This window comes from Balaenoptera borealis (genome assembly GCF_965194805.1).
Source record: "Balaenoptera borealis genome assembly, chromosome: 11".
Taxonomy (NCBI): domain Eukaryota; kingdom Metazoa; phylum Chordata; class Mammalia; order Artiodactyla; family Balaenopteridae; genus Balaenoptera; species Balaenoptera borealis.
The window spans coordinates 72,057,155-72,129,243 of record NC_138868.1 but is presented as its reverse complement, the minus strand read 5'-3'; the positions used below and the strand labels follow the sequence as shown (position 1 = coordinate 72,129,243).

Below are 72,089 nucleotides of genomic sequence, written 5' to 3'. Positions count from 1 at the left end.
CTGTTTGTGGAATTGAGGCACAACAGTGAAAAGGCAAAGTTTCAGTTCTCCTGGATCTTATATTCCCATTATAAAGAGACACATAACAAGTCAAGCAGTCGTAAGGGCTAGGAGAACAAATAAAGCAGAGTAAGGGGTTAGAGAGTGACAGGACTGCTATGTCAGAGAGGGTGGCCTCTTGGGAGTGTGGTCTTCGAGTGCGCCTTGTGGACAAGGGAGTGAGAGCATCATTCTAGGCAGAGGGACAACACATGCAAATACCTGCGGTGGGGGCAGCCTTAAGGTGCTCACAGATTAGCAACGTGGCTGGAGAGCAGGACAGAGGCGGTGGGAGCTGAGGCAGGGGGAAGGCACAATATGTCCTAACTCAGTTAATGCAAACTCCTCCCACTGAGTGATCGGGGCCATTGGTGTTTTAGGTGAGCTGGGGATGGAGGAATTTGGGGGCCCCAGAGTCTTTGAAAGCACTGATAATTCACAGCCATCCCTGGAAATGGCTCTATCTTTCCTCCCAGAGGCAAATCCTGAGAGCAGAAGGTCTGTAGGTTCTGGTTTCCTGCTGTATCAGCTGACAGGTCACGTTTCTGACTCATATTGAATTAGGTGGGACTTTAACAGACCCAGCAGATCACTGGCATTCACTAAGTTGACAACAGCCATCCCAGCTACTTATGAGCAACTCCAAATCAAGGCAGTCAATATTTTGGAATTGTGCTGAGGCCCATATTCAAATAATGTGGAGAGCAGTGAAGGAAGCTCCTCAGGAGGCTTCAGGAGAAATTCTCTGGAAAAACGGCTACCAGGTGAGAGATCAGGTGTCAGAGTTGAATGGGCTATAGATTTAGAATTTCAGGCTATGCATGGGAAATCCTGGCTCCAGATAAGGATAATTTCTAGGAAAGAGCTAGGATTAAGAATTTGCAAAGAAAGCGCTCAGGATCCTTCCCCTGGGAATGTCAAGGGTCTATTGCATAAGTTTCTTTTTCCGGAGAAACTCCTTAGTAAGCCGGTGACCTAACCTCACCTCTCCTGTGGTGTATCACCTTGACTGTACTTACACATGACCGTTTAGGACCCTGAGAACTTTATTAACCTATGGTTTAGCTCATGGATTGAACCAGATTAATACAGTTGATAATTACCTTTCTTGGCTTTCTCTGTTCAGTGAGGACTCAATGGAAATTGTCGACTAAGTGAATGACTTGAAACCACCAGTAGAAATGAAACAAGAGCTAGCATCATAAAAACACCTAAAATAAATTAATAATTCCTATTAGAGTATAATTGCTTCCATGTTAAATGTCTTTTGAAATAAGATATCCAGTTCTAAGGTGAGGGTTGAAATAACTTACGGAGCCAGAGAATAAACTCTGTTTCTCTTATTCTAGCATGAGACCTTCATTCATTGACGCAACAAATATTGTTAAGCCCCCTCACCGTGCCAGTCTAGTACTACATGCTAAGGGAACATAATACGAAGTTTATGACCTGCTTGGAGACAGACAGGCAATTAGGCAGTTTCACCACGCCACAGCTTCTTCCCAGCTACCATAACCATAGCCAAGCTCTCCCCCAAACTGCTGCTTTTAGAGCCTCTGAAGAAGTTATCTTTTACTGGGATCAGTCAGCCTCAAGTTCAGGGCCAAAGCCTCTTGGGGCTCTCAGACGTGTTTCAGTCTGTTCTCGGGCTCATGGCAGCTCTCTTGTTCACTTTTCTCAATCGTACCTGACAAATGGGCACAGGTCAGCTTTTTGGGAGAATGATGGCTGCCCCAGGCATTCCTTTCTTACCAGGGCTGCAGGGGGATGGGACTGGCTTTGAATGTCCCCACTGGCTCCTTCACTCTAGGAATGAGTGTGGCTTACTGTGAAATCCCTCCCTTCCTCCGCCCATGACATTGACATTCCTTGGCTCCTTTAGGGAGCCCGGGCATTTCAATTCCATTTCTTGTGTTTCATTCCGATTTCCCACTCTCTCCCCCCTTGCTATGGACCGAATGTGTCCTCCTAAAATTCATATGTTGACACCTTAATCTCCAATTAGGGATTTGCAGGTGGGGCCATTGGGAAGTCTTTAGATCATGAGGGTGGAGCCCTCATGAATGAGATTAATGCCCTTCTAAAAAGAGAGATGATTATTCTCTTCACCATGTGAGGATGCAGCAAGAAGGTGGCTGTCTGTAAAGCAGGAAGAGAACCCTCACCAAGAAGCTGACCATGCTGGCACCCTAGGCTTGGACTTCCTGCCCCCAGAACTGTGAAAAAAAACTGTTGTTCAATCCCCCCAGTTTATGGTACCTTGTGCTAGCAGCCCAAATGGACAAAGACACCCCTGTAACTGCTTGTCTACAGTTCACACTGGCTACTCTAGGAGAAAGGTAAAAACAAGTAGGCTAGAGACAGGAAACGTGTTTACCATATTAGGAGGGTCTACAATGTGCCAAGAACCGTGACTCCCAATTTGTAAACATTGTTCACTTTTCTTTCCAAGAGCTCAGTCTGTAGAGTCGGCCAGATGGAGATTGGAAGCCCAGCCCTGCCTTTTGCTAGGGTGACGGGCAAGTGACACAGCACTCCTAGGCCCCTGCTCCTGGGAGAGCCAGCGGGGCCCAGCACACACCCTGTGTCCAAACACCAGGGCTGCGCTCATAAAACCGTGTGACCTCGGCGGGCTGCTTCTGGACATGATAATAACAGTACTCACAGCAATAGGATGGTTGTGAAGCTCAACTGACTTCATATAAGTAAGAGACTTAGAGTAGTAACCAGCTTGAGGTAAAAACAGCTATTATTTCACATCTAGTTGAAGATTTTGTTTAAAAAAGTGTGATTTCAGCACAGTGTTCGACAAGAAGCACACAACAAAGTCTAGCTATTATTGAAGTTATTATTATTACTTCTTTTGTATTACTTTAATAATATTATTCTTTACTATTATTACTTTCAGACATAGAGGTGACAGATTGGGGTTGTCCCTGCTAACGTGTTGAAAGGAGAATGACAAAAGAAAAGGCTATAGCTTCTTCTTCTTTTTTTTTAAATTTTTATTTTATATTGGAGTATAAGTGATTAACAATGTTGTGTTAGTTTCAGGTGCACAGCAAAGTGATTCTGTTATACATATACCTGTATCTATTCTTTTTCAACTTCTTTTCCCATTTAGGTTGTTAGGTAATATTGAGCAGAGTTCCCTGTGCTATGCAATTAAGTCCTTGTTGGTTATCCATTTAAAATATAGCAGTGTGTACATGTTAATCCCAAACTCCCTAAATATCCCTTCCCACCTTCCCGCCGGTAACCGTAAGTTTGTTCTCTAAGTCTAAGTCTAAGTGAGTCTGTTTCTGTTTTGTAAATATGTTCCTATGTAACATTATTTTTAGATCCCACATATAAGCGATATCATACAATACTTGTCTTTGTCTGACTTACTTCACTCAGTATGATAATCTCTACGTCCACCCATGTTGCTGCAAATGCATTATTTCATTCTTTTTAATGGCTGAGTAATATTCCATTGTATATATTTACCACATCTTCTTTAGCAATGCCCCTGTCGATGGACATTTAGGTTGCTTCCATGTCTTGGCTATTGTAAACTGTGTTGCAATGAACATTGGGGTGCATGTATCCTTTCAGACCATGTTTTTCTCCGGATATATGCCCAGTACTGTGATTGTGGGATCAGAGGGGAGCTCTATTTTTAGTTTTTTAAGGACCCTCCATAGTGTTCTCCACAGTGGCTATACCAATTTACTTTCCCACCAACAGTGTAGGAGAATTCCCTTTTCTCCACACCCTCTCCAGCATTTATTCATTGTGGATTTTTTGATGATAGACTTTCTGACTGGTGTGATGTCATATCTCACTGCAGTTTTGATTTGCATTTCTCTAATAATTAGCAATGTTGAACATCTTTTCCTGTGCCTCTTGGAAAAGGCTGTAGCTTCTTATCACCCAAAGCGTGGACAAGATCCACAGCACGGACATCGCCTTTGACTTTGGTGAAGTTCAGGAGCTCAGACTTCGGCCGCAGACCTACGACTCAGAATCTGCATTTGAAACTAGATCCCAGGTGAGTCAGGGGCATGTTCAAGGTGGAGAGGCACCGCTCCCGTGCGCTGGTCCTCAACCCACTGGAATCACATTTGAAACACACTGCTGTGTAGACCCTCCCCCCAACCTCTCACCACCTCAAAATTGCAGCTCCATTGGCTGCAGTACAAATGCTACAACTGTTGTGCAGTCATGGTTGACGCCCACCCATCTATCTTCTGGTCCATGGAGAGTTAGTCTGCAGGGATGGATGGGAGCTTAGTTTCTTCAGCAAGTGCCAGTGAGAGGGTTTGTATTTTTTCTCGTCAGGCCCAGTGGAAGGATGGAGGGACATGGAGAGAACACATTCTTCTCTCCCGCCCCTGCCATTCCCCGTCTTCATTCCAACTGTGGACACATGACAAGGCTCTGTGCAGGCTTCTTGGCCAATGTTTGTTTCTCTGGTTGTGGGTCACAGTGTCCAGGCTGGGCTGGCTGGTAGTCTCTCTGTCAGGCCCGTGTACCTGGGGCTTGGCTTTTGGGCGCTGGGAGTTTGTATTTCCTTGAAATGGGGTTCATCTCCTTCCTTCATCCACTCCTGCCCACTGCTCACAGCACCCAGAGCCTGCTGACCTTTCCTGCGAGACCCTTGACCCCTGGTAGAAAATTCCCTTTCCCACCCGGCTCAGGCTGGTTATCTAAGTGACTGTTGCTGTGAGGAGGATGGCTCATGCCCCATCTTAAGGCCAAGGACTCTCCTGGGGGCCAGGCTACTATTGTTTTGTGGGAATGAGCGTCATGGGGTTGTCATTTTCTGAATTTTCCAGAGAAGCTAACAACTTGGGGTTTTATGGGAAAAAAAAATGTAAATGTTGACAGCTAGTTAACAACTTCCAAGTTCTGATAGGCAAATAAAACATTTCCTCAGCTCACATTTGCCCCTTGTTCTAAACAGCCCATTGGGATTGCAGAGATTCCACAACCCATGGAGGCTAATCCAAATGATCTCGCTGGACCTTTGGAGCTGCTAGAAAAGGGGAGACACCTGGCATCCCCTAAGCCACATGGCCAAGGGTTTTTAATCCAATGACTTGTTAGTTTGGTAGCCCCTCTGCTGAAGGCACACCTTCCAGAGGCCTAAGCATGGCTGTTTCTGACACTCACCACCTAAGACCTCTGGATGTCCTCCTAGGGGGACAGGGGGCCTCTCTGCCTGACCTGGGGCCAGATATGGTAGGACTTGTGCAGGGCAGTCGTATTTCCCTAGGACAGCAGAACGGAAGGAAAGAAAGGACGGTTTACACTCTCCAATCTTCTCCCTCCCCTCTTTTGTGCCCTCCCTGAATGACAGACAGCCCCAGCGTTAGACACAGCCCCTTGTTTAATGGGGCCACGTCTCTGCTAGTGACCGAATGTTTCTCCCTCATTATTTTCTTTATGCAAGAGGACGTGACTTGTGTTTGTTGCTAATATTAGATCTGTAACAGATGCCCTCATTGTTGGGCCCTGGGTCCATGTGGAGCAGATTAATAAAGCAAAGACAAGGGCCTCAAATACTCAGTGACTTTAAGATCCTACTTCTCTGCTGGGTCTCAGAGTACCAGTCGCTCTAATAAATGATTAGGAAAAGAATGTTGATCTAAAGAGGCATCAAATTTTTACTTGTCCAAGGTATCCACATCTCAGTGGGTCTCAGTTCTATCACCTTTCTGAGATCTTGGCTAAGATAAAGGGATGGGTACCAGATGCTTCCACCAACTCCAGGCCAAGTATGAAGAGCAGCTTCTCTCTTTCCTGGGAAATGGGTCAGTCATGTTATCATTTGCCATTGTGATATTGGACATTTGTTTAAAAATGAGCTATACAGGTTGGCTCTGGTGACGTTAGAAGAGCTATCTACATCTTATATCTATATCGTCTATTAACTATTCATTTAGTGCAGTTTACGTGCTATGTATTGTTCTAAGCTCTTTGTATCCTGAATTTCATCACATCTAAGATGCCACTGATTATAAGCTACACCATTATTTTTCATATCACTGAGGCAACTAAACTATGCTATGCTATTGACTGTAAGTTGCACCTCAATTTCAGACATGTTAAAATGTGAAAAATGCATGTCTTAGAATCAATGAAACATGGTATATTAATGCATGTTGTCATAATTAAATGAACTCTAGGAGGTAGGTTCTATCCTTATCCTCATTTTGTAGATGAGAAAACCGAGGCATAGGGAGGGTCCACAATGCGCCCAGGATCACACAGCATTTGCACCCAGACAGTCGAACTCCAGGGCCCAGCTCATAACCACTACACTCTTCTCCCTGCCGATAAGGAAAGCCGAAAAAAAACAGTTTCAGAAAAGTTATTTTAAATGTTTCTCTGCATGAGGAGACTCAAAGTTACTCCTGTCTGCAGTTGTCCCCTAACATCTGGACCAATATCCCAAAGCTGAGCAATCCGGAAGTGCTCAGGAGTTCTATGGACCATGTGTCTGTTTTAGTGCAAGCTCATGGGGTGAGAGTGCGCCTGTGGACACATGGCTCCTTCTATGAGGCCTGCAGTTGTCTAGCGTTACTTCTAGACACCATCCAAGGTTTAGCTTTGCTAGAAAGAAGACAGTTCTGTCCACAGTTTCAGGACAGCGTGATTCAGCCTACTGTGGGCTTGGGTGTCAACCACCACTTTGGACTCTGAGGCCTTCTGCTTCTCACTTGAGGGTTGAGCCTGGTATGCTTTCTTAGGTTTAGTCATGATTAGGAAAATAAATCAGGCATCCTCACCCAAATAGGAGCTACTCCTCAGCCTCCTTGCCTCTCCTCATAATCCAAATAGGGTTAATTCCTCCTTACCTGTCAATTTCATACAAGTGTTTGACAATCAACAGAGAGGAGTGACTAAGAAGTAGCTTCAGGGACCTAGAAATTGAATCATTATTGCACTTTACAAGCCACGGTTTCAACATATCTCATCATTAAGTATGATTTTACCCCATTGCTACTGTCTTTCCAGAGCTACTTCTCCCTAGATTAGCTTCAGCGACCCTTCTCTGCCCTCATAGCACATAGCTCTCTTAAAGAGCACTTCTCACACTGTATCGGAACTCCTTTGTCTGGTCTGTCTGTCTGTCTTCCCTACTACTTCAAGTTCTGTGGTACAAAGTTCTGTATCTGTCTTGCCCTGGGCTAGAGGTGACACAGCATGAAATCTACGTTACAGAACTCACTCGTGGCGTGAAAGTTCCCCAGCGTTGCCCTTCCCGGTCTAAGGCAGAGCATCAGTTGACTTCTGCTTTCTTTTCTGGTTACCCATGGAGCCCTGTGAGGTGCTGGCATGAGAGCAGGGACCAAGTCTAACCTTGTTCCTCCCTGAACACTCGGCATCTAGCCAGTGCTAATGGTAGATGTTTTTAAAACATTTTGAAAATGAATGAATGAACTAGAGCCATGAGACTCCAAATGAAATTTCATGGAAGGGATTTTTTCCCTTTCTTTTATTCATTTATTTACTCACTGTATTGAATACTTACTGTATAGCAGGCACTATGTTTATGTCTGAGGAGGAAGGTAGCAATTAGGTACAGGGGAAATACTGGGATTAATATGAACAATCAGGGAATTCCCTTGTGGTCCAGTGATTAGGACTCCATGCTTCCACTGTAGGGGGACTGGGTTCGATCCCTGGTCAGGGAACTAAGATCCCACAAGCTGCAAAAAAGAAAAGGCACAATCAGAAAGGGCCCTTAAGCTCACGTAGAGCAGGAGGAGGGCAAGTGGTGAGTGAGGACATGCTTGTTAGGAAGATGGATACTTGAGGAACTAATGTTTAGCTGGATTGTGTTTAAGAAAAAGAAAAAAAAAAAAGCTCAATGAAAGAGATGAAGGGATGGGAATACATGGTGAGAATTCCAGGGCAAGGGAAGTATTTTATGATGCAAAGCCTCAGGGACACGAGAGAGCACTGTCTGTGGTAGAAACTGCAAGAAGTTGAATAGTACTGCTCAGAGCATAGACGGCCAGGTGGCACAGGCCACAGGTGAGGCCCAAGAGGGAGGGATCAGATCTCAGTGGTTTTGGGGGTCAGGTAGGGAGCAGGGTTTCATCCTAAGGCAAATGGAGAGCGATTGACGGGCTGTAAGAGTAGGATGATGTCATCAGATTTATTTTAGGAAGTCACTCCAGCAGCAGAATGGATTGGCGAGGATGAAGGGATGAAAAACTGGGTATGAGAGATGAGAACTGCAGGGCTGGAGAAGGGTCGATTTTGACTCATGTCTTCAAACAGCTTGGAACAGAATCAACCAAACCACTGAAATCCAAGTAGAGTGTCATTTTATTCCACATCAGCCATTATTCTTCCCCTTCAGGTCTTTGCTGACAGCTACCGACAGATGTTGGATTGGCATGGGTGTGAGTGCAGAGGCCTAAGAGGATCCGGTTTGAAACCTCGTCCCCAGGAGAAGAGCATCAGTGGCAAAGAAAAGGGACCAGAGGTGATCAAACGGAGACAGTGAATTATCGCTCATAAAGATGCTGTAAAAGACAGGCTTCCCCTGGAATGAGCTGTCAGTAAAAACTTTGATTAGATCAAGGTACTCCCATGACATATTGTGTTCTACAATCTTGGGGTGAGGACCTTTGTAATTTGCAAAAGTAAACTCAGTATCATCATATAACTTATCTTTGGAAAGCAGGGAAACAAAAAGAAACTCTCTTGTCTGTACTATAAACTAAAAGGATCTAAAGTAGACAATATCGCCCTGGCTGTGGGATGTGCAAATGTTCTGTGCTATGTGCGTGTTGGTCACTGACAGGATTCTGGGGAAAAACTAGAATTTGCCGAAGGAGGTGGGAGAGTAGTGGCAGAGATAGTTATGCTTATCAAAGGGGGGGGGCAGGGATCAAGAAAGTTTGAAAAACAGTGAATAAAAATCATATAAATGCTTTACTCATAAAAACTGAAAATTTATTTTTATATTCTGCATTTTTTCAAACACAACAGAATCCTCAAATTTGACATCTATTATTCCAGATGCTGTGGTAGCCAATGGGACCCAGAGACTAAGAAGGGACCACCCTGTTTCCTGAAGTACAAGATCTAGTAGAGAAGACAGACAGAGGAATGATTAATACCCTTACATGACAAGTAGCATAATAGAGCATGTATAAAGAACATGAGAAAGAGAGGGATTGATTTCTAGTTGTTTAATTGTGTTTAGAGTTGACAACATGAATCGACATTGGGGAACATGTATAATCCCAGATAGTAAGATAAATATTAAAAAATCCCAGGAAAACCATAATCCTCACAGCCTCCCATGGAGGACGTGGCAGAGGTGTACAAGGGTAAGGATGACCTGGCTGAGGGACAAGTACCACGTGACCAGGGTCATCAACTCCAGATCAAAGGGGACTCCAAGTCTAGTTGTTACTGTGACATCACACTGTATGTGTCTTGTTTTTTTTTTTTTTAATTAAGAAATAAATTTAGGTTTCATTTCAGAGGCCAAACGTAGTCAAACTTTTCAGGTATTGAAGCCTCCAAGGAATTGGTTATTAGGCTCCAGAATGTGCTCTTCTGACAATTTCTCTCCTATTTTATAGGCTCACCTCATGGATTTGCTGTGACTTAGAGGAAAGGCCAGGCCTAGGAAGCAGACGGGCCTGCCTCAAATCTGGCTCAGGACTCACTGATTATGCCATCTTGGACAAGCATCTGAATGCTCTGGTCCAGTTCCCCACGTGGCACACTGAGGAAATAAGATTAAATAATAAGATGTGAGTGAAGGCACCCTAGTAGGCACTCTTCTTCTGGCTCAACCACCACCCCACTCCAAGCTACCATCTCTCATCTGGATCTTTATACATGTTTTTCTTCATTCATTCTCGGCCACTCCAGTCTGCCCATTTCTGCCCAGAAAGCAAATGTGATTGTGTCTCCGCCATTGAAAGATCAAAAGCCTCAACATGATTTATAGAATATATCTTTCCAAACTGCAGGACATGAGCGATTCGTGGGTCATAGACACAACTTTATGGGGTACCAGCAGCGTATTTTTTAAAGGGGAACAAAATAGAACACAACAGAAATACTAGATTGCAATGGCAATTTTAAGCATAAGGATTATTACATGAAGCTTGCTTTCTCAATATGGGTCCGGGTTTTAGTATTTTCTGAGAGATGAAAGAAGTGCACCTGTGAAACAAAAATAAGACAATGGTGGGGGGCAGGGAAGGAAGCTATATACACTTGAAAAAGCTAAGGGGACAGAAATGAGCTGTTAAAAATTAGAAGTTTGATAGGAGAAATGAAAAAGACAATAGAAGCAGGTTTACAAGATAAAGATAAGAAAAAATTTCAGAAGGTAAAGCACAGTCATAAAGGGATATAAAATTGGAAGAAGAAAAGACACAAAAATTGGAGGTCCGGTCCATGAGGTTTGATATCCAAATACAGGAGTTAATGTACAGAGGGAAAAACTAGAGGAAGCTGTCAAAGAAGTAACTAAAAAGCTTTCATAAAACTAAAGAACCAGAATTTTGAGACAGAAAAAATTTAAGACCACTGGGACAAAGAAAAGCTCTTATAAACTATTAGAGAGGAACACAGCACACTAGGACTAGGAATCATATTTACATCTCCCTTATTCCTCGTACCATACTCACAAAACAATAAAAAAGTTAATAAAACAAACCCAAAACCCCAGTTAGAATTAAAGGTATAATTAAAATCAAAATTAAAAGTACAATTAACCTATAAAAAGGAAAATCCCCATAAGTTAATATTTATCTGTCTCTGGATGGGAAAATAACTTTCTCACTTTCTAAACATAAAGGCCATGAAAGGTATTACAAAGGAAAAGACCGACTCAACATTTTAATATATTAAACGGATATATATATATGAAAAACATTTAAAATTAAAATTAAATATAAATTAAAGAAATGGTAAACTGGGAAAAATCTATGAACAGATTAAACACAGGGTTTAATATGGAAAATATTCACATGAGCAAGTAAAATGTTCATATACTGTATAAAATATGCAGAATACTCACATAATACATAAAATGTTCATGTAAGTAGATGAGAAAAAACACTAGAACCATATTAGAGAAAAATGGGCAAAGGATATGAAGCAATACAAATGGCTAGCATTCATTGAAGAAAAACAAGTCAATCTTAGTTGTAATCTAAGAAGTATAGATTAAACCTGGAGCTACACTTTTTCACCAAAATTTTTCACAATAATTTTCTTACCAAATTATTAAAGATATTTTTTCAGAGTAACGTTAATGGTGAGGATGTAAAGTGATATGTTTCTGGAAAGTTTTGGAAATACATGTTAAGGATTTTAAATGTTTAAATCTTGCAATGCAGTAATTCCATTTCTAGTTATCTAATCCAAGGAATTTCATTATTTAACTAATATGTTACCAAATATACTGATCTAGGTACTGAAATATAGGATATTTATAAGGGATTAGTAATACTTGTGGAAAAGTAAAAAACAAAATAACTGTCCAATAATAGGGGGAAAATTGTGTCACGTATCTCCATCCAATAGAATTTATTTAGCCATCAAATATGATGGTTATAATTATTTTCAATAAACGGTAAGTAGACTTTCTAACGTGAGAAGAAATTTATTAAACACAGCATTTAGATATTGGCTGTCAGCAGAAACAATGGCTAACGTCTGAGGCATTCTGTCAACAATCCTCATTTGAAAGAATAGCTTTGAAATATGCACCGAGCATGAAAGACAAGAAGGCTTTCCTGCTGTCCTGAAATTGCTGAGCAATCTGTACAATAAGCAATCGGGACAATGGCCACACTGAGAGGACTTATTACACTTACTTCACTTCTTACCTTCCCCAGTTTAAAACACAGACACACACACACACACACACACACACGCACACCAGGAAAGCTTAAAGGAATTATTTTTGAAAGACTCCTAATTTCCAGAAATCCATCAAGTCTAATCATTCTGATAAAAATACTTTTCTTCAATTGTCAGAATTGTCAAGTTTCCTTAGAGGAAGAATTTCTGTGTTACTGGGGATACCAAGAATAAGGGTAAAATGGAAGAGTAACTGAAATGTAAGGGTACTTATTCTCAACTAGTACCTGTGGCTCCAATTGAAAGAAACATGTAGGCAGTTTCACAGTAAAAGCAACCATCTGAGACCCATAGAGAAGACATTTGCCTGGAGCACTGAAGGTTCACCGTAATTGTACCCGGCAAATTCTGAGTTTTGATTTGAGCACAGAGTTACACTTACAAAATCAGAGTGTTTCCTTTGGATGCTCAATATCAGAAGACTAATGTGTATCTAGATTATTTATTTTATATAGATGGTAGCCCGGCCGCATACCTCCTAGGATCCTTAGAAATGTAAAAAGGAAATCATTTAGTTTATAAAACAAATATAGGGGACTTCCCTGGCAGTCCAGTGGTTAGGACTCTGTGCTTCCACTGCAGAGGGACGGGTTTGATCCCTAGTCAGGGAACGAAGATCCCACATGCCACGTGGCAAAGCCAACAAAAACAAAAACAAAAACAAATACTCAACTCAAGGCTTGTTTTAGTTGTTTATTAAGAATTCAATAAGAAATGAGGACCTCTGACAAAGGATTAATCTCCAAGATTTATAAGCAGCTCATGCAGCTCAATAACAAAAAAACAAACAGCCCAATCCAAATATGGGCAGAAAACCTAAATAGACATTTCTCCAAAGAAGATATACAGATTGCCAACAGACACATGAAAGAATGCTCAACATCATTAATCATTAGAGAAATGCAAATCAAAACTACAATGAGATATCATCTCACACCGGTCACAATGGCCATCATCAAAAAATCTAGAAACAATAAATGCTAGAGAGGGTGTGGATAAAAGGGAACACTGTTGCACTGTTGGTGGGAATGTAAATTGATACAGCCACTGTGGAGAACAGTATGGAGATTGCTTAAAAAACTAGAAATAGAACTACCATACGACCCAGCAATCCCACTACTGGGCATATACCCTGAGAAAACCATAATTCAAAAAGAGTCATGTACCAATATGTTCATTGCAGCTCTATTTACAATAGCCAGGACATGGAAGCAACCTAAGTGTCCATCATCAGATGAATGGATAAAGAAGATGTGGCACATATATACAATGGAATATTACTCAGCCATAAAAAGAAATAAAATGGAGTTATTTGTAGTGAGGTGGATGGAGTTAGAGTCTGTCATACAGAGTGAAGTAAGTCAGAAACAGAAAAACAAATACTGTATGCTAACACATATATATGGAATGTAAGGGAAAAAAAAAAAAAGGTCATGAAGAACCTAGTGGCAAGACGGGAATAAAGACACAGACCTACTAGAGAATGGACTTGAGGATATGGGGAGGGGGAGGGGTGAGATGTGACAGGGTGAGAGAATGGCATGGACATATATAGACTACCAAATGTAAAATAGATAGCTAGTGGGCAGCAGCCGCATAGCACAGGGAGATCAGCTCGGTGCTTTGTGACCACCTAGAGGGGTGGTATAGGGAGGGTGGGAGGGAGGGAGATGCAAGAGGGAAGAGATATGGGAACATATGTGTATGTATAACTGATTTACTTTGTTATAAAGCAGAAACTAACACACCATTGTAAAGCAATTATACTTCAATAAATATGTTTTAAAAAAAAAAGAATAAAGAAAGAAAAAAAAAAAAGAAATGAGGGCCTGTGTGATATTCATAATCAGCATTTTAGGGTTCATTAGGGGAAAGACCCTTAGCATAGTATTTAAATTTTTGACATTAATTTTCCTTGAAAATTGTTTCACTCTTCTCTTTTCATTTCTTTAGAGGAAGTTTTCATATAGAATGAAAAATTTGATTATATATTTATATAGTTTTAAATAAAATCATTGTAGAAGAACTTTTAAGATTAAAAATTAGGGTGAGATGGGGAGATTATCACATGATACAGGTGATGGGTACTTGTAGATCCTCAGGGTCTAGCTTGAGTGGTGACAGCTATAAGGAGGAGAGGAAGGCAAGCTGGATACTTGCCTCCTTATATAAGGAAGGAGAGCACAGGAAGCCTCCCTGGGGTATACAGATGTCCCTGGGGCCTCACAGTAGACTGTCGTGGGATCCCATGACATCACCGACTATATGTCTAGGGAGAGGGAGATGTAATAGCCAACGGTAACTAGGATACTGTACTCCCATCGTTAGAAAAAAAGATTTCTAAAGGACGAAGTTAATTTCAGGAGAGAGATGATCAATTTGTACTAAACAAGTTGATTTTCAGGGGATCAGTGGCCAGTCAAGAAGGAAAAGCAAATCAGAAGCGCAGGAGAAAGTCAGTGCTATTAGAGAAAGCTATGGCAATAAATAATATCTTTAAAGAGAGAGAGTGTGATACTAAAGAAAGCCATGAACAGAAAAAGGAGATTGAAAGGGAGAAATAAAAAGAGTTAAAAGAGAGATGAGAATTGAGCTTTGAAATAAGACTGCATTTGTATAGTGGAAAAAGAAGTGGAACCAAGGAGAAAGAAAAGAACCGGAGAAGACTATCAGTACCCTAGAGGTCAGAGACATTTTAGGAGGAAGGAGGTGTTCCATGAATCAATGATGTAGAGAGATAAAGTGTAACCCATGGAGGCGCACTTGGGAGACAATGTGATGATTGACAGAGATCAATTTCAGTGCAGAAGTGGGGTCAGAATCAGAAGATGAGAGAGATGAGGAAATGGTTTTGTAAACGTAGATTTTTTTGTTTATGTTTTGACATGTTCGGTATTGAAAGGAAGGTAAGAGAAAGGATGTAGCTTCAATCAGGAAACAGACTGATGACTGATGATTTAAGTCTTTACAGAGGTGATAGTGATCATTTAATTGACCATAGTTTTGGAATGCATGGGAGGTGTCAATTTAAGGAGTTTAAATGGCAAGATTAGCTCTGGAGAGGGGGAGTACCTTCTCTTCCCCTGAGATAGGAGAGTAGGGAGAAAGATGGGGTGTAACCAAAGGAGAGAGGCTGCAGTGTGCGCCAAATGATTTTAGTAACTTATTTTTCTAATAAAAATGTTTGGAGTTTGCACCATATAGAGTACCAAGATCCCTTGGAAAATATGATGATGAACAAGACCTAGAGAATGCTCTCAAAGTAGTTTTATATGGAAGATAAGACAAGCACAAAAATAACTCTAGAGATTGAGAACACAAGCTATGAAGTTAAATATAAATTTTTCTACACCTCAGTTTCTTCCTCCATACAATGGGAATAATGATAGTACCAGCTATGTTTCAAGCATCCCATTCTCTTGCTAGCTTACATTTCCTAGGGTTCTAACACAAGTATTTCACCTAATGGAGACATTTAGCCTATGAATCGAGCACTGTTTCATTCTCCATCATTGCCCTCATGTTCTCATTTCCTTTTTTAGCCAGGATAAATTTACTGGTCCATCATTGTAATCACTCTCTTATCCCTCCATCCAATCCATCAAGACACTTGTTCCTCTCTCCTTGAGATACACATGGCTGGAAAACCCTAACCCTGATGCAACCTTACTATTTGCTTTCTTCCCATCTTTTGGGTCCCCTTGTCGATGGAGGAAAATTCCACAGAGTCATACAATATGAGTTCAGGAAACACATCAAGACCAAGGCACACATAGGCTCTGCATTTCCTCAGCGTCTACATGGAGAGGCATCCCATGTTGAGGAGGGTTTTGTTCTAGTGGAGGCCCCTTCCCCAGTGCTCTTCCTTCATATAGGGCTTTGAAGACAGCAACCTTATTAGGAAAGGGAGCTTCGGACTGCTTGGGGAATTAAGCGGCCTAGATATCATGCCAGCCATTTACAGGAGCTCTCCCGGAAAGCCAGCAGCCCTGTACGTTAGAAGGCACCTGGGGACCTTGGGCCCTTTTGGATGCTATAGCCCTCCAGTCATGGAAGGAGTCTAGGCTAGCCTATTGTTCAGGCATCTTAGGATGAACATCTAGGGTCATGTTTGAACAATGCTTCTCCTTCATAACAATCTATCCCCAAGACCCTTGAGTGCTCATCAGGTGTTTCTGGAATAGGAAGAGAGAGATTATTTGACTTCCACCCAATCTTTAGAGGCTAAGTGAACTGCATTTGTCACACTCCCTCAAGGATGAACTAGATTGTCAACCACTTCCCCTCCCCACCATTTATTACCAACAAATTCTATAGAAACCTCGAGATTGTTTCTTTGATCCTTTGACATTAAAGTTGGAAAAAGAGAAGAGTGTTTTAATCCTCCCTTACCTACCTTCTGCACGTTCCATGGTGCATGAGGCTCCAGGGCAGAGGTACACAGAGCTACTACCGCTCACTCAAAGGGCCCCTGCCACCAGTCTTCGGGTCTGCAGCAAACATTCCTTTGATGCACTCTTACAAAAGCTACCAGCAGGGGTCACAGAGAGCAAGCCCTTCCTTGGCTATTTTTTTGTCCCTGATCCCAGATCCAAAGGAGAAATGTTTTATGTTGAAGCCCAATTGTGCTGACCTCTTTGGGGAGAGGGGTGGTAGAGGATTGGGCCCCAGCCCCAGCTTCCTCTTGTCTTGAATGGACCCCAGATAAGATATAGGGACCTCTGGCACCTCTTGCAGACCATAGGAGATGTGGGGAGTTTCTATCACTTGGAACAATGGCAGGCAAGCTGATCTTTCGAAGTCTTATTGGGGAGACTACAGGGTGAGGAAGATGAAATGCCTTTGTTCTCTAAAGGCATTTGAGCTCTTCCTCACCGATTTCTGTAGCATGGTTTTCTGCTCCTCTCCCTGGTTCTTGTGCTGACCCAATACTAGTGGTGTTTAATGCACTGACAACTGTGCTAGCTCCTCCCATTCTGGCAGCTTTCCCAGGGAAACCCCTCTGGACCTAAAAGGACCCTGAAATTTGTTTAATAATTTGTCTAAATTAAACAATAATTTGTTTAAATTTGTCTAATATTTAGATCTCATTTATTTTCTTGTAAGAAATCTTAAAGGAAAAATTTCAGGTAAAATACCTGTGTTTTGTGGGCTTATAACTTTAAAAAGGAGGCCTTTTAGTAGACAGTTGGAAGAGCCAGTTGGATTCCATTGTGATGCAATCAGCAATGTTGGAGTTACCATGGCGCTGATGTGAGTATATCTGGAAGAGATACATGGGTACTGACCATCAGTTCAAGTTTCATTTGGAACTGTTTTGTTGAGAGAGTACCTGTTTTCCTGGAAGGAAAATCGTCTCTACTTTTATCCAAAGCAAGACAATCAGAGGAGAGTTCCCTGAAAAGGTGATGTTTGGGCTGAGGCTTGAGAGTTGCCTGGGTGCAAAGACCCTCAGACAAGAGTATACCGGCCTTTTTTGAGACACAGCCAGGAATGTGTTTGGAATGAGAGAGCAAGGAGCAGGGTAGAAAGGGGTGAGGTCAAGAGGTGATGGTGGGCCAGATCACTTAGGGACTTTTCAGACATTCGGAGGATTCTAAGTGGGGTGGAATAGGTGCGCCTGAAGTTTGAGGACAGGGGAAAGTGAGAGAGAATATTTGAATGGTGGAAATTAGGGGAGCTTAAGAGGATTAGGAAACAGTAATAAGGGAGCACTTGAAATTGGGTTAATGAGATAGTTTGCTTTGGTTATTTTTTTGTTTTCTTATTTGTACACATATATTTTCTGTCCTAAATCATAACTATTACATTTGCTCTACACAGTTCAAGTTGAAAGTGGAGTGTACATGGTGAGATTTATTTTTCACATTGTTTTCAATATGTTTTTTCTTTTCACGCACACACACTGTATTTTATTTTTATAAGGGATAAATAAACTGACACCAAGCATTGTAAATGGATGACCACAACAAAAGCAACGATTGCAATTACCCAACACGAAACTCACTCATACTATGTCATAATATTGACATTCAGTCCAGCAATCCTCCACTGTATCAACTCCTTTACTTTGCAGTGGAAATTGATTTGTATATTTTTTGCCTCTGAGTCCTGGTGGGATTTCTTTTTTTTTTAATTCAAACAGAAAGTCACAAAAATTAAATCATCCTCATAAGTTGACTCAGTCCCACCTAATTAATTTTTTTTTCATCTTGATCTTTTGTTAGCACTTTTATGAATTCATCAGTTTTCCATTAGTGTTCTGAACATGCTTATTCATTCAGTTCAGCAGTATAGTCAGTTACCAGAACCTGTACTTGTCAGAGTCTTTTCCATGAATTTCTTGAAGATGAAACCCTTTGATAGGACCGTTTTTGCAAAAGCATCAGAGTACACCCAGAACTGTCTGTAAAGGACAAAAGACTTGAAAATGACCACGGTTAAAGATTGGATGAAAGTTCATAATAATGCAATTGACAAGGAAATTTTGTTATTTCTGAGATATACATTTTAAAGTAATAACTAGAATTATGACTTATAACATTAGACCAGAAGATATAAGATTTCTGGAAATTTCATGTAATGTCTGAAACCTTTATATTAACATATTTCCATACAAATAACCCAAAGAAAGTTTAGTATTAGCTGTTTTTTGTTTGTTTGTTTGTTTGTTTATACTGCAGGTTCTTATTAGTCATCAATTTTATACACCTCAGTGCATACATGTCAATCCCAATCGCCCAATTCAGCACACCACCACCCACACCCCACCGCGGTTTTTCCCCCTTGGTGTCTATACGCTTGTTCTCTACATCTGTGTCTCAACTTCTGCCCTGCAAACCGGTTCATCTGTACCATTTCTCTAGATTCCACATACATGCGTTAATATACGATATTTGTTTTTCTCTTTCTGACTTACCTCACTCTGTATGACAGTCTCTAGATCCATCCACGTCTCAACAAATGACTCAATTTCGTTCCTTTTTATGGCTGAGTAATATTCTATTGTATATATGTACCACCACTTCTTTACCCATTTGTCTGTCGATGGGCATTGAGGTTGCTTCCGTGACCTGGCTATTGTAAATAGTGCTGCAATGAACATTGGGGTGCATGTATTTTTTCAATTATGGTTTTCTCTGTGTATATGCCCAGTAGTGGGATTGCTGGATCATAAGGTAATTCTATTTTTAGCTTCTTAAGGAAACTCTATACTCTTCTCCATAGTGGCTCTATCTATTTACATTCCCACCAACAGTGCAAGAGGGTTCCCTTTTCTCCACACCCTCTCCAGCATTTGTTGTTTGTAGATTTTCTAATGATGCCTATTCTAACTGGTGTGAGGTGATACCTCATTGTAGTTTTGATTTGCATTTCTCTAATAATTAGTGATATTGAGCAGCTTTTCATGCTGATGCACCTCTTTTTCCTAACTTTAATGAGAATGTTACTTTTGTTTCACTGTTAAGAATGATCATTGCTATTTTTTACCTTGAAATTCTTTATCTTACAAAAAAAAGTTTCTCTTGATGCTTTGCAAGTAAGAATTTTAAAATCATGAATGGATTTTCCATTTCATCAAATGCTTTTTTGGTACCTATAAGATGATGATATTTTTCATTTACTTTGTTAATATTCTGAATTATATCATTAAATTTTCCAATGTTCAATCATACTTGCCTTCTATTTGGTCATGATGTATTATTCTTTTACTATATTGCTGCATTTCATTGGATAACATTCCATTTTATGCTTTCCTCTATGCTTATAAACAAAAATGGCCTGTAGCTTTATTTTTTATTGTCCTTTTTTCGTTTGGCTATCAGAGAGCAGAATAGCCTCATCTGAGTAGCTTTCCAACTTTTTCTATACTCTGAAGCAATTTGCACAATAAGAGTTAACTGTTTCTTGAAAGTTTTCTAGATTCACATGCAAAATGATGTGTCTCCTGGACTTTCAGGGGTCATACTTTGAACCAGCTTCTTATACTGGGGTGTTATTCAAGCTTTCTGGTGTTTCTTGCATCCATTTTGGATATGTTTCCTCTCCAGAAATTTATTCTTTTCTCTTGTCTTTTGAAAATGTTGCTGGCAAGTTTCTCCTAAGATTCTCTTTCGAGATTTTAAAAATTCTTTTGTGCACTATTTCATTCCTAGTGGTTTATTTTCCCCTTCTTTCTTATGCTCAGTTACGCGAAGGGTGTATTGCTATCATTAATTTCTTCCAAGAATATTTTTGGTCATCAGTGTTCTGTCTTGTATGTGTTTTCTTTCGTTAATTTTGTCTTTATTCTTTGTTATTTTTTGACTCCTACCCCTTCTTTCTCTTCTTCTATTTTATAGTTTCTTCAATTGAATGTTTAGTTCATATATTTTCAATCACCCTTCTTTTTCCTTTTGGTACAATGAAAGATATCATTCTGTTTTAATGCTTTTCACCCTAAACTATAATTTTAAATTTATTTAAATAATTTAAATAAATTGTAAAAAATTGATTTCATAGAAATTTGTGAAAATCATCATAACTTGAAGAATTATGACAATGAGTCATTCTGATGGCTGTGTAACCAGTACCTGGGTTCACAACAGAATATTCACATTATTCTAGAGACTTCCTCACAGCCCCACTCACAACCTCTCTCTTTCAAAAAGGTAACCACTACTCTGACTTCTAACATAGATTACGTTGGTACCAAAAAATATCGTCATCTTATAGGTACCTTTTTATCTTTATATAAATGGAAGCATAGAATAGGTATTCTTTTGAGTCCGGATAATTTTGCTCAGTATTATGTTTATAGAATTATTCTTTTATTTTCATGTAGTTTTTGTTGATCTCATTCCTGTATTGTATTCCATTGTATGAATATACTACAATGTACTTATCCATTCTAATGTTGACTGGCATTTGAGTTGTTTCCAGTGTTTGGCTACTGAAATCACGTTGTTCTGAACATTCTTGGACTTGACTTTCATTGCACAGACATACACATATCCTAGGCATGAATCATAGCACATGGGTAAGTTCAATTTTAGTGGATACTGTCCAAATAGGTTTTCAAAGTGAATGTAATGATTTCCGTTCTCCTTACTAGAGTACAAGAATTTCCATTGTTCACAACAACACCATTTCTTGTATTGTCAAACTTATGAAATTTTCGCCTTTATTGGAATATGCAATTAAAGTCCATGGTGGTGTTTTCTTTGTAGTTCCCTTGTAACTATTTCCAACCATCAGTTTTCAACCTGTCTCTATTCTTTTTCTTTTTAGGTTTTGCTTTCAGTTCTGCCCTGAAGACCCTGCATTTGGGATACCCAGCCAGGGCTGGGTGATTCACTAGATCTCAAGAGGACAGAGCCAAGTGTCAACCAAGGACATCACAGACTTGCAGGCTCAGCCGGCATCAGTCCTGAGCAAGGCTTCTGCCCAGCGTGGAGTCCCCTGGAGAATCAGCAAGCCTAAGAAATATTATCAACTCATTGCATTAAAGTCTACTGCGGGCTCCTGCTGATATACTCCAACCCATTTTTGAAAAAGTAGTGTTTTCCAGCATCCTCACCTGCCCAGAACATACATCAGAACTTGGGAGTTTCCCGCTTATTAATGAAAGCTATGAAGTCTAAGTCCAACTGGGCCCAGAACCCAAGTTGTAGAATAATGGTATTTCATCCAACCAAAGAAGAGTTTAATGATTTCGATAAATACATTGCTTATATGGAATCCCAAGGTGCACACCGAGCAGGCGTGGCGAAGATCATTCCACCCAAGGACTGGAAAGCCAGACAGACCTATGATAATATCAATGACATCTTAATAGCCGCTCCCCTCCAGCAGGTGACTTCTGGGCAGGCAGGTGTGTTTACTCAATACCACAAAAAGAAGAAAGCCATGACCGTGGGTGAGTACCACCACTTAGCAAATAGTGAAAAATACCGGACGCCACCACACTTTGATTTTAAGGACCTGGAGCGAAAATATTGGAAAACACGCCTCTATGATTCACCAGTATATGGTGCGGACGTGAGTGGCTCCTTATTCGATCAAAACACGGAGCAGTGGAACCTTGGACACCTGGGAACCATTCAGGACCTGCTGGAGCAGGAGTGCGGAGTGGTCATCGAGGGCGTCAACACCCCCTACCTGTACTTCGGCATGTGGAAGACCGCCTTCGCCTGGCACACGGAGGACATGGACCTTTACAGCATCAACTACCTGCACTTCGGGGAGCCCAAGACGTGGTACGCGGTGCCCCCGGAGCACGGCCGGCGCCTGGAACGCCTGGCCAGGCAGCTTTTCCCGGGCAGCGCGCGGGGCTGTGACGCCTTCCTGCGGCACAAGGTGGCTCTCATCTCGCCCACGGTCCTCAAGGACAACGGCATCCCCTTCGATCGGGTCACTCAGGAGGCTGGGGAGTTCATCGTGACCTTTCCCTATGGCTACCACTCTGGCTTCAACCATGGCTTCAACTGCGCGGAGGCCATCAATTTCGCCTGCCCGCGCTGGATCGATTATGGCAAAGCGGCCTCGCAGTGCAGCTGCGGGGAGGCCCGGGTCGCCTTCTCCATGGACGCCTTCGTGCGCATCCTGCAACCGGAGCGCTACGAGCTGTGGAAACGCGGGCAGGAGCGGACCGTGGTGGACCACACGCAGCCCACGGCGCCCGACAGCCAGGTCCTGAACGCCTGGAGGGAGGTCCGCGCGTCCCTGGGAGCCGCTCTCGGCCAGAGGCACCACCTGCCCCGCCGCGCTCTGCGCCCCCGTAGGGCTGTAGCCGCGGGCGCTGGGACCAGCCACCGAGTCCCTGTGCGTGCTGGGTGCCGGCGCCCCTCGCCGGCCCGGGGTTCTTGCTCTGCCGCCCAGTTCGGGGCTGCGGCCACCAGCACCTCCGGCGAGCCCGGCCCGACCCAGCCGCCGACCCCAGGTCCATCCGCCCCGGATCGCCACCCAGCTGGAAGATGTGGCCCTCGTCGTCGTCCTTGGGAACAGGGCCCTCAGGAGCCAGCTGCTCCCCCCAGGGCTAAGAGGAGGCTTTCGTTAGACACAGATCAGGACCCAGAGGCTCCGCCCCTGCCTGTGGAGGCACCCTCGCCGGACAGCGCCGCCCCGCTCAGCCCTGGGCTCCAGCATCCCGCCACGGCTTCTGGCTGTGGTTGTGGCCCCGTCCCCTAAGCCCAGGGGATGCCTTTCTACCCCACTGCTCCTGCGTGGGGATCCTTTGAGACTGGTCATATTTACATTTCAGAGCTTTGGGTATTTGCAGGTCACTAGTCTTGCGTGAGAGTGCCTCCTGTGCTGCCGCTGGACGTGCTGGGTCTGTGGTGTTTACCAAATTCTCCAAAGTTTGTTCTTCCTTCCAGACCCTGGAATGCTTGGACACCGCTAACTCCTGTGTCACAAACTGAGGTTTCATGCACTGGACACTCTAGTGGCTCTGGGAACTAGATCCTGCTGAGGTCGCCAGAGCCCAATCTACCTCACACTCCCATCCTGTGGGCCAGCTCTGGACGCTGCTGAACTTCTAAAGAACCCTGGGCTTTCATTACCCTCCAGTCTCTCTCCTTTTCCTCTTCCCCCTTCTCTTCCCACTTTTCTTGCCAAATTAGGTCCTTTTGACCAATTAGGTCAGTAGAGACTAAGATAATAATTGATAATCTTTCTGAGTCTTTGATGTATTGAAAATATGTTCTCTGCCAGTATGGTAACTAGAATGTTAAAATCTGAGTTTATTAAATATATTAAAAGTAACCAGAATGTTAAAATCTGACTTTATTTTCTGTGTTGTTCAGTCAGTCAACTGAGGGGTGGTCGTTTTTTCTGCACTTTTCTTAATAATTATATCAAAACATTTCAAGCAAAACTTATTTTTCTGAGCTTGTTGCCTTGTGTGATGTTGGTGAGTGAGTTTGGGGTTGATTGTTGGGTTCCAGCTGGCTGGCTGGGTTGGGGGGTTTTGTTTGCAGGCCTATCTGAAGGATGACTTGGTGGAAATCACCTGGCACTTGGCTGATCCAAGTTGCTAGGAGAGATGAGCAAACAGAGGACAAAAAGTGCCAGCATGTGAAAATCTTCTCTGCAAGTCTCCACTGCCTTCTCAATGCTGTATGTATATTTCACATGGTTAGGTCATTGATACATCCCAAGAAACAAATCCACAAATAAAGGAACAAGACAATTTCAAGTGGGCATATGTTCTGTGAAGAGATTAAAGGGGATGGGATGCTAGTGCAGAATGGGCAGTGTGGTTCCGGTGGGCAGGGAATACTTCATAGAGCAGGAGACCTTTCTGAGTCCCAAATGACAAGAAGGAAGGTCCAGAGCTGATTTCCACTAGGATGAAACAGCAAGTGTAACAGCCCTGACATAGAGCTTGGTGTTCTTGTGTGGATAGAGAGGAAGCTCATTTGTGTCTGGGGCACTGAGAAGGGAGAGGCAGGGTCCAGGGTATGCAGGACCTTGTAGCTCATGTGAAATATTTGAGTTTTTTTCAACTTGAAATGAGAAGGCATTGGAAGTTTAAAACAGCACTTGACATGATATACTTTACATATCTAACTAATCACCTTAATTGTTCTGTGGACCCCTTGGGGGCAGGAGAAGTAGTTAGTTAGAACACCTAAGTAATGCAGGTGAGAATTGATGGTTACTGACTTAGGCCATAGTGTTGAAGATGCACAGAAGTGGCCAAACTCAGAATCAATTTTGGAAATTGAAAATGATAGTTTGATGCAGAAGGAAACACTTCAGAGAATCAAACCACATCTCTCTTCCCTCCAGCTCTCCCCTACAGAAGTTCAGTAAGATTCTGGAATTTGAAGCACCATGTAAAACTAAAGGCAGGAGTAATGAAAAAGTTAGACTTGTTTGAAGTTCTGATTGAGGAGTAGCAAAAGCCCACATCTCATCCCTATCACCATGCAGCTAGGCAACTGTGTGGTAGTATATTCTGTGGAAAACTGAAGCTGAGAGACTGAACTCAGGATCCTCAGTGGAGGATGGCAGTGAGATGCTTGGCTGGAAAGATGATTAAGCCCTGTATTGAGACGGTGGAACCGCATGATGGAAGCAGACTGGAATTACTGGGAAGGCAGCAGCCCTGGAGAGCAAGTGGACCATAGTAGATCTCATATGAGCAAGGAGTAAACTTTCATGTGATAAGGAACTGAGATCTTGAGGGCTTTTGGTCCTTTCATTTAGGTCAGTTGTGGATATGGCAGTGCAGAGAAATAAGGGAACTCTGAAAAGTCTCTGTGAAGACAGTAGCCTGGCTCATATTGCCATTTTAAATTTTAGAAACTGAAATTTTCCTTGTTATATTTCAGGGATATCACAATCTCTTCCCGGCAGATACACGCTCCAAATAGCCTAGGATAACAAAATTGGGGGTTTTGAAGGCCAAGAAACAAAAATAAATTTCAGAGAATATTTCTTCCACTATACTCCTTATGTTTTTCACTCACTTTTATACTTGAAACAAAATTTCCTTTGCCTAATAAAGAGTAGCAATGTTAAAAATACAGTTTAGGTTTACCAGTATACTGGTTCCTAAATTAGTCTTCTTGACCTAAGGAGGCATTTCTCAAAAGAAGATATACAAATGGCCAACAGACCCATGAAAAGATGCTCAACATCGCTAATTATTAGAGAAATGCAAATCAAAACCACAGAGAGGTGTCACTTCACACCTGTCAGAATGGCCATCGTCAAAAAGTCTACAAATAATAAATGCTGGAGAGGGTGTGGATGAAAGGGAACCCTCTTTTACACTTTCGGTGGGAATGCAAATTGGTTCAGCCACTATGGAAAACTGTATGGAGGTTGCTTAAAAAAACTAAAAATAGAGCTACCATATGATCCAACAATCCCATTACTAGGCGTATATCCGGAAAAGACGAAAACTCTAATTCAAAAAGATACATGCACCCCAGTGTTCACAGCAGCCCTATTTACAATAGCCAAGACATGGAAACACACCAAGGGCCATCAACAGATGATTGGTTTAAGAAGAAGTGGTATATACATACCATGGAATATTACTCAGCCACAAAAAGATGATATATTGCCACTTGCAGCAGCATAGATGGACCTAGAGAATGTCATACTAAGTGAAGTAAGACAGAAAAAGACAAATATATCACTTACCTGTGTAATCTAAAAAACAATACAAGTGAATCTATATACAAAACAGAAACAGACTCAAAGACAGAGAAAACAAACTTGTGGTTAGCTAAGGGGAAAAGGAGCAGGGGAGGGATAAATTAGGTGTATGGGATTAACAGATACACACTATTGTACAGAAAACAGATAAGCAATAAGGATTTGTAAAAAAAAAACCAAAACAAACAAAAACAAAACAAAAAACCCACAAGGATTTGCTATATAGCACAGGGAAGTGTATTCAATATCTTATAATAAGCTATTATGAAAAATAATCTGAAAAAATATGTATATAACAATCACTTTTCTGTACACCTGCAACTAACAAAATATTGCAAATCAACTAGATTTCCATTATAAAAAAATTAGTCTTCTTGAAAGGATCAGGAGCTGAGGGTGGTAATGAAGGGGGTTCATCAAGCAATTCTATTAAAAATTCTATTTTATTTCAAGGCAAGTGACACACTCAATTTGGATACTCACAATCTGGACCACTCTTCTCAAGAAAAGATGCCCAGATCCAGCTGTTCTTCCATGTCCAGTAAGTTGTTGCTATACTTAATCTTGGAAAAGCAAGGGACATTGACAATGACAGTTAAATAAAGGCAAGGATAGAGCCACCTTTGTTCTCACTGCCACGATCTCTCCTAGGCCTCTCTCCACTTCTGAGAAATAACAATCACGAGTCCAGTGTATATTCATCAAGTTTGGAGACAAAAGGCTACGAAACGGAAAGGAGTATGTTGTGTGGTTTAAACAACATACCCCCACCATCACCTTTTAAAAAAGTCAATATTACAATATCAAGATCTAAAGACTTTCCTATCTATAGTCCCTAGTTAGTTCAACGAAGTCCACTAGATCTGTGTAATTTATTTTATTTTATTCGCTCTGGTGCTGATGGACAATAGGGTTATTTGCAAATCTTTGTTATTTCAAAGTATGCTTCACAGAACAGCTTTGTATATAGGATTTCTGGGTTGTATTTATGTTCACTTTTAACTTTTTAGGAAAAGCCACCTTGCCCTCCAATTTCCAGCTCTATTGGCAGTGTGCAAGAGTTCTGGTTTCTCCATATCTTGACCCACTTTTTTATATTGTCAGACCTAATCAAAATGGGCAGAGAATAGCTTCTCTGATTGCTAGTGATCATGCACATCTTCTTGTATTTATTGGCCATTTGGATTTCCTCTTTTCTGAATTACCTATTCTAAAGCTCTGCCTACTTTTTTTGGTTTGACTATTTTTTGTTGTTGTTATGTAGAAGTTATGTGATATTCAGGATACTAATTCATTGTCTATTTCATGTATGATGACAAACTTCTCCTAGACTGTAATTTCCTTTAATTTGTTACGTCCTAGTATGAGTGAGGGTTCTGCAGAGTAATAGAACCGATAGAAGGTATGTGTACAGCTCTTAGTAGAGGAGCTCATTCATCTGGCTATGGAGCCTGAGGAATCCCACGATCTGTCAGGTGGGCCGTCTGCAAGATGGAGAGCGGGGAATATGGTTGAGTCTGGGTTCGAAAGCCTGGGAACCAGGAGTGCCCATGTCAGATGTCCCAAAGCAAGAGAAGATGGATGCATCTGCTCAAGCAGAGAGAGTAAGTTCACCCTTACTCTGCTCTTTTGTTGAATTTGGGCTCTCAGTGGTTTGGGTGCTCCCGCCTGCAGTGGTGAAGGCGCCCTTTACTCAGTCTACTGATGCAAGTGCTAATCTCTTCACTGAAGAGCCATGCAGAACATACAGAAGTGACGCTTTACCAGCTATCTGGGCATCTCTTAGCCCAGTCTACATGTGAAATTAACCATCACAGTCATTAGTTTGGAATCATTTAAATATATCAATCACTCCCATCATGGTGCTTTTGGTTTTATATGCCATTGTTCCACCCTGAGTTCATAAAAACATTCTTCAATATTTTGTCTTAAAATTCTGTGTTGTATCTGTCTGTAATGCACCTCAAATTTATTTATGTAAGTGGTATGAGGTCCAGCTCCAATTCCACCCCCCAAAATAGTGCCAATGCCACTACCACATATTGAATAGCCCATCCTTCCCCATTGGTTTGCTACGCTACCTCCATCATAGGCACACTCCCACATATCCATGTGTCTGTGTCTGGCCTCTCTATTCTGTATGCAGATACATTTGTCCATTGCAGCTCAAATACCACAGATCGGTAGAGGAGAAATCAGCCCTCTTTGTTCTTCTTTTAAGGAATCATCTTGGAGATTCTTGTTTGAATACTTCCCTACTTACTAGATCTGTCAGCTTGAGCAAGTTTCTTAATATCTCCTTGATGCGGTTTCCTCATATGAGAAATAGGGTTCCTAGGATTTCCCTTATAGGGTCATTATGAAGATAAGGCAGAAATAAATTATTCTATGCAGAGTGCATTGAACAGTGTCTGGCATTAGATAGTCACCGTATATTAGCTATTTTTAATAATATTTGTTCTGTTAGAGGTACAGAGAAACTTCTGTGGATCAAAGGAAATGAAAAAGAGAGTGAAAAGACAAATTAAAGAGTGAGAACAGATATCGTGTTACTCATACCCAGTAAAGAACTAATAAGCAGAACATAAAACTACTACCAAGACAGACAACCCAGCAGAAAAATGGACAAAATACTTGATGAGGCACTTCCTGAAGGAGCACCCCCAATCAACCAATAATCATCAGAAAAATGGGTTCACCCCTATTAGTAACCAAGTAAATGCAAATCATTATGAGGTACCCCTGTTCCCTCACCTGATCGGCTAAAACTAACAATGCAGAAAATCACCAAAGGTCTGCAAAACTGAAGGGCGATGAGCACCCTTGCATGCAGCTAGTGTGTAAACTGGTAAAATGTGTTGAAAACATTTGGCAAGTTGAAGTTTACATATTCTATGGCCAGTATAGGCGTCAGAGAATTTTCAGAGCGACGCTGTTTGTAAGAGGCCAAAAGTGGAAACAACCCAAAGCCCCACCAACAGTAGAAAGTTTATATGGTTGAATACAGCCCTGAAACAGAAAAGTCCAGCTGCATGCAATGGCGTAAATGATGAAAAAATACACCAAAAATACACTAAAGTACATAAATACAATTGTGTTTCTTCAAGGTTATATAAAGTTTTCAAAAATGGACAGAGTTTTAATTTTATAATGTTTACCAAAATTACTATGTGAATAGTTAGGATAAGGTCAGTGTAGGAGGCAGAAGGGGCTGTAATCTGGGACAAAGAGCACAAGTCAGGCAGCCAGGTGCCTGGCAATGTTGCATTTCTTGACCTGGGTAGTGGCTCCACTTCTGTTCACTCTGTAGTTATTTGTTGAAGTGTACATATATGCTCTACAGATTTCTGTGAACACTTTATATTTCATAATTTAAAATATTTTTAAAAGTGCTCTAAAAAATTGTCACATAGTGGTTCATAGAATCATTTGGTTTATAGTGTGTTGTATTGTAGACTGTTTCCAAAACCCAGATGATGTTTCTAATTTTTTTCATTCTAATATTGTTTATTGATGCCTTCTCCTGTTTATTTCTTATTTACAATATTATACTTAGTAATACGTAAGTTTTTGGACAGTTTTAGACTTACAAAACATTGAGCACGTGGATCAGGGAGTAGTGACCCGACCCCACTCACATGTCCCCCTATTAGTAACTTCTTAATTCCCATGATATATTGATTACAATTAATAAACCAATGTCAATATATTATTGTCTACTAAAGGCTCTCATTGGTTCAGATTTCCTCACCTTTTACCCAACGTCCTTTTTCTGTTCCAAGATCTCATCTAAAACATCAAATTACATTTAGTTTTCATGTCTCCTTAGGTTTCTCTTGGCTGTAACAGATTCTCAGACTTTCCTTGTTTTTGACCAAAAGTTTGTATAGAAACCTGACAGTTTGGGGAAATACTGGTCAGGTATATTGTAGGATGCCCCCCTAGTGGAATTTGATGCTTTTCTTATGATTATCTTGGGTTTCTGTATATTTTAGGAGGAAGAGTACAGAGGGAATTTTATCACATTTTAATCACATCATATCAAGGACATATACTATCAAAGTAATTTATGGCTTTTTTTTGTTTTTGGCCACGCCTCATAGTTTGTGGGATCTTAGTTCCCTGGCCAGGGATCGAACCTGGGCCCTAGGCAGTGAAAGCGTGGAGTCCTAACCACTGGACGGCCAGGGAATTCCCAGTTTATGACTCTTGATGTTGACCTGGTTAAAATGGTGTTTGGCAGGGTCCTCCTCTATAAAATCACTGCCCCTCCCCGACTCCCATCCCCACTTGCCACTCTGCACCTGCTTCTCACGCTAAGGGAGCACTCCCTTCCTTTAGCAGGGAGGACTACATAATTTATCAACCAGTTCTTTCTTTATTTTATTTTTTAAGTAACAGACTTCTGTTTTATTAATCATTTGTATTTTTGTATATGGCTGTTCTCCCTTTTGTTTTTTGAATTGTTCTATCATTTTTATCTTTTTTTTCTTTCAAATAGTTCTGAGGTATTCTGGTTTAGGTTTTACTAACTACTTGCGTACAACATAAAAATCAATAGATTTCAAGCTATTATATGGATATTGTTGTAGATGTTATGTGGATATTCATTTTTATATAAATACGGTTGTGTTCAGTTTCTTGATTATTGACTTTCAATTTTATTTCATGATTGAAATAAAAGATTGATCAAGATGGTACTCAATATGTTGATTCTATGGAATTTTTATTGAGATTTATTATGTGGTCTTCTAGTGGTAAATTTTTGTAAATGTTTTATATGTGTTGAAAAGCATTTTGCTATGTGGTTGCTGCAGGTAATATAATCAAAGTTGTTAAATATATTGTTTAAACTTTTATAACATTATTACTTTTCTTCTCTCCACGTCTATCAGTTTCTGGGAGAACGGTGTTTGAAAAAGAAAACCTCCCACCATGATTGCAAATATGTCAGTTTTACCTTATAATTCTCAGTCTTTGTGTTCTATGTCTCAGTGCTATGTGTCTAGGTGTGTAAAGTGCATCATGTAATCTTTCCCATGAGTTTTTCTTTTTGATAACCATAAGCTTTCCTTCTTTGACCTTATAAATACATTTGATATCAATTGCCGCTAGACCAGGTTTCTTTTGTTTAATATTTGCTTGGTTTGACTTTCGCACGCCTTTTATTTTCAACCTCTTAGTTTGCTGTAAGATTGGTTTAAAAAATCAAAAGGGCGCAGACAAAGTGGGCTGACCAACCAGAGCAATTACTGTTGATTGGTGCTGATCAAATTATACCTTTGCCCAGTTAGAAAGCCAGAGCCATCAGGACATGGGTCTGCATTTGGAGGCCAGCTGCCCAGAGAACACTGTCTCTCTCTCTGGGTCCTTGAATATCTCCAACTGGAATCAGGATTTTGTTGGTAGAAGGTAGGTCACTTTATTTCTGTAATTTGTGCTTCTGAGCAAAAGAGTTATTTTCCTACCAGAAGTTTTAAAAAATGACACTATTTATGCGTAGAGAGAGAGCGAGAGAGCGAGAGAGAGGGAACTATACATTGGGATATCCTTTCCTTGAGTTTTTCTTTTTAAACTTTTTTCCAACTTGTGAAGTTAATTATTTTCTTAGTATTTTCTTGGGAAAAATCACACAGATTTTCAGGAAAAAACACCTCATTGAGTGAATTGCAATCTAATGGGAATGAGAGGGTTTCTAGAACTGAGTAAGGAGTGTGTCAATTGGAAGGGACTTGAAAATTATGTGGGATCAAATTAGAGATTTTGATTGGATATGAGGGTATTCGAATTGGGGTGGTACTGATCGAATTGAAATTGCTGTGGGACATATATAGTCAGACTTTGAGCACAGCCTGTTTCATTCAGAGGCTGAATCCTTCAAGGAAACCATTTTCTGGGTCCTAGTGTATCATCATTTGGAATTAAGATTTTAGACTAGCAGAAGGCAAGCACTTTTTCGGCCTTTTTTTTTTGCCTTGAAAGCATAAAGATGAAAAGGATGACATTTTATATCAGAAAGCAACTTTTTTTCCCTGGTAAAATTTTCATTTATTTATGCATTTAAAGTACAAGCATTGCATGCATATCATTTTTAGATTTCTTCATTGGGGCCATGTATTTCTGTTATTAAAGGGATTAAAACCTTTTTACTCTTTCACTGTATAATTGATTGTTAACTGGTGTACGGGATCGATAGATTTTGTATGATAATCAGTGTCTAGAAACTTGGTTGAACCCTCTATTTCTTTTTTAATTTTTAACATCTTTATTGGAGTATAATTGCTTTACAATGGTGTGTTAGTTTCTGCTTTCTAACAAAGTGAATCAGTTATACGTATACATATGTCCCCATATCTATTCCGTCTTGCGTCTCCCTCCCTCCCACCCTCCCTATCCCACCCCTCTAGGTGGTCACAAAGCTCCGAGCTGATCTCACTGTGCTATGCGGCTGCTGCCCACTAGCTATCTATTTGACATTTGGTAGTGTATATATGTCCATGCCACTCTCTCACTTTGTCCCAGCTTACCCTTCCCCCTCTACATATCCTCAAGTCCATTCTCTAGTAGGTGTGCATCTTTATTCCCATCTTGCCCCTAGGTTCTTCATGAGCATTTTTTTTTTTTTTAGATTCCATATATATGTTTTAGCATACGGTATTTGTTTATCTCTTTCTGACTTACTTCACTCTGTATGACAGTCTCTAGGTCCATCCACCTCACTACAAATCACTCAGTTTCATTCCTTTCTATGGCTGAGTAATATTCCATTGTATATATGTGCCACATCTTCTTTATCCATTCATCTGTTGATGGACATTTCGGCTGCTTCCATGTCCTGGCTATTGTAAATAGAGCTGCAATGAACATTTTGGTACATGACTCTTTTTTGAATTATGGTTTTCTCAGGGTATATGCCCAGTAGTGGGATTGCTGGGTCGTATGGTAGTGCTTTTTTTGTTTTTTAAGGAACCTCCAAACTGTTCTCCATAGTGGCTGTATCAATTTACATTCCCACCAACAGTGTATGAGAATAAACTCTGTTTCTCTTTTCCAATATGAGACCTTCATTCATTGACGCAACAAATATTGTTAAGCCCCCTCACCGTGCCAGTCTAGTACTACATGCTAAGGGAACATAATATGAAGTTTATGATCTGCTTGGAGACAGACAGGCAATTAGGCAGTTTCACCACGCCACAGCTTCTTCCCAGCTACCATAACCATAGCCAGGCTCTCCCCCAAACTGCTGGTTTCAGAGCCTCTGAAGAAGTTATCTTGTACTGGGAACAGTCAGTCTCAAGTTCAGGGCCAAAGCCTCTTGGGGTTCTCAGATGTGTTTCAGTCTGTTCTCGGGCTCATGGCAGCTCTCTTGTTCACTTTTCTCAATCGTACCTGACAAATGGGCACAGGTCAGCTTTTTGGGAGAATGAGGTCTGCTCCAGGCATTCCTTTCTTACCAGGGCTGCAGGGGGACGGGACTGGCTTTGAATGACCCCACTGGCTGCTTCACTCTGGGAAGTGAGTGTGGCTTACTGTCAAATCTCTCCCTTCCTCCACCCATGACATTGACATTCCTTGGCTCCTTTAAGGAGCCGGGGCATTTCAATTCCATTTCTGGTGTTCCATTCAGTTTTCCCACTCTCTCCCTCCTTGCTATGGACCGAATGTGTCCTCCTAAAATTCATATGTTGGCACATTAATCTCCAATTAGGGATTTGCAGGTGGGGCCATTGGGAAGTCTTTAGATCATGAGGGTGGACCCCTCATGAATGAGATTAATGCCCTTCTAAAAAGAGATGATTATTCTCTTCACCATGTGAGGATGCAGCAAGAAGGTGGCTGTCTGTAAAGCAGGAAGAGAACCCTCACCAAGAAGCTGACCATGCTGGCACCCTAGGCTTGACTTCCTGCCTCCAGAACTGTGAAAAAAAACTGTTGTTCAATCCCCCCAGTTTATGGTACCTTGTGCTAGCAGCCCAAATGGATAAAGACACCCTTGTAACTGCTTGTCTACAGTTCACACTGCCTACTCTAGGAGAAAGGTAAAAACAAGTAGGCTAGAGACAGGAAACGTGGTTACCATATTATGAGGGTCTACAATGTGCTAAGAACTGTGACTCCCAATTTGTATACATCGTTCACTTTTCTTTCCAAGAGCTCAGTCTGTAGAGTCGGGCAGATGGAGATTGGAAGCCCAGCTCTGCCTTTTGCTAGGGTGACGGGCAAGTGACTCGGCACTCCTAGGCCCCTGCTCCTGGGAGAGCCAGCGGGGCCCAGCACACACCCTGTGTCCAAACACCAGGGCTGCGCTCATAAAACCGTGTGACCACGGCGGGCTGCTTCTGGACATCATAATAACAGTACTCACAACAATAGGATGGTTGTGAAGCTCAACTGACGTAATATAAGTAAGAGACTTAGAGTAGTAACCAGCTTGAGGTAAAAACAAGCTATTATTTCACATCTAGTTGAAGATTTTTCTTAAAAAGTATGATTTCAGCGCAATGTTCGACGAGAAGCACACAACAAAGTCTAGCTATTATTGAAGTTATTATTATTACTTATTTTATATTACTTTAATAATATTATTCATTACTATTATCACTTTCAAACTTAGAGGTGACAGACTTGGGGTTGTCCCTGCTAAAGTAGTTGAAAGGAGAATGGAAAAAGGAAAAAGCTATAGCTTCTTCTTCTTCTTTATTTTTAACTTTTTATTTTATATTGGAGTATAGGTGAACAACAATGTTGTGTTAGTTTCAGGCGCACAGCAAAGTGATTCAGTTATACATATACCTGTATCTATTCTTTTTCAAATTCTTTTCCCATTTAGGTTGTTAGGTAATATTGAGCAGAGTTCCCTGTGCTATGCAATTAAGTCCTTGTTGGTTATCCATTTTAAATATAGCAGTGTGTAGATGTTAATCCCAAACTCCCTAAATATCCCTTCCCACCTTCCCGCCGGTAACCGTAAGTTTGTTCTCTAAGTCTGTGAGTCTGTTTCTGTTTTGTAAATATGTTCCTATGTAACATTATTTTTAGATCCCACATATAAGCGATATCATACAATACTTGTCTTTGTCTGACTTACTTCACTCAGTATGATAATCTCTACGTCCACCCATGTTGCTGCAAATGGCATTATTTCATTCTTTTTAATGGCTGAGTAATATTCCATTGTATATATTTACCACATCTTCTTTAGCAATGCCCCTGTCGATGGACATTTAGGTTGCTTCCATGTCTTGACTATTGTAAACTGTGTTGCAATGAACATTGGGGTGCATGTATCCTTTCAGACCATGTTTTTCTCCGGATATATGCCCAGTACTGTGATTGTGGGATCAGAGGGGAGCTCTATTTTTAGTTTTTTAAGGAACCTCCATACTGTTCTCCACAGTGGCTATACCAATTTACTTTCCCACCAACAGTGTAGGAGAATTCCCTTTTCTCCACACCCTCTCCAGCATTTATTCATTGTGGATTTTTTGATGATAGACTTTCTGACTGGTGTGATGTCATATCTCACTGCAGTTTTGATTTGCATTTCTCTAATAATTAGCGATGTTGAACATCTTTTCCTGTGCCTCTTGGAAAAGGCTGTAGCTTCTTATCACCCAAAGCGTGGACAAGATCCACAGCACGGACATCGCCTTTGACTTTGGTGAAGTTCAGGAGCTCAGACTTCGGCCGCAGACCTACGACTCAGAATCTGCATTTGAAACTAGATCCCAGGTGAGTCAGGGGCATGTTCAAGGTGGAGAGGCACCGCTCCAGTGCGCTGGTCCTCGACCCACTGGAATCACATTTGAAACACACTGCTGTATAGACCCTCCCCCCAACCTCTCACCACCTCAAAATTGCAGCTCCATTGGCTGCAGTACAAATGCTAAAACTGTTGTGCAGTCATGGTTGACGCCCACCCATCTATCTTCTGGTCCATGGAGAGTTAGTCTGCAGGGATGGATGGGAGCTTAGTTTCTTCAGCAAGTGCCAGTGAGAGGGTTTGTATTTTTTCTCGTCAGGCCCAGTGGAAGGATGGAGGGACATGGAGAGAACACATTCTTCTCTCCCGCCCCTGCCATTCCCCGTCTTCATTCCAACTGTGGACACATGACAAGGCTCTGTGCAGGCTTCTTGGCCAATGTTTGTTTCTCTGGTTGTGGGTCACAGTGTCCAGGCTGGGCTGGCTGGCAGTCTCTCTGTCAGGCCCGTGTACCTGGGGCTTGGCTTTTGGGCGCTGGGAGTTTGTATTTCCTTGAGATGGGGTTCATCTCCTTCCTTCATCCACTCCTGCCCACTGCTCACAGCACCCAGAGCCTGCTGACCTTTCCTGCGAGACCCTTGACCCCTGGTAGAAAATTCCCTTTCCCACCCAGCTCAGGCTGGTTATCTAAGTGACTGTTGCTGTGAGGAGGATGGCTCATGCCCCATCGTAAGGCCAAGGACTCTCCTGGGGGCCAGGCTACTATTGTTTTGTGGGAATGAGCGTCATGGGGTTGTCATTTTCTGAATTTTCCAGAGAAGCTAACAACTTGGGGTTTTATGGGAAAAAAAAATGTAAATGTTGACAGCTAGTTAACAAAAAACTTCCAAGTTCTGATAGGCAAATAAAACATTTCCTCAGCTCACACTTGCCCCTTGTTCTAAACAGCCCATTGGGATTGCAGAGATTCCACAAGCCATGGAGGCTAATCCAAATGATCTCGCTGGACCTTTGGAGCTGCTAGAAAAGGGGAGACACCTGGCATCCCCTAAGCCACATGGCCAAGGGTTTTTAATCCAATGACTTGTTAGTTTGGTAGCCCCTCTGCTGAAGGCACACCTTCCAGAGGCCTAAGCATGGCTGTTGCTGACACTCACCACCTAAGACCTCTGGATGTCCTCCTAGGGGGACAGGGGACCTCTCTGCCTGACCTGGGGCCAGATATGGTAGGACTTGTGCAGGGCAGTCGTATTTCCCTAGGACAGCCGAACGGAAGGAAAGAAAGGACGGTTTACACTCTCCGATCTTCTCCCTCCCCTCTTTTGTGCCCTCCCTGAATGACAGACAGCCCCAGCGTTAGACACAGCCCCTTGTTTAATGGGGCCACGTCTCTGCTAGTGACCGAATGTTTCTCCCTCATTATTTTCTTTATGCAAGAGGACGTGACTTGTGTTTTTTGTTAATATTAGATCTGTAACAGATGCCCTCATTGTTGGGCCAGGGGTCCATGTGCAGCAGGTTAATAAAGCAAAGACAAAGGCCTCAAATACTCAGTGACTTGAAGAGCAGAATTTGCTGCAAGGGAAAGGGGCCTTATACTGTGTTGGGCAAGGTGAGGGGACAGGCCTGTGAGAGAGCAGGAATTGAGACCACAGTCTAAATGCCATTGGAATTGTAGGCAGAGCTCTTGGGGTAAATGGGCATGGAGCATAAAGCATCAAGAAGAAGCATCTTTATGTGGAGACAAACAGTAATGTGGTTAAAATGACAGGTCATCTAGTCACCGCTGGTGGAAAAAATTAGGAGACAGGGGAACCAGGTAGCAAGTCTAGGGAGACAGTAGATAGTTCAGTGAACATGGCCAATGTCGTGGTTCTTTTTGCTCCTTTCCATTTTTCTCAATAAAGCCTTTGAAGACAGATCAGAGGAGGGTGGTCACCTACCATGTACCTCCTGGGTCTTAGCATGGACCACTGGGACTTTCTTTGCCCCTCCCTCATCTTCTTATTGCAAGATAATTTGTGTTTGTGTTTTATCTTTAATTTATTTTATTGAAGTATAGTGGATTTATTTATTTATTTATTTTTGCTGTGTTGGGTCTTCGTTTCTGTGCGAGGGCTTTCTTTAGTTGTGGCATCGGGGGCCTCTCTTCATTGCGGTGCGTGGGTGTCTCACTATCGCAGCCTCTCTTGCTGTGGAGCACAGGCTCCAGACGTGCAGGCTCAGTAACTGTGGCTCACAGGCCCAGTTGCTCCGTGGCATGTGGGATCTTCCCTGACCAGGGCTCGAACCCGTGTCCCCTGCATTGGCAGGCAGATTCTCAACCACTGCGCTACCAGGGAAGCCCAGTATAGTGGATTTATCAATACAATGTTGCATTAATTTTTGCGGTACAAAAAGGTGATTCATTTATGTATATATATATATACACACACACACACACACACACACACACACATATATATATATATATATATATATATATATATATATACATTCTTTTTCATGTTCTTTTCCATTATGGTTTATCCCCGGATATTGAATACAGATCCCTGTGCTGTTCAGCAGGACCTTGTTGTTGATCCATTCTATATATAACAGTCAGCATCTGCTAATCCCAAACTCCCAATCCATCCCTCCCTCACCCTGTGTTGTGTTTTTCAATATCTGCTCAACGTGTTTTTTTTTTTTTCGATATTTTTATTTAGTTGCCTGAACCTTTACGAAGTTACTGCTGCACAGCGAGGTGGAGATCGCGTCTGACTGTCTCACCTGCTACGTGGACCCACACACAGCAGGCTTTGTCCTAATGAGCACTTTCTGCCCACAGTGATCCCAGCGCTAGTGCCTCGAAAGGCTACCTGAGACTTGGTCAAGGCCAGTGGATCAAGGGATTTTTTGGTCTCTGGAGGGTTGCGCTGCAAAGGTTCTGTGCTGTCTGGATTAGGAATTGGATTGTCAAGGTGAATCCTGCAGCTAACCTGTTTATAATCTGAGTTTAATATTTTTGAAAAGAAAACCAGAGCCCTAAAAATACCTGTCTTATAAATTCCAGATTTTTGTAATTGCATTTTTTTCCCCCTAAAGGAAAGACTGGCCACCTACCTACAGTGAAACTATATGGAAGAAACAAACTAGCGTTTGTTCAGTTTTGCTATAGGTTAAGTGCTTCACATTGTTTAGTTCATTTCATTCTCATGTCAAAAATGTGAGGTAGGTCTTATTATTCCCATTTTACAAATGAGGGATTTAAGGCTCAGAGAGCTCCAAAAGCTGATAAATGGCAGAGCTTAGATATAAATCAAAGTCTCCTGATACCCAAACCTCTGCTTTTCCCATTTATCTGCACTTCTGGAGTTCTTTTGCAATAGCCAGATGCTGTTCTATTCAGACTAAGACAGACACATATAGACAGAGATAAGACTGAATGTTTTCCTTAATATATTTTGCAGTGATAAAAATAAACAGCAATTATTTTAAATTCATAATTAGTTATAATGGAATAGATACGTAGGCAAATAGATTTCTGAAATAAACGTTTAAGGTTCCGTGTTGAAAATCAAGGCGACCTGGTAGAAAGCTGAGATTGTGAGTTCCAGGACAGCTGAGACCATGTTTTACAGACTCTGTGTCTCCAGCAATTAGCACTGAGCCTAGCCCACAGTGGGGAGGAAGGCACTCAGTGTTTGCTGAATGAATAAGTAAGTGTCTGCTCTATCCACATCCATATTTGCAAAAAAAGAGACCATCTACTTAATTTAAATGGTCCTCCTTCACCCACTGAACAGACTGTTGTCTTCAACATTACTGCCATAGACTGAATGTTTGTCTCCCTCCAAAGTTCATGCTTTGAAACTTAAGTGATGGTATTTGGAAGTGGAGTTTTTGGAAGGTGATTAGGTCATGAGAGTAGAGCCCTCATGAAAGGGATTAGTGCCTCTAGAAAGAGACCAGAGAGAGCTTGCTTGCCCCTTCTGCCATGTGGGTATACAGCAAAAAGACGGCCATCTATGAACCAGGAAGTTGGTTCTCACCAGACACTGACTCTGCTGGCCCCTGGATCTTAGACTTTCCGGCCTCCAGAACAGTGAGAAATAAATGCTTGTTTCTAAGCCACTATGATATTTTGTTATATCATCCTGAAAGGACTCTGAAAATACTAAATAATATTAACAGGGGTTAGGCAAGAGAGCCAAGCCAAGCAGTTTATCCATATCTGGAGAAAGTGGATTTTGGTCACCTTGCTTCATCAGAACCTCCATTTCCTGTTTGTATTATAAAATGACTCAGTGCCTTGGTGATCTATGAACAGCTAGTGAAAATGAAATACTCCTGTGAGTTTTTTTAAAATGTATATTTACGAAAGCTACAGTGGTTTCCAAACTTCAACTGAATTTAACACTGTTTGCTTTGAAAAAGAATTTCATTTTTTCTCTTATAAGACAGTTTTTCTGTATAAAATTTTAAATACAGAAAAATAAAACAAAATAATTTTACTTACCTATCGTGCAAAGGCAATATTGAGCTTTTCTCAGTCTTTCATTATCCTTTGCGTATGTTCACACACTGTGACCAAACCATGCATAAGTTTTGTATTCTACTTTTCTAATTATACTTTCTATTATAAACATATTGATAGAATTTTATTTTCCTTTTTTCCTGGAAAGTAAACAAAACTTTCATAATACAAAGGCAATATATGTTTGTTTTAGTTAAATTAAACAATACAGATGAAAGATACACAGATTATTCAAAATGAAGAAAATTTTTAACGTGGGAGTTTAGAACAGAAAGTTCTGCTTTCTCTGGTTGACAGTCGAATATATTTGAAAAGGGAACACGCAATCAGCAAGAAACAAAAGGCCAGGGAAGCTCCTTTTGATCCCCTGTCTAAATACATAACATTCACTCATGTCTGCGTGTCTGCCATCTGAATAAACGCCTTTTGGGGTCCAGAGTGGAGCTGAATTAAAGTTGGTAGGGGAGGCTTAGGAGTTGTTTATAGAACCAGTCTCCAAGGTTCAGTAGAGCATCACAGGAAACTTGCTGGTATTTAGAAAATGTGTTTATTGCATCTTCTCTTAGGGATAGCGGGTTCTGTAATTGGAAAACAAGACTCTCATTAGTCATTTGGGGAATGGCAGTCCAATGATCACTATCCTCCTAAGAAGAGCAGTTGGGTAACTTAGGGCTTTGGATTTGTTCCCTGGTGTGTGCAGCTTTGGGGTGAGAGCTGGATTTCTGAGCCGCACTGTCAGAGATCCTACTTCTCTGCTGTGTCTCACAGGACCAGTCGCTCTAATAAATGATTAGGAAAAGAATGTTGATCTAAAGAGGCATCAAATTTTTCGTGTCCAAGGTATCCACATCTCAGTGGGTCTCAGTTCTATCACCTTTCTGAGATCTTGGCTAAGATAAAGGGATGGGTACCAGACGCTTCCACCAACTCCAGGGCAAGTATGAAGAGCAGCTTCTCTCTTTCCTGGGAAATGGGTCAGTCATGATATTATTTGCCATTGCTATCTTGGACATTCGTTTAAAAATGAGCTATATAGGTTGGCTCTGATGAAGTTAGAAGAGCTATATATATTTTATATCTATATCGTCTATTAAATATTCATTTAGTACTGTTTATGTGCTATGTATTTTTCTAAGCTCTTTGTATCCTGAATTTCATCACATCTAAGATTCCACTGAACATAAGCTACACCATTATTTTTCATACCACTGAGGCAACTAAACTATGCTATTCTCTTGACTGTAAATTGCACCTCAATTTCAGACATGTTAAAATGTGAAAAATGCATGTCTTAGAATCAATGAAACATGGTATATTAATGCACGTTGTCATAATTAAAAGAACTCTAGGAGGTAGGTTCTATCCTTATCCTCATTTTGTAGATGAGAAAACCGAGGCATAGGGAGGGTCCACAATGCGCCCAGGATCACACAGCATTTGCACCCAGACAGTCGAACTCCAGGGCCCAGCTCATAACCACCACACTCTTCTCCCTGCAGATAAGGAAAGCCAAAAAAAAAAGTTTCAGAAAAGTTATTTTAAATATTTCTCTGCATGAGGAGACTCAAAGTTATTCCTGTCTGCAGTTGTCCCCTAACATCTGGACCAATATCCCAAAGCTGAGCACTCCAGAAGTGCTCAGGAGTTCTATGGACCATGTGTCTGTTTTAGTGCACGCTCATGGGGTGAGAGTGCGCCTGTGGACACATGGCTCCTTCTATGAGGCCTGCAGTTGTCTAGCGTTACTTCTAGACACCATCCAAGGTGTAGCTTTGCTAGAAAGAAGACAGTTCTGTCCACAGTTTCAGGACAGCGTGATTCAGCCTCCTGTGGGCTTGGGTGTCAACCACCACTTTGGACTCTGAGGCCTTCTGCTTCTCACTTGAGGGTTGAGCCTGGTATGCTTTCTTAGGTTTAGTCATGATTAGGAAAATAAATCAGGCATCCTCACCCAAATAGGAGCTACTCCTCAGCCTCCTTGCCTCTCCTCATAATCCAAATGGGGTTAATTTCCTCCTTACCCGTCAATTTCATACAAGCGTTTGACAATCAACAGAGAGGAGTGACTAAGAAGTAGCTTCAGGGACCTAGAAATTGAATCATTATTGCAGTTTACAAGCCACAGTTTCAACATATCTCATCATTAAGTATGATTTTACCCCATTGCTACTGTGTTTCCAGAGCTACTTCTCCCTAGATTAGCTTCAGCGACCCTTCTCTGCCCTCATAGCACATAGCTCTCTTAAAGAGCACTTCTCACACTGTATCGGAACTCCTTTGTCTGGTCTGTCTGTCTGTCTTCCCTGCTACTTCAAGTTCTGTGGTACAAAGTTCTGTATCTGTCTTGCCCTGGGCTAGAGGTGACACAGCATGAAATCTACGTTACAGAACTCACTCGTGGCGTGAAAGTTCCCCAGCGTTGCCCTTCCCGGTCTAAGGCAGAGCATCAGTTGACTTCTGCTTTCTTTTCTGGTTACCCATGGAGCCCTGTGAGGTGCTGGCATGAGAGCAGGGACCAAGTCTAACCTTGTTCCTCCCTGAACACTCGGCATCTAGCCAGTGCTAATGGTAGATGTTTTTAAAATATTTTGAAAATGAATGAATGAACTAGAGCCATGAGACTCCAAATGAAATTTCATGGAAGGGATTTTTTCCCTTTCTTTTATTCATTTATTTACTCACTGTATTGAATACTTACTGTATAGCAGGCACTATGTTTATGTCTGAGGAGGAAGGTAGCAATTAGGTACAGGGGAAATACTGGGATTAATATGAACAATCAGGGAATTCCCTGGTGGTCCAGTGATTAGGACTCCATGCTTCCACTGTAGGGGGACTGGGTTCGATCCCTGGTCAGGGAACTAAGATCCCACAAGCTGCAAGAAAGAAAAGGCACAATCAGAAAGGGCCCTTAAGCTCACGTAGAGCAGGAGGAGGGCAAGTGGTGAGTGAGGACACACTTGTTAGGAAGATGGATACTTGAGGAACTAATGTTTAGCTGGATTGTGTTTAAGAAAAAGAAAAAAAAAAAAGCTCAATGAAAGAGATGAAGGGATGGGAATACATGGTGAGAATTCCAGGCCAAGGTAAGTATTTTATGATGCAAAGTCTCAGGGACACGAGAGAGCACTGTCTGTGGTAGAAACTGCAAGAAGTTGAATAGTACTGCTCAGAGCATAGACGGCCAGGTGACACAGGCCACAGGTGAGGCCCAAGAGGGAGGGATCAGATCTCAGGGGTTTTGGGGGTCAGGTAGGGAGCAGGGTTTCATCCTAAGGCAAATGGAGAGCGATTGACGGGCTGTAAGAGTAGGATGATGTCATCAGATTTATTTTAGGAAGTCACTCCAGCAGCAGAATGGATTGGCGAGGATGAAGGGATGAAAAACTGGGTATGAGAGATGAGGACTGCAGGGCTGGAGAAGGGTCGATTTTGACTCATGTCTTCAAACAGCTTGGAACAGAATCAACCAAACCACTGAAATCCAAGTAGAGTGTCATTTTATTCCACATCAGCCATTATTCTTCCCCTTCAGGTCTTTGCTGACAGCTACCGACAGATGTTGGATTGGCATGGGTGTGAGTGCAGAGGCCTAAGAGGATCCGGTTTGAAACCTCGTCCCCAGGAGAAGAGCATCAGTGGCAAAGAAAAGGGACCAGAGGTGATCAAACGGAGACAGTGAATTATTGCTCATAAAGATGCTGTAAAAGACAGGCTTCCCCTGGAATGAGCTGTCAGTAAAAACTTTGATTAGATCAAGGTACTCCCATGACATATTGTGTTCTACAATCTTGGGGTGAGGACCTTTGTAATTTGCAAAAGCAAACTCAGTATCATCATATAACTTATCTTTGGAAAGCAGGGAAACAAAAAGAAACTCTCTTGTCTGTACTATAAACTAAAAGGATCTAAAGTAGACAATATCGCCCTGGCTGTGGGATGTGCAAATGTTCTGTGCTATGTGCGTGTTGGTCACTGACAGGATTCTGGGGAAAAACTAGAATTTGCCGAAGGAGGTGGGAGAGTAGTGGCAGAGATAGTTATGCTTATCAAAGGGGGGGGGGCAGGGATCAAGAAAGTTTGAAAAACAGTGAATAAAAATCATATAAATGCTTTACTCATAAAAACTGAAAATTTATTTTTATATTCTGCATTTTTTCAAACACAACAGAATCCTCAAATTTGACATCTATTATTCCAGATGCTGTGGTAGCCAATGGGACCCAGAGACTAAGAAGGGACCACCCTGTTTCCTGAAGTACAAGATCTAGTAGAGAAGACAGACAGAGGAATGATTAATACCCTTACATGACAAGTAGCATAATAGAGCATGTATAAAGAACATGAGAAAGAGAGGGATTTATTTCTAGTTGTTTAATTGTGTTTAGAGTTGACAACATGAATCGACATTGGGGAACATGTATAATCCCAGATAGTAAGATAAATATTAAAAAATCCCATGAAAACCATAATCCTCACAGCCTCCCATGGAGGACATGGCAGAGGTGTACAAGGGTAAGGATGACCTGGCTGAGGGACAAGTACCACGTGACCAGGGTCATCAACTCCAGATCAAAGGGGACTCCAAGTCTAGTTGTTACTGTGACATCACACTGTATGTGTCTTGTTTTTTTTTTTTTAATTAAGAAATAAATTTAGGTTTCATTTCAGAGGCCAAACGTAGTCAAACTTTTCAGGTATTGAAGCCTCCAAGGAATTGGTTATTAGGCTCCAGAATGTGCTCTTCTGACAATTTCTCTCCTATTTTATAGGCTCACCTCATGGATTTGCTGCGACTTAGAGGAAAGGCCAGGCCTAGGAAGCAGACGGGCCTGCCTCAAATCTGGCTCAGGACTCACTGATTATGCCATCTTGGACAAGCATCTGAACGCTCTGGTCCAGTTCCCCACGTGGCACACTGAGGAAATAAGATTAAATAAGAAGATGTGAGTGAAGGCACCCTAGTAGGCACTCTTCTTCTGGCTCAACCACCACCCCACTCCAAGCTACCATCTCTCATCTGGATCTTTATACATGTTTTTCTTCATTCATTCTGGGCCACTCCAGTCTGCCCATTTCTGCCCAGAAAGCAAATGTGATTGTGTCTCCGCCATTGAAAGATCAAAAGCCTCAACATGATTTATAGAATATATCTTTCCAAACTGCAGGACATGAGCGATTCGTGGGTCATAGACACAACTTTATGGGGTACCAGCAGCGTATTTTTTAAAGGGGAACAAAATAGAACACAACAGAAATACTAGATTGCAATGGCAATTTTAAGCATAAGGATTATTACATGAAGCTTGCTTTCTCAATATGGGTCCGGGTTTTAGTATTTTCTGAGAGATGAAAGAAGTGCACCTGTGAAACAAAAATAAGACAATGGTGGGGGGCAGGGAAGGAAGCTATATACACTTGAAAAAGCTAAGGGGACAGAAATGAGCTGTTAAAAATTAGAAGTTTGATAGGAGAAATGAAAAAGACAATAGAAGCAGGTTTACAAGATAAAGATAAGAAAAAATTTCAGAAGGTAAAGCACAGTCATAAAGGGATATAAAATTGGAAGAAGAAAAGACACAAAAATTGGAGGTCCGGTCCGTGAGGTCTGATATCCAAATACAGGAGTTAATGTACAGAGGGAAAAACTAGAGGAAGCTGTCAAAGAAGTAACTAAAAAGCTTTCATAAAACTAAAGAACCAGAATTTTGAGACAGAAAAAATTTAAGAGCACTGGGACAAAGAAAAGCTCTTATAAACTATTAGAGAGGAACACAGCACACTAGGACTAGGAATCATATTTACATCTCCCTTATTCCTCGTACCATACTCACAAAACAATAAAAAAGTTAATAAAACAAACCCAAAACCCCAGTTAGAATTAAAGGTATAATTAAAATCAAAATTAAAAGTACAATTAACCTATAAAAAGGAAAATCCCCATAAGTTAATATTTATCTGTCTCTGGATGGGAAAATAACTTTCTCACTTTCTAAACATAAAGGCCATGAAAGGTATTACAAAGGAAAAGACCGACTCAACATTTTAATATATTAAACGGATATATATATACGAAAAACATTTAAAATTAAAATTAAATATAAATTAAAGAAATGGTAAACTGGGAAAAATCTATGAACAGATTAAACACAGGGTTTAATATGGAAAATATTCACATGAGTAAGTAAAATGTTCATATACTGTATAAAATATGCAGAATACTCACATAATACATAAAATGTTCATGTAAGTAGATGAGAAAAAACACTAGAACCATATTAGAGAAAAATGGGCAAAGGATATGAAGCAATACAAATGGCTAGCATTCATTGAAGAAAAACAAGTCAATCTTAGTTGTAATCTAAGAAGTATAGATTAAACCTGGAGCTACACTTTTTCACCAAAATTTTTCACAATAATTTTCTTACCAAATTATTAAAGATATTTTTTCAGAGTAACGTTAATGGTGAGGATGTAAAGTGATATGTTCTGGAAAGTTTTGGAAATACATGTTAAGGATTTTAAATGTTTAAATCTTGCAATGCAGTAATTCCATTTCTAGTTATCTAATCCAAGGAATTTCATTATTTAACTAATATGTTACCAAATATACTGATCTAGGTACTGAAATATAGGATATTTTTAAGGGATTAGTAATACTTGTGGAAAAGTAAAAAACAAAATAACTGTCCAATAATAGGGGGAAAGTTGTGTCACGTATCTCCATCCAATAGAATTTATTTAGCCATCAAATATGATGGTTATAATTATTTTCAATAAACGGTAAGTAGACTTTCTAACGTGAGAAGAAATTTATTAAACACAGCATTTAGATATTGGCTGTCAGCAGAAACAATGGCTAACGTCTGAGGCATTCTGTCAACAATCCTCATTTGAAAGAATAGCTTTGAAATATGCACCGAGCATGAAAGACAAGAAGGCTTTCCTGCTGTCCTGAAATTGCTGAGCAATCTGTACAATAAGCAATCGGGACAATGGCCACACTGAGAGGACTTATTACACTTACTTCACTTCTTACCTTCCCCAGTTTAAAACACAGACACACACACACACACACACACACACACACACCAGGAAAGCTTAAAGGAATTATTTTTGAAAGACTCCTAATTTCCAGAAATCCATCAAGTCTAATCATTCTGATAAAAATACTTTTCTTCAATTGTCAGAATTGTCAAGTTTCCTTAGAGGAAGAATTTCTGTGTTACTGGGGATACCAAGAATAAGGGTAAAATGGAAGAGTAACTGAAATGTAAGGGTACTTATTCTCAACTAGTACCTGTGGCTCCAATTGAAAGAAACATGTAGGCAGTTTCACAGTAAAAGCAACCATCTGAGACCCATAGAGAAGACATTTGCCTGGAGCACTGAAGGTTCACCGTAATTGTACCCGGCAAATTCTGAGTTTTGATTTGAGCACAGAGTTACACTTACAAAATCAGAGTGTTTCCTTTGGATGCTCAATATCAGAAGACTAATGTGTATCTAGATTATTTATTTTATATAGATGGTAGCCCGGCCGCATACCTCCTAGGATCCTTAGAAATGTAAAAAGGAAATCATTTAGTTTATAAAACAAATATAGGGGACTTCCCTGGCAGTCCAGTGGTTAGGACTCTGTGCTTCCACTGCAGAGGGACGGGTTTGATCCCTAGTCAGGGAACGAAGATCCCACATGCCACGTGGCAAAGCCAACAAAAACAAAAACAAAAACAAATACTCAACTCAAGGCTTGCTTTAGTTGTTTATTAAGAATTCAATAAGAAATGAGGACCTCTGACAAAGGATTAATCTCCAAGATTTATAAGCAGCTCATGCAGCTCAATAACAAAAAAACAAACAGCCCAATCCAAATATGGGCAGAAAACCTAAATAGACATTTCTCCAAAGAAGATATACAGATTGCCAACAGACACATGAAAGAATGCTCAACATCATTAATCATTAGAGAAATGCAAATCAAAACTACAATGAGATATCATCTCACACCGGTCACAATGGCCATCATCAAAAAATCTAGAAACAATAAATGCTAGAGAGGGTGTGGATAAAAGGGAACACTGTTGCACCGTTGGTGGGAATGTAAATTGATACAGCCACTGTGGAGAACAGTATGGAGATTGCTTAAAAAACTAGAAATAGAACTACCATACGACCCAGCAATCCCACTACTGGGCATATACCCTGAGAAAACCATAATTCAAAAAGAGTCATGTACCAATATGTTCATTGCAGCTCTATTTACAATAGCCAGGACATGGAAGCAACCTAAGTGTCCATCATCAGATGAATGGATAAAGAAGATGTGGCACATATATACAATGGAATATTACTCAGCCATAAAAAGAAATAAAATGGAGTTATTTGTAGTGAGGTGGATGGAGTTAGAGTCTGTCATACAGAGTGAAGTAAGTCAGAAACAGAAAAACAAATACTGTATGCTAACACATATATATGGAATGTAAGGGAAAAAAAAAAAAAGGTCATGAAGAACCTAGTGGCAAGACGGGAATAAAGACACAGACCTACTAGAGAATGGACTTGAGGATATGGGGAGGGGGAGGGGTGAGATGTGACAGGGTGAGAGAATGGCATGGACATATATAGACTACCAAATGTAAAATAGATAGCTAGTGGGCAGCAGCCGCATAGCACAGGGAGATCAGCTCGGTGCTTTGTGACCACCTAGAGGGGTGGTATAGGGAGGGTGGGAGGGAGGGAGATGCAAGAGGGAAGAGATATGGGAACATATGTGTATGTATAACTGATTTACTTTGTTATAAAGCAGAAACTAACACACCATTGTAAAGCAATTATACTTCAATAAATATGTTTTAAAAAAAAAAGAATAAAGAAAGAAAAAAAAAAAAGAAATGAGGGCCTGTGTGATATTCATAATCAGCATTTTAGGGTTCATTAGGGGAAAGACCCTTAGCATAGTATTTAAATTTTTGACATTAATTTTCCTTGAAAATTGTTTCACTCTTCTCTTTTCATTTCTTTAGAGGAAGTTTTCATATAGAATGAAAAATTTGATTATATATTTATATAGTTTTAAATAAAATCATTGTAGAAGAACTTTTAAGATTAAAAATTAGGGTGAGATGGGGAGATTATCACATGATACAGGTGATGGGTACTTGTAGATCCTCAGGGTCTAGCTTGAGTGGTGACAGCTATAAGGAGGAGAGGAAGGCAAGCTGGATACTTGCCTCCTTATATAAGGAAGGAGAGCACAGGAAGCCTCCCTGGGGTATACAGATGTCCCTGGGGCCTCACAGTAGACTGTCGTGGGATCCCATGACATCACCGACTATATGTCTAGGGAGAGGGAGATGTAATAGCCAACGGTAACTAGGAAACTGTACTCCCATCGTTAGAAAAAAAGATTTCTAAAGGACGAAGTTAATTTCAGGAGAGAGATGATCAATTTGTACTAAACAAGTTGATTTTCAGGGGATCAGTGGCCAGTCAAGAAGGAAAAGCAAATCAGAAGTGCAGGAGAAAGTCAGTGCTATTAGAGAAAGCTATGGCAATAAATAATATCTTTAAAGAGAGAGAGTGTGATACTAAAGAAAGCCATGAACAGAAAAAGGAGATTGAAAGGGAGAAATAAAAAGAGTTAAAAGAGAGATGAGAATTGAGCTTTGAAATAAGACTGCATTTGTATAGTGGAAAAAGAAGTGGAACCAAGGAGAAAGAAAAGAACCGGAGAAGACTATCAGTACCCTAGAGGTCAGAGACATTTGAGGAGGAAGGAGGTGTTCCATGAATCAATGATGTAGAGAGATAAAGTGTAACCCATGGAGGCGCACTTGGGAGACAATGTGATGATTGACAGAGATCAATTTCAGTGCAGAAGTGGGGTCAGAATCAGAAGATGAGAGAGATGAGGAAATGGTTTTGTAAAGGTAGATTATTTTTGCTTATGTTTTGACATGTTCGGTATTGAAAGGAAGGTAAGAGAAAGGATGTAGCTTAAATCAGGAAACAGACTGATGACTGATGATTTAAGTCTTTACAGAGGTGATAGTGATCATTTAATTGACCATAGTTTTGGAATGCATGGGAGGTGTCAATTTAACGAGTTTAAATGGCAAGATTAGCTCTGGAGAGGGGGAGTACATTCTCTTCCCCTGAGATAGGAGAGTAGGGAGAAAGATGGGGTGTAACCAAAGGAGAGAGGCTGCAGTGTGCGCCAAATGATTTTAGTAACTTATTTTTCTAATAAAAATGTTTGGAGTGTGCACCATATAGAGTACCAAGATCCCTTGGAAAATATGATGATGAACAAGACCTAGAGAATGCTCTCAAAGTAGTTTTATATGGAAGATAAGACAAGCACAAAAATAACTCTAGAGATTGAGAACACAAGCTATGAAGTTAAATATAAATTTTTCTACACCTCAGTTTCTTCCTCCATACAATGGGAATAATGATAGTACCAGCTATGTTTCAAGCATCCCATTCTCTTGCTAGCTTACATTTCCTAGGGTTCTAATACAAGTATTTCACCTAATGGAGACATTTAGCCTATGAATCGAGCACTGTTTCATTCTCCATCATTGCCCTCATGTTCTCATTTCCTTTTTTAGCCAGGATAAATTTACTGGTCCATCATTGTAATCACTCTCTTATCCCTCCATCCAATCCATCAAGACACTTGTTCCTCTCTCCTTGAGATACACATGGCTGGAAAACCCTAACCCTGATGCAACCTTACTATTTGCTTTCTTCCCATCTTTTGGGTCCCCTTGTCGATGGAGGAAAATTCCACAGAGTCATACAATATGAGTTCAAGAAACACATCAAGACCAAGGCACACATAGGCTCTGCATTTCCTCAGCGTCTACATGGAGAGGCATCCCATGTTGAGGAGGGTTTTGTTCTAGTGGAGGCCCCTTCCCCAGTGCTCTTCCTTCATATAGGGCTTTGAAGACAGCAACCTTATTAGGAAAGGGAGCTTCGGACTGCTTGGGGAATTAAGCGGCCTAGATATCATGCCAGCCATTTACAGGAGCTCTCCGGGAAAGCCAGCAGCCCTGTACGTTAGAAGGCACCTGGGGACCTTGGGCCCTTTTGGATGCTATAGCCCTCCAGTCATGGAAGGAGTCTAGGCTAGCCTATTGTTCAGGCATCTTAGGATGAACATCTAGGGTCATGTTTGAACAATGCTTCTCCTTCATAACAATCTATCCCCAAGACCCTTGAGTGCTCATCAGGTGTTTCTGGAATAGGAAGAGAGAGATTATTTGACTTCCACCCAATCTTTAGAGGCTAAGTGAACTGCATTTGTCACACTCCCTCAAGGATGAACTAGATTGTCAACCACTTCCCCTCCCCACCATTTATTACCAACAAATTCTATAGAAACCTCGAGATTGTTTCTTTGATCCTTTGACATTAAAGTTGGAAAAAGAGAAGAGTGTTTTAATCCTCCCTTACCTACCTTCTGCACGTTCCATGGTGCATGAGGCTCCAGGGCAGAGGTACACAGAGCTACTACCGCTCACTCAAAGGGCCCCTGCCACCAGTCTTCGGGTCTGCAGCAAACATTCCTTTGATGCACTCTTACAAAAGCTACCAGCAGGGGTCACAGAGAGCAAGCCCTTCCTTGGCTATTTTTTTGTCCCTGATCCCAGATCCAAAGGAGAAATGTTTTATGTTGAAGCCCAATTGTGCTGACCTCTTTGGGGAGAGGGGTGGTAGAGGATTGGGCCCCAGCCCCAGCTTCCTCTTGTCTTGAATGGACCCCAGATAAGATATAGGGACCTCGGGCACCTCTTGCAGACCATAGGAGATGTGGGGAGTTTCTATCACTTGGAACAATGGCAGGCAAGCTGATCTTTCGAAGTCTTATTGGGGAGACTACAGGGTGAGGAAGATGAAATGCCTTTGTTCTCTAAAGGCATTTGAGCTCTTCCTCACCGATTTCTGTAGCATGGTTTTCTGCTCCTCTCCCTGGTTCTTGTGCTGACCCAATACTAGTGGTGTTTAATGCACTGACAACTGTGCTAGCTCCTCCCATTCTGGCAGCTTTCCCAGGGAAATCCCTCTGGACCTAAAAGGACCCTTAAATTTGTTTAATAATTTGTCTAAATTAAACAATAATTTGTTTAAATTTGTCTAATATTTAGATCTCATTTATTTTCTTGTAAGAAATCTTAAAGGAAAAATTTCAGGTAAAATACCTGTGTTTTGTGGGCTTATAACTTTAAAAAGGAGGCCTTTTAGTAGACAGTTGGAAGAGCCAGTTGGATTCCATTGTGATGCAATCAGCAATGTTGGAGTTACCATGGCGCTGATGTGAGTATATCTGGAAGAGATACATGGGTACTGACCATCAGTTCAAGTTTCATTTGGAAATGTTTTGTTGAGAGAGTACCTGTTTTCCTGGAAGGAAAATCGTCTCTACTTTTATCCAAAGCAAGACAATCAGAGGAGAGTTCCCTGAAAAGGTGATGTTTGGGCTGAGGCTTGAGAGTTGCCTGGGTGCAAAGACCCTCAGACAAGAGTATACCGGCCTTTTTTGAGACACAGCCAGGAATGTGTTTGGAATGAGAGAGCAAGGAGCAGGGTAGAAAGGGGTGAGGTCAAGAGGTGATGGTGGGCCAGATCACTTAGGGACTTTTCAGACATTCGGAGGATTCTAAGTGGGGTGGAATAGGTGCGCCTGAAGTTTGAGGACAGGGGAAAGCGAGAGAGAATATTTGAATGGTGGAAATTAGGGGAGCTTAAGAGGATTAGGAAACAGTAATAAGGGAGCACTTGAAATTGGGTTAATGAGATAGTTTGCTTTGGTTATTTTTTTGTTTTCTTATTTGTACACATATATTTTCTGTCCTAAATCATAACTATTACATTTGCTCTACACAGTTCAAGTTGAAAGTGGAGTGTACATGGTGAGATTTATTTTTCACATTGTTTTCAATATGTTTTTTCTTTTCACGCACACACACTGTATTTTATTTTTATAAGGGATAAATAAACTGACACCAAGCATTGTAAATGGATGACCACAACAAAAGCAACGATTGCAATTACCCAACACGAAACTCACTCATACTATGTCATAATATTGACATTCAGTCCAGCAATCCTCCACTGTAACAACTCCTTTACTTTGCAGTGGAAATTGATTTGTATATTTTTTGCCTCTGAGTCCTGGTGGGATTTCTTTTTTTTTTAATTCAAACAGAAAGTCACAAAAATTAAATCATCCTCATAAGTTGACTCAGTCCCACCTAATTAATTTTTTTTTCATCTTGATCTTTTGTTAGCACTTTTATGAATTCATCAGTTTTCCATGAGTGTTCTGAACATGCTTATTCATTCAGTTCAGCAGTATAGTCAGTTACCAGAACCTGTACTTGTCAGAGTCTTTTCCATGAATTTCTTGAAGATGAAACCCTTTGATAGGACCGTTTTTGCAAAAGCATCAGAGTACACCCAGAACTGTCTGTAAAGGACAAAAGACTTGAAAATGACCACGGTTAAAGATTGGATGAAAGTTCATAATAATGCAATTGACAAGGAAATTTTGTTATTTCTGAGATATACATTTTAAAGTAATAACTAGAATTATGACTTATAACATTAGACCAGAAGATATAAGATTTCTGGAAATTTCATGTAATGTCTGAAACCTTTATATTAACATATTTCCATACAAATAACCCAAAGAAAGTTTAGTATTAGCTGTTTTTTGTTTGTTTGTTTGTTTGTTTATACTGCAGGTTATTAGTCATCAATTTTATACACCTCAGTGCATACATGTCAATCCCAATCGCCCAATTCAGCACACCACCACCCACACCCCACCGCGGTTTTTCCCCCTTGGTGTCTATACACTTGTTCTCTACATCTGTGTCTCAACTTCTGCCCTGCAAACCGGTTCATCTGTACCATTTCTCTAGATTCCACATACATGCGTTAATATACGATATTTGTTTTTCTCTTTCTGACTTACCTCACTCTGTATGACAGTCTCTAGATCCATCCACGTCTCAACAAATGACTCAATTTCGTTCCTTTTTATGGCTGAGTAATATTCTATTGTATATATGTACCACCACTTCTTTACCCATTTGTCTGTCGATGGGCATTGAGGTTGCTTCCGTGACCTGGCTATTGTAAATAGTGCTGCAATGAACATTGGGGTGCATGTATTTTTTCAATTATGGTTTTCTCTGTGTATATGCCCAGTAGTGGGATTGCTGGATCATAAGGTAATTCTATTTTTAGCTTCTTAAGGAAACTCTATACTCTTCTCCATAGTGGCTCTATCTATTTACATTCCCACCAACAGTGCAAGAGGGTTCCCTTTTCTCCACACCCTCTCCAGCATTTGTTGTTTGTAGATTTTCTAATGATGCCTATTCTAACTGGTGTGAGGTGATACCTCATTGTAGTTTTGATTTGCATTTCTCTAATAATTAGTGATATTGAGCAGCTTTTCATGCTGATGCATCTCTTTTTCCTAACTTTAATGAGAATGTTACTTTTGTTTCACTGTTAAGAATGATCATTGCTATTTTTTACCTTGAAATTCTTTATCTTACAAAAAAAAGTTTCTCTTGATGCTTTGCAAGTAAGAATTTTAAAATCATGAATGGATTTTCCATTTCATCAAATGCTTTTTTGGTACCTATAAGATGATGATATTTTTCATTTACTTTGTTAATATTCTGAATTATATCATTAAATTTTCCAATGTTCAATCATACTTGCCTTCTATTTGGTCATGATGTATTATTCTTTTACTATATTGCTGCATTTCATTGGATAACATTCCATTTTATGCTTTCCTCTATGCTTATAAACAAAAATGGCCTGTAGCTTTATTTTTTATTGTCCTTTTTTCGTTTGGCTATCAGAGAGCAGAATAGCCTCATCTGAGTAGCTTTCCAACTTTTTCTATACTCTGAAGCAATTTGCACAATAAGAGTTAACTGTTTCTTGAAAGTTTTCTAGATTCACATGCAAAATGATGTGCCTCCTGGACTTTCAGGGGTCATACTTTGAACCAGCTTCTTATACTGGGGTGTTATTCAAGCTTTCTGGTGTTTCTTGCATCCATTTTGGATATGTTTCCTCTCCAGAAATTTATTCTTTTCTCTTGTCTTTTGAAAATGTTGCTGGCAAGTTTCTCCTAAGATTCTCTTTCGAGATTTTAAAAATTCTTTTGTGCACTATTTCATTCCTAGTGGTTTATTTTCCCCTTCTTTCTTATGCTCAGTTACGCGAAGGGTGTATTGCTATCATTAATTTCTTCCAAGAATATTTTTGGTCATCAGTGTTCTGTCTTGTATGTGTTTTCTTTCGTTAATTTTGTCTTTATTCTTTGTTATTTTTTGACTCCTACCCCTTCTTTCTCTTCTTCTATTTTATAGTTTCTTCAATTGAATGTTTAGTTCATATATTTTCAATCACCCTTCTTTTTCCTTTTGGTACAATGAAAGATATCATTCTGTTTTAATGCTTTTCACCCTAAACTATAATTTTAAATTTATTTAAATAATTTAAATAAATTTTAAAAAATTGATTTCATAGAAATTTGTGAAAATCATCATAACTTGAAGAATTATGACAATGAGTCATTCTGATGGCTGTGTAACCAGTACCTGGGTTCAGAACAGAATATTCACATTATTCTAGAGACTTCCTCACAGCCCCACTCACAACCTCTCTCTTTCAAAAAGGTAACCACTACTCTGACTTCTAACATAGATTACGTTGGTACCAAAAAATATCATCATCTTATAGGTACCTTTTTATCTTTATCTAAATGGAAGCATAGAATAGGTCTTCTTTTGAGTCCGGATAATTTTGCTCAGTATTATGTTTATAGAATTATTCTTTAATTTTCATGTAGTTTTTGTTGATCTCATTCCTGTATTGTATTCCATTGTATGAATATACTACAATGTACTTATCCATTCTAATGTTGACTGGCATTTGAGTTGTTTCCAGTGTTTGACTACTGAAATCACGTTGTTCTGAACATTCTTGGACTTGACTTTCATTGCACAGACATACACATATCCTAGGCATGAATCATAGCACATGGGTAAGTTCAATTTTAGTGGATACTGTCCAAATAGGTTTTCAAAGTGAATGTAATGATTTCCGTTCTCCTTACTAGAGTACAAGAATTTCCATTGTTCACAACAACACCATTTCTTGTATTGTCAAACTTATGAAATTTTCGCCTTTATTGGAATATGCAATTAAAGTCCATGGTGGTGTTTTCTTTGTAGTTCCCTTGTAACTATTTCCAACCATCAGTTTTCAACCTGTCTCTATTCTTTTTCTTTTTAGGTTTTGCTTTCAATTCTGCCCTGAAGACCCTGCATTTGGGATACCCAGCCAGGGCTGGGTGATTCACTAGATCTCAAGAGGACAGAGCCAAGTGTCAACCAAGGACATCACAGACTTGCAGGCTCAGCCGGCATCAGTCCTGAGCAAGGCTTCTGCCCAGCGTGGAGTCCCCTGGAGAATCAGCAAGCCTAAGAAATATTATCAACTCATTGCATTAAAGTCTACTGCGGGCTCCTGCTGATATACTCCAACCCATTTTTGAAAAAGTAGTGTTTTCCAGCATCCTCACCTGCCCAGAACATACATCAGAACTTGGGAGTTTCCCGCTTATTAATGAAAGCTATGAAGTCTAAGTCCAACTGGGCCCAGAACCCAAGTTGTAGAATAATGGTATTTCATCCAACCAAAGAAGAGTTTAATGATTTCGATAAATACATTGCTTATATGGAATCCCAAGGTGCACACCGAGCAGGCGTGGCGAAGATCATTCCCCCCAAGGACTGGAAAGCCAGACAGACCTATGATGATATCAATGACATCTTAATAGCAGCTCCCCTCCAGCAGGTGACTTCTGGGCAGGCAGGTGTGTTTACTCAATACCACAAAAAGAAGAAAGCCATGACCGTGGGTGAGTACCACCACTTAGCAAATAGTGAAAAATACCGGACGCCACCACACTTTGATTTTAAGGACCTGGAGCGAAAATATTGGAAAACACGCCTCTATGATTCACCAGTATATGGTGCGGACGTGAGTGGCTCCTTATTCGATCAAAACACGGAGCAGTGGAACCTTGGACACCTGGGAACCATTCAGGACCTGCTGGAGCAGGAGTGCGGAGTGGTCATCGAGGGCGTCAACACCCCCTACCTGTACTTCGGCATGTGGAAGACCGCCTTCGCCTGGCACACGGAGGACATGGACCTTTACAGCATCAACTACCTGCACTTCGGGGAGCCCAAGACTTGGTACGCGGTGCCCCCGGAGCACGGCCGGCGCCTGGAACGCCTGGCCAGGCAGCTTTTCCCGGGCAGCGCGCGGGGCTGTGAGGCCTTCCTGCGGCACAAGGTGGCTCTCATCTCGCCCACGGTCCTCAAGGACAACGGCATCCCCTTCGATCGGGTCACTCAGGAGGCTGGGGAGTTCATCGTGACCTTTCCCTATGGCTACCACTCTGGCTTCAACCATGGCTTCAACTGCGCGGAAGCCATCAATTTCGCCTGCCCGCGCTGGATCGATTATGGCAAAGCGGCCTCGCAGTGCAGCTGCGGGGAGGCCCGGGTCGCCTTCTCCATGGACGCCTTCGTGCGCATCCTGCAACCGGAGCGCTACGAGCTGTGGAAACGCGGGCAGGAGCGGACCGTGGTGGACCACACGCAGCCCACGGCGCCCGACAGCCAGGTCCTGAACGCCTGGAGGGAGGTCCGCGCGTCCCTGGGAGCCGCTCTCGGCCAGAGGCACCACCTGCCCCGCCGCGCTCTGCGCCCCCGTAGGGCTGTAGCCGCGGGCGCTGGGACCAGCCACCGAGTCCCTGTGCGTGCTGGGTGCCGGCGCCCCTCGCCGGCCCGGGGTTCTTGCTCTGCCGCCCAGTTCGGGGCTGCGGCCACCAGCACCTCCGGCGAGCCCGGCCCGACCCAGCCGCCGACCCCAGGTCCATCCGCCCCGGATCGCCACCCAGCTGGAAGATGTGGCCCTCGTCGTCGTCCTTGGGAACAGGGCCCTCAGGAGCCAGCTGCTCCCCCCAGGGCTAAGAGGAGGCTTTCGTTAGACACAGATCAGGACCCAGAGGCTCCGCCCCTGCCTGTGGAGGCACCCTCGCCGGACAGCGCCGCCCCGCTCAGCCCTGGGCTCCAGCATCCCGCCACGGCTTCTGGCTGTGGTTGTGGCCCCGTCCCCTAAGCCCAGGGGATGCCTTTCTACCCCACTGCTCCTGCGTGGGGATCCTTTGAGACTGGTCATATTTACATTTCAGAGCTTTGGGTATTTGCAGGTCACTAGTCTTGCGTGAGAGTGCCTCCTGTGCTGCCGCTGGACGTGCTGGGTCTGTGGTGTTTACCAAATTCTCCAAAGTTTGTTCTTCCTTCCAGACCCTGGAATGCTTGGACACCGCTAACTCCTGTGTCACAAACTGAGGTTTCATGCACTGGACACTCTAGTGGCTCTGGGAACTAGATCCTGCTGAGGTCGCCAGAGCCCAATCTACCTCACACTCCCATCCTGTGGGCCAGCTCTGGACGCTGCTGAACTTCTAAAGAACCCTGGGCTTTCATTACCCTCCAGTCTCTCTCCTTTTCCTCTTCCCCCTTCCCTTCCCGCTTTTCTTGCCAAATTAGGTCCTTTTGACCAATTAGGTCAGTAGAGACTAAGATAATAATTGATAATCTTTCTGAGTCTTTGATGTATTGAAAATATGTTCTCTGCCAGTATGGTAACTAGAATGTTAAAATCTGAGTTTATTAAATATATTAAAAGTAACCAGAATGTTAAAATCTGACTTTATTTTCTGTGTTGTTCAGTCAGTCAACGGAGAGGTGGTCGTTTTTTCTGCACTTTTCTTAATAATTATATCAAAACATTTCAAGCAAAACTTATTTTTCCGAGCTTGTTGCCTTGTGTGATGTTGGTGAGTGAGTTTGGGGTTGATTGTTGGGTTCCAGCTGGCTGGCTGGGTTGGGGGGTTTTGTTTGCAGGCCTATCTGAAGGATGACTTGGTGGAAATCACCTGGCACTTGGCTGATCCAAGTTGCTAGGAGAGATGAGCAAACAGAGGACAAAAAGTGCCAGCATGTGAAAATCTTCTCTGCAAGTCTCCACTGCCTTCTCAATGCTGTATGTATATTTCACATGGTTAGGTCATTGATACATCCCAAGAAACAAATCCACAAATAAAGGAACAAGACAATTTCAAGTGGGCATATGTTCTGTGAAGAGATTAAAGGGGATGGGATGCTAGTGCAGAATGGGCAGTGTGGTTCCGGTGGGCAGGGAATACTTCATAGAGCAGGAGACCTTTCTGAGTCCCAAATGACAAGAAGGAAGGTCCAGAGCTGATTTCCACTAGGATGAAACAGCAAGTGTAACAGCCCTAACATAGAGCTTGGTGTTCTTGTGTGGATAGAGAGGAAGCTCATTTGTGTCTGGGGCACTGAGAAGGGAGAGGCAGGGTCCAGGGTATGCAGGACCTTGTAGCTCATGTGAAATATTTGAGTTTTTTTCAACTTGAAATGAGAAGGCATTGGAAGTTTAAAAGAGCACTTGACATGATATACTTTACATATCTAACTAATCACCTTAATTGTTCTGTGGACCCCTTGGGGGCAGGAGAAGTAGTTAGTTAGAACACCTAAGTAATGCAGGTGAGAATTGATGGTTACTGACTTAGGCCATAGTGTTGAAGATGCACAGAAGTGGCCAAACTCAGAATCAATTTTGGAAATTGAAAATGATAGTTTGATGCAGAAGGAAACACTTCAGAGAATCAAACCACATCTCTCTTCCCTCCAGCTCTCCCCTACAGAAGTTCAATAAGATTCTGGAATTTGAAGCACCATGTAAAACTAAAGGCAGGAGTAATGAAAAAGTTAGACTTGTTTGAAGTTCTGATTGAGGAGTAGCAAAAGCCCACATCTCATCCCTATCACCATGCAGCTAGGCAACTGTGTGGTAGTATATTCTGTGGAAAACTGAAGCTGAGAGACTGAACTCAGGATCCTCAGTGGAGGATGGCAGTGAGATGCTTGGCTGGAAAGATGATTAAGCCCTGTATTGAGAGGGTGGAACCGCATGATGGAAGCAGACTGGAATTACTGGGAAGGCAGCAGCCCTGGAGAGCAAGTGGACCATAGTAGATCTCATATGAGCAAGGAGTAAACTTTCATGTGATAAGGAACTGAGATCTTGAGGGCTTTTGGTCCTTTCATTTAGGTCAGTTGTGGATATGGCAGTGCAGAGAAATAAGGGAACTCTGAAAAGTCTCTGTGAAGACAGTAGCCTGGCTCATATTGCCATTTTAAATTTTAGAAACTGAAATTTTCCTTGTTATATTTCAGGGATATCACAATCTCTTCCCGGCAGATACACGCTCCAAATAGCCTAGGATAACAAAATTGGGGGTTTTGAAGGCCAAGAAACAAAAATAAATTTCAGAGAATATTTCTTCCACTATACTCCTTATGTTTTTCACTCACTTTTATACTTGAAACAAAATTTCCTTTGCCTAATAAAGAGTAGCAATGTTAAAAATACAGTTTAGGTTTACCAGTATACTGGTTCCTAAATTAGTCTTCTTGACCTAAGGAGGCATTTCTCAAAAGAAGATATACAAATGGCCAACAGACCCATGAAAAGATGCTCAACATCGCTAATTATTAGAGAAATGCAAATCAAAACCACAGAGAGGTGTCACTTCACACCTGTCAGAATGGCCATCGTCAAAAAGTCTACAAATAATAAATGCTGGAGAGGGTGTGGATGAAAGGGAACCCTCTTACACTTTCGGTGGGAATGCAAATTGGTTCAGCCACTATGGAAAACTGTATGGAGGTTGCTTAAAAAAACTAAAAATAGAGCTACCATATGATCCAACAATCCCATTACTAGGCGTATATCCGGAAAAGACGAAAACTCTAATTCGAAAAGATACATGCACCCCAGTGTTCACAGCAGCCCTATTTACAATAGCCAAGACATGGAAACACACCAAGGGCCATCAACAGATGATTGGTTTAAGAAGAAGTGGTATATACATACCATGGAATATTACTCAGCCACAAAAAGATGATATATTGCCACTTGCAGCAGCATAGATGGACCTAGAGAATGTCATACTAAGTGAAGTAAGACAGAAAAAGACAAATATATCACTTACCTGTGTAATCTAAAAAACAATACAAGTGAATCTATATACAAAACAGAAACAGACTCAAAGACAGAGAAAACAAACTTGTGGTTAGCTAAGGGGAAAAGGAGCAGGGGAGGGATAAATTAGGTGTATGGGATTAACAGATACACACTATTGTACAGAAAACAGATAAGCAATAAGGATTTGTAAAAAAAAAACCAAAACAAACAAAAACAAAACAAAAAAACCCACAAGGATTTGCTATATAGCACAGGGAAGTGTATTCAATATCTTATAATAAGCTATTATGAAAAATAATCTGAAAAAATATGTATATAACAATCACTTTTCTGTACACCTGCAACTAACAAAATATTGCAAATCAACTAGATTTCCATTATAAAAAAATTAGTCTTCTTGAAAGGATCAGGAGCTGAGGGTGGTAATGAAGGGGGTTCATCAAGCAATTCTATTAAAAATTCTATTTTATTTCAAGGCAAGTGACACACTCAATTTGGATACTCACAATCTGGACCACTCTTCTCAAGAAAAGATGCCCAGATCCAGCTGTTCTTCCATGTCCAGTAAGTTGTTGCTATACTTAATCTTGGAAAAGCAAGGGACATTGACAATGACAGTTAAATAAAGGCAAGGATAGAGCCACCTTTGTTCTCACTGCCACGATCTCTCCTAGGCCTCTCTCCACTTCTGAGAAATAACAATCACGAGTCCAGTGTATATTCATCAAGTTTGGAGACAAAAGGCTACGAAACGGAAAGGAGTATGTTGTGTGGTTTAAACAACATACCCCCACCATCACCTTTTAAAAAAGTCAATATTACAGTATCAAGATCTAAAGACTTTCCTATCTATAGTCCCTAGTTAGTTCAACGAAGTCCACTAGATCTGTGTAATTTATTTTATTTTACTCGTTCTGGTGCTGATGGACAATAGGGTTATTTGCAAATCTTTGTTATTTCAAAGTATGCTTCACAGAACAGCTTTGTATATAGGATTTCTGGGTTGTATTTATGTTCACTTTTAACTTTTTAGGAAAAGCCACCTTGCCCTCCAATTTCCAGCTCTATTGGCAGTGTGGGAGAGTTCTGGTTTCTCCCGATCTTGACCTACGGTTTTATATTGTCAGACCGAATCGAAATGGGCAGAGAACAGCTTCTCAGATTGCTAGTGATCCTGCACATCTTCTTGTATTTATTGGCCATTTGGATTTCCTCTTTTCTGAATTACCTGTTCTAAAGCTCTGCCTACTTTTTTTGGTTTGACTATTTTTTGTTGTTGTTATGTAGAAGTTATGTGATATTCAGGATACTAATTCATTGTCTATTTCATGTATGATGACAAACTTCTCCTAGACTGTAATTTCCTTTAATTTGTTACGTCCTAGTATGAGTGAGGGTTCTGCAGAGTAATAGAACCGATAGGAGGTATGTGTACAGCTCTTAGTAGAGGAGCTCATTCATCTGGCTGTGGAGGCTGAGGAATCCCACGATCTGTCAGGTGGGCCGTCTGCAAGATGGAGAGCGGGGAATATGGTTGAGTCTGGGTTCGAAAGCCTGGGAACCAGGAGTGCCCATGTCAGATGTCCCAAAGCAAGAGAAGACGGATGCATCTGCTCAAGCAGAGAGAGTAAGTTCACCCTTACTCTGCTCTTTTGTTGAATTTGGGCTCTCAGTGGTTTGGGTGCTCCCGCCTGCAGTGGTGAAGGCGCCCTTTACTCAGTCTACTGATGCAAGTGCTAATCTCTTCACTGAAGAGCCATGCAGAACATACAGAAGTGACGCTTTACCAGCTATCTGGGCATCTCTTAGCCCAGTCTACATGTGAAATTAACCATCACAGTCATTAGTTTGGAATCATTTAAATATATCAATCACTCCCATCATGGTGCTTTTGGTTTTATATGCCATTGTTCCACCCTGAGTTCATAAAAACATTCTTCAATATTTTGTCTTAAAATTCTGTGTTGTATCTGTCTGTAATGCACCTCAAATTTATTTATGTAAGTGGTATGAGGTCCAGCTCCAATTCCACCCCCCAAAATAGTGCCAATGCCACTACCACATATTGAATAGCCCATCCTTCCCCATTGGTTTGCTACGCTACCTCCATCATAGGCACACTCCCACATATCCATGTGTCTGTGTCTGGCCTCTCTATTCTGTATGCAGATACATTTGTCCATTGCAGCTCAAATACCACAGATCGGTAGAGGAGAAATCAGCCCTCTTTGTTCTTCTTTTAAGGAATCATCTTGGAGATTCTTGTTTGAATACTTCCCTACTTACTAGATCTGTCAGCTTGAGCAAGTTTCTTAATATCTCCTTGATGCGGTTTCCTCATATGAGAAATAGGGTTCCTAGGATTTCCCTTATAGGGTCATTATGAAGATAAGGCAGAAATAAATTATTCTATGCAGAGTGCATTGAACAGTGTCTGGCATTAGATAGTCACCGTATATTAGCTATTTTTAATAATATTTGTTCTGTTAGAGGTACAGAGAAACTTCTGTGGATCAAAGGAAATGAAAAAGAGAGTGAAAAGACAAATTAAAGAGTGAGAACAGATATCGTGTTACTCATACCCAGTAAAGAACTAATAAGCAGAACATAAAACTACTACCAAGACAGACAACCCAGCAGAAAAATGGACAAAATACTTGATGAGGCACTTCCTGAAGGAGCACCCCCAATCAACCAATAATCATCAGAAAAATGGGTTCACCCCTATTAGTAACCAAGTAAATGCAAATCATTATGAGGTACCCCTGTTCCCTCACCTGATCGGCTAAAACTAAAAATGCAGAAAATCACCAAAGGTCTGCAAAACTGAAGGGCGATGAGCACCCTTGCATGCAGCTAGTGTGTAAACTGGTAAAATGTGTTGAAAACATTTGGCAAGTTGAAGTTTACATATTCTATGGCCAGTATAGGCGTCAGAGAATTTTCAGAGCGACGCTGTTTATAAGAGGCCAAAAGTGGAAACAACCCAAAGCCCCACCAACAGTAGAAAGTTTATATGGTTGAATACAGCCCTGAAACAGAAAAGTCCAGCTGCATGCAATGGCGTAAATGATGAAAAAATACACCAAAAATACACTAAAGTACATAAATACAATTGTGTTTCTTCAAGGTTATATAAAGTTTTCAAAAATGGACAGAGTTTTAATTTTATAATGTTTACCAAAATTACTATGTGAATAGTTAGGATAAGGTCAGTGTAGGAGGCAGAAGGGGCTGTAATCTGGGAAAAAGAGCACAAGTCAGGCAGCCAGGTGCCTGGCAATGTTGCATTTCTTGACCTGGGTAGTGGCTCCACTTCTGTTCACTCTATAGTTATTTGTTGAAGTGTACATATATGCTCTACAGATGTCTGTGAACACTTTATATTTCATAATTTAAAATATTTTTAAAAGTTCTCTAAAAAATTGTCACATAGTGGTTCATAGAATCATTTGGTTTATAGTGTGTTGTATTGTAGACTGTTTCCAAAACTCAGATGATGTTTCTAATTTTTTTCATTCTAATATTGTTTATTGATGCCTTCTCCTGTTTATTTCTTATTTACAATATTATACTTAGTAATACGTAAGTTTTTGGACAGTTTTAGACTTACAAAACATTGAGCACGTGGATCAGCGAGTATTGACCCGACCCCACTCACATGTCCCCCTATTAGTAACTTCTTAATTCCCATGATATATTGATTACAATTAATAAACCAATGTCAATATATTATTGTCTACTAGAGGCTCTCATTGGTTCAGATTTCCTCACCTTTTACCCAACGTCCTTTTTCTGTTCCAAGATCTCATCTAAAACATCAAATTACATTTAGTTTTCATGTCTCCTTAGGTTTCTCTTGGCTGTAACAGATTCTCAGACTTTCCTTGTTTTTGACCAAAAGTTTGTATAGAAACCTGACAGTTTGGGGAAATACTGGTCAGGTATATTGTAGGATGCCCCCCTAGTGGAATTTGATGCTTTTCTTACGATTATCTTGGGTTTCTGTATGTTTTTGGAGGAAGAGTACAGAGGGAATTTTATCACATTTTAATCACATCATATCAAGGACATATACTATCAAAGTAATTTATGGCTTTTTTTTTTTTTTGGCCACGCCTCATAGTTTGTGGGATCTTAGTTCCCTGGCCAGGGATCGAACCTGGGCCCTAGGCAGTGAAAGCGTGGAGTCCTAACCACTGGACGGCCAGGGAATTCCCAGTTTATGACTCTTGATGTTGACCTGGTTAAAATGGTGTTTGGCAGGGTCCTCCTCTATAAAATCACTGCCCCTCCCCGACTGCCATCCCCACTTGCCACTCTGCACCTGCTTCTCACGCTAAGGGAGCACTCCCTTCCTTTAGCAGGGAGGACTACATAATTTATCAACCAGTTCTTTCTTTATTTTATTTTTTAAGTAACAGACTTCTGTTTTATTAATCATTTGTATTTTTGTATATGGCTGTTCTCCCTTTTGTTTTTTGAATTGTTCTATCATTTTTATCTTTTTTTTCTTTCAAATAGTTCTGAGGTATTCTGGTTTAGGTTGTACTAACTACTTGCGTACAACATAAAAATCATAGATTTCAAGCTATTATATGGATATTGTTGTAGATGTTATGTGGATATTCATTTTTATATAAATATGGTTGTGTTCAGTTTCTTGATTATTGACTTTCAATTTTATTTCATGATTGAAATAAAAGATTGATCAAGATGGTACTCAATATGTTGATTCTATGGAATTTTTATTGAGATTTATTATGTGGTCTTCTAGTGGTAAATTTTTGTAAATGTTTTATATGTGTTGAAAAGCATTTTGCTATGTGGTTGCTGCAGGTAATATAATCAAAGTTGTTAAATTTATTGTTTAAACTTTTATAACATTATTACTTTTCTTCTCTCCACGTCTATCAGTTTCTGGGAGAAAGGTGTTTGAAAAAAAAAACCTCCCACCATGATTGCAAATATGTCAGTTTTACCTTATAATTCTCAGTCTTTGTGTTCTATGTCTCAGTGCTATGTGTCTAGGTGTGTAAAGTGCATCATTGTAATCTTTCCCATGAGTTTTTCTTTTTGATAACCATAAGCTTTCCTTCTTTGACCTTCTAAATACATTTGATATCAATTGCTGCTAGACCAGGTTTCTTTTGTTTAATATTTGCTTGGTTTGACTTTCGCACGCCTTTTATTTTCAACCTCTTAGTTTGCTGTAAGATTGGTTTAAAAAATCAAAAGGGTGCAGACAAAGTGGGCTGACCAACCAGAGCAATTACTGTTGATTGGTGCTGATCAAATTATACCTTTGCCCAGTTAGAAAGCCAGAGCCATCAGGACATGGGTCTGCATTTGGAGGCCAGCTGCCCAGAGAACACTGTCTCTCTCTCTGGGTCCTTGAATATCTCCAACTGGAATCAGGATTTTGTTGGTAGAAGGTAGGTCACTTTATTTCTGTAATTTGTGCTTATGAGCAAAAGAGTTATTTTCCTACCAGAAGTTTTAAAAAATGACACTATTTATGCGTAGAGAGAGAGCGAGAGAGCGAGAGAGAGGGAACTATACATTGGGATATCCTTTCCTTGAGTTTTTCTTTTTAAACTTTTTTCCAACTTGTGAAGTTAATTATTTTCTTAGTATTTTCTTGGGAAAAATCACACAGATTTTCAGGAAAAAACACCTCATTGAGTGAATTGCAATCTAATGGGAATGAGAGGGTTTCTAGAACTAAGGAGTGTGTCAATTGGAAGGGACTTGAAAATTATGTGGGATCAAATTAGAGATTTTGATTGGCTATGAGGGTATTCGAATTGGGGTGGTACTGATCGAATTGAAATTGCTGTGGGACATATATAGTCAGACTTTGAGCACAGCCTGTTTCATTCAGAGGCTGAATCCTTCAAGGAAACCATTTTCTGGGTCCTAGTGTATCATCATTTGGAATTAAGATTTTAGACTAGCAGAAGGCAAGCACTTTTTTGGCCTTTTTTTTTTGCCTTGAAAGCATAAAGATGAAAAGGATGACATTTTATATCAGAAAGCAACTTTTTTCCCCTGGTAAAATTCTCATTTATTTATGCATTTAAAGTACAAGCATTGCATGCATATCATTTTTAGATTTCTTCATTGGGGCCATGTATTTCTGTTATTAAAGGGATTAAAACCTTTTTACTCTTTCACTGTATAATTGATTGTTAACTGGTGTACGGGATCGATAGATTTTGTATGATAATCAGTGTCTAGAAACTTGGTTGAACTTTTTTAATTTTTAACATATTTATTGGAGTATAATTGCTTTACAATGGTGTGTTAGTTTCTGCTTTCTAACAAAGTGAATCAGTTATACGTATACATATGTCCCCATATCTATTCCGTCTTGCGTCTCCCTCCCTCCCACCCTCCCTATCCCACCCCTCTAGGTGGTCACAAAGCTCCGAGCTGATCTCACTGTGCTATGCGGCTGCTGCCCACTAGCTATCTATTTGACATTTGGTAGTGTATATATGTCCATGCCACTCTCTCACTTTGTCCCAGCTTACCCTTCCCCCTCTACATATCCTCAAGTCCATTCTCTAGTAGGTGTGCATCTTTATTCCCATCTTGCCCCTAGGTTCTTCATGAGCATTTTTTTTTTTAGATTCCATATATATGTTTTAGCATACGGTATTTGTTTATCTCTTTCTGACTTACTTCACTCTGTATGACAGTCTCTAGGTCCATCCACCTCACTACAAATAACTCAGTTTCATTCCTTTCTATGGCTGAGTAATATTCCATTGTATATATGTGCCACATCTTCTTTATCCATTCATCTGTTGATGGACATTTCGGCTGCTTCCATGTCCTGGCTATTGTAAATAGAGCTGCAATGAACATTTTGGTACATGACTCTTTTTTGAATTATGGTTTTCTCAGGGTATATGCCCAGTAGTGGGATTGCTGGGTCGTATGGTAGTGCTTTTTTTGTTTTTTAAGGAACCTCCAAACTGTTCTCCATAGTGGCTGTATCAATTTACATTCCCACCAACAGTGTATGAGAATAAACTCTGTTTCTCTTTTCCAATATGAGACCTTCATTCATTGACGCAACAAATATTGTTAAGCCCCCTTACCGTGCCAGTCTAGTACTACATGCTAAGGGAACATAATACGAAGTTTATGATCTGCTTGGAGACAGACAGGCAATTAGGCAGTTTCACCATGCCACAGCTTCTTCCCAGCTACCATAACCATAGCCAAGCTCTCCCCCAAACTGCTGGTTTCAGAGCCTCTGAAGAAGTTATCTTTTACTGGGAACAGTCAGTCTCAAGTTCAGGGCCAAAGCCTCTTGGGGTTCTCAGACGTGTTTCAGTCTGTTCTTGGGCTCATGGCAGCTCTCTTGTTCACTTTTCTCAATCGTACCTGACAAATAGACACAGGTTAGCTTTTTGGGAGAATGAGGTCTGCTCCAGGCATTCCTTTCTTACCAGGGCTGCAGGGGGACGGGACTGACTTTGAATGACCCCACTGGCTGCTTCACTCTGGGAAGTGAGTGTGGCTTACTGTCAAATCCCTTCCTTCCTCCGCCCATGACATTGACATTCCTTGGCTCCTTTAAGGAGCCGGGGCATTTCAATTCCATTTCTTGTGTTCCATTCAGTTTTCCCACTCTCTCCCTCCTTGCTATGGACCGAATGTGTCCTCCTAAAATTCATATGTTGACACCTTAATCTCCAATTAGGGATTTGCAGGTGGGGCCATTGGGAAGTCTTTAGATCATGAGGGTGGAGCCCTCATGAATGAGATTAATGCCCTTCTAAAAAGAGATGATTATTCTCTTCACCATGTGAGGATGCAGCAAGAAGGTGGCTGTCTGTAAAGCAGGAAGAGAACCCTCACCAAGAAGCTGACCATGCTGGCACCCTAGGCTTGGACTTCCTGCCTCCAGAACTGTGAAAAAAAACTGTTGTTCAATCCCCCCAGTTTATGGTACCTTGTGCTAGCAGCCCAAATGGATAAAGACACCCTTGTAACTGCTTGTCTACAGTTCACACTGCCTACTCTAGGAGAAAGGTAAAAACAAGTAGGCTAGAGACAGGAAACGTGGTTACCATATTATGAGGGTCTACAATGTGCTAAGAACTGTGACTCCCAATTTGTATACATCGTTCACTTTTCTTTCCAAGAGCTCAGTCTGTAGAGTCGGCCAGATGGAGATTGGAAGCCCAGCTCTGCCTTTTGCTAGGGTGACGGGCAAGTGACTCGGCACTCCTAGGCCCCTGCTCCTGGGAGAGCCAGCGGGGCCCAGCACACACCCTGTGTCCAAACACCAGGGCTGCGCTCATAAAACCGTGTGACCTCGGCGGGCTGCTTCCGGACATGATAAAAGCAGTACTCACAACAATCGGATGGTTGTGAAGCTCAACTGACGTAATATAAGTAAGAGACTTAGAGTAGTAACCAGATTGAGGTAAAAACAAGCTATTATTTCACATCTAGTTGAAGATTTTTCTTAAAAAGTATGATTTCAGCGCAATGTTCGACGAGAAGCACACAACAAAGTCTAGCTATTATTGAAGTTATTATTATTACTTCTTTTGTATTACTTTAATAATATTATTCATTACTATTATTACTTTCAGACGTAGAGGTGACAGACTTGGGGTTGTCCCTGCTAAAGTGTTGAAAGGAGAATGACAAAAGAAAAGGCTATAGCTTCTTCTTCTTTTTTTTTAACTTTTTATTTTATATTGGAGTATAAGTGATTAACAATGTTGTGTTAGTTTCAGGTGCACAGCAAAGTGATTCAGTTATACATATACCTGTATCTATTCTTTTTCAACTTCTTTTCCCATTTAGGTTGTTAGGTAATATTGAGCAGAGTTCCCTGTGCTATGCAATTAAGTCCTTGTTGGTTATCCATTTTAAATATAGCAGTGTGTACATGTTAATCCCAAACTCCCTAAATATCCCTTCCCACCTTCCCGCCGGTAACCGTAAGTTTGTTCTCTAAGTCTGTGAGTCTGTTTCTGTTTTGTAAATATGTTCCTATGTAACATTATTTTTAGATCCCACATATAAGCGATATCATACAATACTTGTCTTTGTCTGACTTACTTCACTCAGTATGATAATCTCTACGTCCACCCATGTTGCTGCAAATGGCATTATTTCATTCTTTTTAATGGCTGAGTAATATTCCATTGTATATATTTACCACATCTTCTTTAGCAATGCCCCTGTCGATGGACATTTAGGTTGCTTCCATGTCTTGGCTATTGTAAACTGTGTTGCAATGAACATTGGGGTGCATGTATCCTTTCAGACCATGTTTTTCTCCGGATATATGCCCAGTACTGTGATTGTGGGATCAGAGGGGAGCTCTATTTTTAGTTTTTTAAGGAACCTCCATACTGTTCTCCACAGTGGCTATACCAATTTACTTTCCCACCAACAGTGTAGGAGAATTCCCTTTTCTCCACACCCTCTCCAGCATTTATTACTTGTGGATTTTTTGATGATAGACTTTCTGACTGGTGTGATGTCATATCTCACTGCAGTTTTGATTTGCATTTCTCTAATAATTAGCGATGTTGAACATCTTTTCCTGTGCCTCTTGGAAAAGGCTGTAGCTTCTTATCACCCAAAGCGTGGACAAGATCCACAGCACGGACATCGCCTTTGACTTTGGTGAAGTTCAGGAGCTCAGACTTCGGCCGCAGACCTACGACTCAGAATCTGCATTTGAAACTAGATCCCAGGTGAGTCAGGGGCATGTTCAAGGTGGAGAGGCACCGCTCCCGTGTGCTGGTCCTCGACCCACTGGAATCACATTTGAAACACACTGCTGTGTAGACCCTCCCCCCAACCTCTCACCACCTCAAAATTGCAGCTCCATTGGCTGCAGTACAAATGCTAAAACTGTTGTGCAGTCATGGTTGACGCCCACCCATCTATCTTCTGGTCCATGGAGAGTTAGTCTGCAGGGATGGATGGGAGCTTAGTTTCTTCAGCAAGTGCCAGTGAGAGGGTTTGTATTTTTTCTCGTCAGGCCCAGTGGAAGGATGGAGGGACATGGAGAGAACACATTCTTCTCTCCCGCCCCTGCCATTCCCCGTCTTCATTCCAACTGTGGACACATGACAAGGCTCTGTGCAGGCTTCTTGGCCAATGTTTGTTTCTCTGGTTGTGGGTCACAGTGTCCAGGCTGGGCTGGCTGGCAGTCTCTCTGTCAGGCCCGTGTACCTGGGGCTTGGCTTTTGGGCGCTGGGAGTTTGTATTTCCTTGAAATGGGGTTCATCTCCTTCCTTCATCCACTCCTGCCCACTGCTCACAGCACCCAGAGCCTGCTGACCTTTCCTGCGAGACCCTTGACCCCTGGTAGAAAATTCCCTTTCCCACCCAGCTCAGGCTGGTTATCTAAGTGACTGTTGCTGTGAGGAGGATGGCTCATGCCCCATCGTAAGGCCAAGGACTCCCCTGGGGGCCAGGCTACTATTGTTTTGTGGGAATGAGCGTCATGGGGTTGTCATTTTCTGAATTTTCCAGAGAAGCTAACAACTTGGGGTTTTATGGAAAAAAAAAATGTAAATGTTG

General features: G+C 41.1%; 1 protein-coding gene and 1 pseudogene across 2 annotated transcripts; both read left to right on the top strand.

The window, feature by feature from the left end:
- Positions 1-21,242: 21,242 nt before the first annotated feature.
- On the top strand, positions 21,243-24,286 carry LOC309605302 (lysine-specific demethylase 4D-like). Its single transcript, XM_082340987.1, has one exon. The coding sequence runs from the start codon at positions 21,541-21,543 to the stop codon at positions 23,104-23,106; it is 1,566 nt and encodes a 521-aa protein (XP_082197113.1). The 5' UTR covers positions 21,243-21,540; the 3' UTR covers positions 23,107-24,286.
- Positions 24,287-56,337: 32,051 nt separating this feature from the next.
- LOC309606226 (lysine-specific demethylase 4D pseudogene) lies at positions 56,338-59,235 on the top strand (annotated as a pseudogene). The gene has a single exon. The product of its transcript is annotated as a lysine-specific demethylase 4D pseudogene (transcript).
- The last annotated feature ends 12,854 nt before the right edge of the window (positions 59,236-72,089 follow it).

Excerpts from the sequence above, each read along its gene's own strand:
- LOC309605302 (XM_082340987.1), top strand. The coding sequence starts at position 21,541 with ATGAAAGCTATGAAGTCTAAGTCCAACTGGGCCCAGAACCCAAGTTGT.